We start from the raw sequence: 63428 nt of genomic DNA on the forward strand, positions 1-63428 counted from the left end.
ACGGCCCTTTTAAGGGCCACCCACGTTACTTCCAAAGAGCAATTATCCCTGTCTTGCTTTTGTCTTTGTAAATAAAGTTGATCAAAGGCGAACCTCGCGAGTCACGTGACTGTGCTAGCATCATCTGCTATGTTAGCTCATCTTTGGATTCAGCATTTCTTGTCAAATTGCGAGGGAACTTCTGACTGTTAGTCTTGACACATTTGTTACTCACGCCGAGGTTGGTATATTTCGAATTTATCCCATTGCTAATGTATGGTTTTATGAAATGTTCATCTACTTGCTATTAAATGTAGCATGCAGCTAACTGCTTAGGTGGCGCGTTGTCTTGTTTTTATCAAGCCTTTTGAGGCGCCACCACATTTGAATCCCATTCAGACAAATTTGGCTATGATTTATTTGGATATAAACTAGTTAAATTATCACACGTAAAGGGACTTGAAACCATTTTTGTGAACATTGACCCATATGGTTTTCTCATTTCGTGAGGCGTGTAGTTTACATTCTACCACCAGAGGTAAGTATTAAACGTGTTTTTAAATACCGCACTGTAAAAAAAATAGTTTGGTTATTTTATCATTTTTTGGCCTTTGATAGAAATCAGTAGGCTTGAGTTTTTGTGCGATACCACAAATTATTTCATTCACATTTCTGCGATACTATTACTTTGTGCTAATTTAACCAATGTGCTTGGTGAAAATTAGTGTATTTCAAGAGTTGCAGCTCTTGGGAATCAACATCAAATGATACAAATCGAAGGATTAAACAAATTATGGCGTTATTTTGCACTGAGAGCGTAATCTAATTTATATTCAACTCTAGTGTCTCCAAATTGCCTACACGCATGCATACTTGCTATTTTATTATAATTGGTCTTATTTTAATTGCCACTTTGCTGTTTTATAATTAGTCATTTAAATTTCCAGTAATTTTCCTAAATACATGAGACTGAATGACAGAGCAATGTGCTGATGCGCTTGCGCATGACAAACGTTCGGAGGCGGAAGAAAAACTAGTTCCAACCAATCGCGTTTCATTTGTGGACAAGATCTGTGATTTCGTTACTTTACACTGTGTTCCTGTTAATTATAGACATTGTCTCAAAGTATTAAGTATCAATATTTTGAGTTGAGAATTAGAGCATAAAGATCTGGTATAGGCAGTATCAATGTTTCAGTATCGATCCGCACACCACTAATGCACCTGCATTGTGCATTAGGTAAATTGCTAAAGCGTTTTCACACAAAAATCCATATTCTCTTTCATGTACTTAACACATGTTGAAATCAGTATCCTTATTTTGCTAAATATATAAGAATTTAATTTGGGATGCAGGTTATCGACAGTCAAAAATAAAAATTCACGTGTGCACGAGGTGCAATTTAAGTCAAGGTGATATGTTGAAAGAATTGTCAGTGTGTCAGTTATACTACCAACATACTGGTTAGTTTATGAGATCAATGGTAAAGAAGGTCCATTCAGGGGTTCTTTATAAACATGCAAGCAGAAATGTTCTAAGTAGGATCCCTATTATTATTATTTTTGCATTCTAACTTGCAATAATTTGCTTGTTCCAGGTGGTGAGAAATGCAGCTAGTGGGAGCAATGTATTCTGCCTCTAAATCACTTTGAAAATGCATTTAAAAACCGGCAAAAGTATTTCAAGTATGTTCCTTAACCTGTATAATAACCAAGCTGTAGCAACATTGATATTGTTAGAGCGAACACTGAGGAACTGTTTCGCTAGCGTAGGAACACATTGCAATGCTACGGCAATTGCCGTATGCTGGCTAGCTACGGCAAGAGGTAAGCTAGCAACTGCGTCAACAACTGCGATAGGACAACAATTTGTTCTGACTGAAAAACATGAACGATCATATTACATTATCTGTGAAGTATTAGCCCACATTTCATATTTTGTTTGCACACAGCCAGCTTGACAGTGTTTGGTGATGTGCTGCATGTGTTATGAGCAATATTATAGTGACTTATTGGATGGTCAGTTTGGCCAAGCTGGCCCGGGAGGTTTTTTTCCCCAGTTGATTTTGGGTATGCACTACATTTATGTTGGCATTGTTTGGCTCCAAGTGCCACATTTACACCGTCAGGTCACGACGGTCTTAACTCTCTCTGCTCCGTTTCACCCTCTGTTTGTACTTGCTTCTATAACAAGCTGTTCATCTTCTGTATATTCAGCTTAAAGATACAGTTGTAAATTCTCACTTGTCCAAAAATAATTATCTTCGATGTCTGTTACCAAGTCTGCGATGATTAGAACACACTTGCATTTGTTACCGCAAGTAGGAACACAGTTGTTGCTGAAAGTCAGAAGTGCGCTGGAAACGGAAATAAATGCGCCAAAGAAATAAGTTCCGGTATTGCTTAAAATGACCAACATATAGTAAATATTGTACATATTACATATTAATGTGTATCTTACTACATTATGTATACACTTGGAGTGTATACAAAACGATGGAGGGTTTTGAAGTTTGAGGGCTTTGAACTCTACAACAGTGACACCCGTTAGCCGCATCTTGGAAGCGTTTTATATCGATAAAATAAAAATAAAAGATGACGTGTTCTTGTCTCTCACAATGATTGTGAACGATAGGCAAAATTCCCCCAAAAATTCATTTTCATGCATCCATCCATTTATACCGCTTGTCCTTCTCGAGGTCGCGCAGACACTGGAGCACATCCCAGCTGCACTCGGGCAGAAGCAGGGTACACCTCATCGCAGGGCCAACACAGACAGACAAACATTCAAACTCACATTCACACACTGGGGCCAATTTAGTCGCCAATCAGCCTATCGATCCAATCAATACAACTCATTACAAATGTTCTCTGTTGAGACAAATGCTTCTTTTTGAAGTGATTACCAAATAATATAGGGGGCAACTTCCGCCTGATTCCACCATTAACAAATTCCAGTTGAGCATGATACTTTCACCAGATGGCGGAGAATGAAAGGAAAAAAACAGCTCTGAGCAACATGTGTAGTGCAGATGCCATGTGTCCTCAGTCTTTTCCAATGCACATGGCTAACATTCACTTTGTTCAAGTTTTTGTCATCTCTTGTTTTATTAGCAGAAAAAGCAGCCTGGTGCACCAGGCTAACACTGGGACCAGGACAGCCTGAACCAGTTACTTTGGCCTTGACGACGTGTCCGCAAACACTTGCCAGGCTCAAAATTCCAGTCAAGGAGGACATTTTTAAATATCCCTTGGCTGTGATGGCTGTAATTTCCAGCTCTGCACTTTTCAACTGTGACAAGGATAACATTGAGATGATTGTCTGCTTCACACATGCTTAATTCAACTTCCAGACAACTTAAGTAGGTTAAAGGTTAAAATATAATAGAAGTCATTGAATCTAGAAGTCTTAAAATGTGTGAAGAGCCACTTTGAGAACAGCGTGGGCTGGATTTAACAATAGCGTAGGAAATGATAGGCGATGGGAGCGAGGGCTGGGGAAAAAAAGAGGGACGGGCCTGGCAGCAAGATGCATGTGGATGCACTGACAGGAACGGAACATATTTTCATCCTCTGGAAGAGGGCGGCACTTGTAAGGGTTTGAGCGTCTTGTCTGTTCATCTTTCAGCTCGATCATTCCACAGGCAACAAGATGTTTCCAGTCAGATTGGGTAATGAGAAGCTACAATATCTGCTTGCTGGTGTGTGACAAGGATTGCATGTGGGAGAGAGAAATATGGCATAATGGGGGTATTGTACTAGTTAGCATTCCATTATGACCCTCTAATTTCTACTTCACTGTCTTTTGTATGTGAGGGAGTTTATTCCTGTTTTTTCAATATCGTGCATGTACTGTCATTCTCTTTTTGCAGGTCATTATGAAAGTTAGCAGCCTTTTGGTATGAGTTTGTGAGCCCAGGAGAGAGCTTTGGAGGAATTACGACTGATGAAGAATGTGCTTTGATGTGATTATGAGGCGCACACGTGCATGAGTGAGTTTACTTTTCACTCTCTGGTGAGGGGCATGTTTATATTTTAACTGCTGAATATCTTTGATTGTGCAATCTTTCATAAACCAGCCCAACAGGCACAACACATTAAAACAATGTTGAGAACTTGTTGAATTAGGTCCTGACATTGAGCAACTTAAACCTAACGTTGGAAAAACATGCTGTTTGATGACGTTTAATCAATGTATGGTTCTGACGTTGATTTGATCATTGGATTTTGGTCTTTTCGTAACCAGTATTCTACAACACAAATACAACGTTGAAACCACACGCTTTTTGACAACATTTATTTAATGTCAGGTTGTGACTTTGATTTGACTATTGAAATTTGGTCATTGCCCAACGTAAAACATTTTATATATATATCAAATGATATATATAGTTCTAGTTGTATGTATATATATATATATATATATATATATACACAACTCAAACTATATACATACAATTATTTAGGGTTAATGTTAGTATACTAAAACTAAGTGTATATATATATATATATATATATATATATATATATATATATATATATATATATACATGTATAAATATACAACTGGGCAAGCTATTTGGGAAATGTAGTAAGGTAAAATACAAGTTACTCTGGATTAAATGTAGCTAAGCTACAGGGTAAACTATCCCCGGAGAATTGTAGCAAGCTGCACTACAAGCTACAAGGCAAAAGTAGCTTGCTACATCAAAGCTACATTTAACGGCATTTCTATCTATGGACCCACATGTATAATATCAATGTTAATGTAACTGAGAGTGTACAACTGGACCCAGTAAGGGTCCATTACTATTATCTGTCATTTAGCCATTGGGGACACCCTACAACTACCTCTAGGGGTCCTCGCACCCCACTGTATGTATTTATTTAGTTTGCCTTTTCTTTGGCACACCCCTATAATGTTATTAATTTTCTCTACCTACAGTAAAATACAGCATCTATCTATATCTTGACAAAAAACAATGACTTGTATGTTGTTTGAGAACAGTTGGTAATGGTTATGTGCAGTCATTTTTTTTCATGAATTCAACTCACCTTAAAGTGTGTTCCTAAATGTGTGCCAACATTCTCATTAGCTTTGGACCAACAATTACGTAGAAATTATAACTTTTGTGTGAAATATGTCAACTGTGTTCACTGCCTCCAATTAATTGTTTGTAATCACTGAGCTTTATATGCCTGTGCCTTTACTTTTGTTTTATAAAATATTTTTCATAGGTTTTGCTGTGGCGAGTCTGCATGGCTTCCTAATTTTACTATCACCATACTTGAATACTGAAGTTATGCTGCTTTTTACTGCAATATCTTTAAAATTTAGTTTGGATTATTGTTGACACATGCAGAAAGATGCAATCTGAAGCAAAATTTTGTCAGGCAAAGTGTATTAATTTGGTGTTACTGAGAGTGAGATTTACCAGGTTTTCCATGTGTACATGCTTGCTTACTTCGCACAACATACTGTTGTCATTCATTGGCACTCTAACTCTAACCTTTACTTTCCATTATTTACTTAGATGCAAAGCAAATGCTTCCCGCATTTTTGGAGAGTACGTCCCTGTGACACACAAATGGGCATGTTTACACGGCAAAAACTGTTCAATGAAAATACATTTCTAATGAGGAAGTGCAGTGTGGCTTAGTGGCGGCTCCAAACTGTCCTAGTGTCTTTCTTTAGAGGCAAACTGCCTGACATACTTTTTTTAAAGGGGAATTGCACTTTTTTTGGAACTTTGTCTATCATTCACAATCCTTATGTAAGACACAAACGGGTGTTCCTCATTTTTTACGCATTCTAAATTTTAAAGAAACGCTAGCAAAAGTCACCTAACAATTGAGCCAATAGGAGTCACTCTAATTCGCCAATACAGCGCTCTGAAAAGCACTTAAACGCCTCCATCATCGTTTTATATACATGCTGTAAGTACTTATGTAATGTAGTATTAAGCACATTCATAATAACATGTAATATTGACGTATTTTGCTCATCATAAGCATACAGCGGCAAAATGTATTTCGCAGACGCATCATAATATTTGCTTTTCCCTTCAACAACAACACTAATTATTATGGTAGACTTCATGAAAGCCAACAAAGACTACTTTGGCTCTAATGATGATCCAGAACCTTATACTTCTAAGCCTTTGTCTAAAATATTGTATTAAGAATTATTGGAAAATATATATTTTTTATGTAAGGTCAATTATTTTTTTCACATTGATTAGGGCACTTTTATTTAAAGTTAAAGCTCTACAGGAGTCAGTGCCTCACCAGCCATGAATCTCACTGCTCGTCACTGGTCTGGAGTCTTGAGACCTACCCGAGAGTATCACCAGGCTCACCCTCATAAAAGTCAACCGTTTTCTCCGCCATCTGCTCTAGTCCGCTCTTTCTACTTCCACTTTTCCGCAGTCGTTCATGCAGACATCCTGCACACATCTGCTCTCCTGCTCAGTGACAGCAGGTCACACAAGTTCAAGTCTTGATCTCCCACTGGAAACATCATTCTTGGAAACCTCAGGAACCACTATGATCAGTAGGTACACACACAGTAGCACAGAGCAGTGTAGGGAAGTTATATATTGTGGTTAGTCCAATGCAAGTGAAACCATCAATCTTCCATGATGATTACATAACAGTCAGGTGCTTAAAAAGATAGTGCCCTCTGACTCTTTGAGGGGAGCAAGATCTTGACGAACTGTTGCTTTCGAAGAGCCATTCAGAATACTTACTTAGGCCTTAGTATTCCCTGAGGAACATAGGTCGTCGACGAAAGCCTTCCATCCATTCCGGTGTTGTGCCCTTCGGTCGAGTTGTTGCCATGACAGCCCCTCAGTCCTCATCTCCTTTTCCGTGGTTCTTTTCCACGTTGTTCTTGGTCTTCCTCTGTTTCTTTTTTTTCTGTGGGTTCCATGTTAATGCCTGTTTCGTGATTGATTTATTGGGTTTTCTGAGTGCGTGGCCTGTCCAGCTCCACTTCCTTCTCCTGATTTGCAGTTCCACTGGTTCTTGTTTGGTGAGTTCCCACAGGTTGGCATTGGTGATGGTGTCTGGCCAGTAGACTCCTAGGACCCGACGGAGGCAACGGTTTATAAATGTCTGTAGTTTAGTGTGTATGCTATTGGTGGTTTTCCATGTTTCTGATCCGTACAGAAGGATGGATTTGACATTTGAGTTAAAGATTTTCATTTTGGTTTTGAGAGAAATGTTTTTTGCTCTCCAGATTTTGTTTAATATGTTGAATGATGTTCTTGCTTTCCCTATTCGGGATTTGACATCTTCATCTGCCCCTCCATCTACACTGATTATGCTCCCCTAGTATGCCATTCAGAATACTAGCTGGTTATTATTATTCTTTTAAGAAATCACTTGTTTTTATCAAGAACACAATCAAAGATAGCACTTGTGAGATTTGGATCAAAATAAATAGGGAATTATTATTCTGAAACATTAATGATTTAATTTTGTTAATGTTTTCATTGTAAACATTCCACAAGGTGGTGCCATATTCCACATCCTGTTCCATATGCATTGACAATGAGATCACTATTTCTAAAAAAAACTTTGTGGATCACAAGTACACGAAAATTTCCAAATAATACATACAAATAATGTCCGACAAGATAACACTTAGCTCTCACTGGACGGATTGTTGCTCATCCGTGCGAATTGGACATTGGCCAAGGACTAGTGGGCAGCCTTGAACGCAGTCGACTCTCTTGGTTGCTTTGTTGGGTTAGTTCCTCTCTCTCGCCGTGCAGCAACCCCACCCCAGCAGACAATGGCGTGGAGCGCCCTCGAGGCCAATGTTGTGTATGTAGGTGTTGAAATTGTGTTTTTTTTGTCTGTGTATAATTGTATGTACGCAATATGTATTATTTATTGCTAATTTTTTTCCTTTTTTGTTGTGTTTTTCCTTTGTAGCTATATGTTGAAATGGCACCACTAAAGTGGCATCTGGTTGCATCAGCTCTGTATTTTTAATGTCTTTTGAGTATTTTGTGTTCTTTCATGTTTACTTCTTGTTTTCATAAGTTTTTACCATATTTTTTGTGGACTTTTTGTATCTGCACTGCAACCACATAATTTCCCCATTGTGGAATAAATGAAGTCTATCCTAGTCTAATGTATTAGTACTGATATGTGCGGGTGTACTTACTTAAATAAATAATTTCATCGGGGCTTTCCGGCCTCAACAACATCACAAGCGACTTTGCTTTACAAAACGGTCTGCCGGTTACTTAGCTTCTTTCTGTTTGTGTTGTTTTCCTTCGCGACTCATCATCTGTTTCATTTCTTCCATCTCCTCCCTGGCCCTAACCATGGGAAATGAAATGAGCGACCCATAGTGGGCTCATTCTCCCACTCACTTCCACTCTCTTCATTGACCTCTGAGCCAGGTCATTTCCTGGGGGACGCCTGGAAAGATAGAGCATGTGTTTTGCTCACTTCCTGGGGTAGTTCTCTCTGTCCCATCATGCATTATTCTGTCAGCATGGATGATCAATATAAGTGGAAATACCCCTTGTTGTCTCATCAAACACAGGGTCAGGAAGTATTTTTTTCCGTCAACTCCTACACACGTTCTTCCAATCCTGGATCCTCAATCCACCTGTTTAACCATAAAACTCATAGGAGAGTGTTTGACTTAAGCCCTCCCTGAATACTGTGGTGGTCCTTGACAGGGACCACCACAGGGAGAAGAAGTAAAAACTTCTACTGGAGGTCGTGCAAGTAATTCTGCACCAGGATGGGAGGAGAAGAGGCTGGGAGGAGGGAAATAGTCAAGGAACTCAGTGGGAGAATGGAAACAGCTTCAGACAAGACATAAACAACAATGTGGACACTGCTTTGTGGAATACTGAGCTGCACACTGACTCATGGATGTAACCTGTTTTGGGATTCAGTGACAATAAAGAGATGGTAGGTGGTGCATGTGGATCAGTGTAAAGAAGAAAAGTATGTTTTTATAGCTACTATTACTGCTACTCCCTTTGCTGCTATGACTGTTTTTGTAATTCATAATTCAAAGTATATATTTTACTCCGTTCTTGCTTTGTCACCCTCAGCAGATGGGATTTCTCTTTAAAAGTCAGCCCAGACTGTGCGGCTGGTGGTGTCTATTTTCAGAAGCTCATGGCCGCTCTGAAGGACATTACTGGCCCAATAATGACAGGTTGCAGTAGAAGCCTCACATGTGAAACTCTGGCTTTGGGTGTGTTCGTTACAAGGAGCTTGTGGGAGGTGGCGGGAACATATGTGTGTGCGTACAGTTTGTGAGTCACAAAGACAAGACACACTGGCCGCACTAACGGTGTGAGACTATGTGGCGTGCATGGGGGTAAGCAGTGGGAGCTGGCAGGAGAGGCGCGAGGGCTCCAGTGTCAGTGCAATGTCTGTTCTCTGAGTCACTAGGTCCACTCAGACAGTCACACTTGCAACACACTGGATGGGGTTGTCACCTACAGCGGTTTCGCCCAGTGCTCTAATCTAAAGTGACATCATACGCAGACACAACGCCCTCTTGTCTCAGTCAGTACAGGCTATATAAGGACAGCAGCAGCTGTGCTTGGTTTTAGGCCCCCCCCCCCCCCCCCCCACAACATCAGTCTTGTCAGCCAGTCATTGTATTGTCATCCACACTGATGCTATATGCATCAAAATAAAATCAGCTGTATTAGTATAGGACCGAATGGTGACCGAGTGGTTATTAGCATGTTGGCCTCAGGAGATTGAGGGTTTGAATCTGTTTGGGCATCTTAATGTGGACTTTGCATGTTCTCCCTGTGTTTGCATGGGATTTTCCTGGGTAGTTACTCTGACTTCTTCCCACATCCCCAAAACATACATCTCAATTATTTTCTGTTGTCAATTTGTTGATGTATCATCAATCACAAAGTTAGATTGTTCTATCATTTTTTTTGACAAATGGGCTTTTGAAGACACGTCCTGTTTTTAATGCAATGTTTTTGGATCTTTATGTGTCCATGTGTGGCTGTTTGAGTCGTGTCTGGTTCTTGTAGATTACTGTTTCCCGTTGTTCCGATGTGACCATGATGTGCCGACAGCTGGATATAATCTGTTGCATCTGTCTGCAGATGTAGTTTGTATCTCCGTGAGTCATCTACGGTCAAGGCAGGCTGGCAATGTGAAGGCAATGTGACCCTCATGTGTGAAGCGAGCACCTGCAGAGCTTGTCTGTGTTGTGGACCCAAAGCAAGTCTGGGATTGTATTTTTCAAAACAGCAACCAACAACAACTCATGTTGTCAAATCTATGTTTGTCATTCAACATGTAAAATCCTGCCTGGATTGAAGCGTAAATCAGTGGCACCATTCTACCCAGCGAGCTGTGGAGAAACAATCGGCCAGTATAATAGTTTGAGTCACGTGGGTTTATAACTGGGGCATGAGGCTCTCTATGGAAGCCACTGTTCCCATTGTAGTACAACTGTAGTAGCACAATTCCCAGTTCGCTCATGTATTTCCATGTGCATCAATCTCTCTGTCGCCTTCAGGATCATCAGGTATCATATAATTCCGACATCAGGCCAGACGACATGGAACGTGGTGGCGGGAAAAGGGTGGAGCGTGGACGAGAGACACACAAAGTCCTACAGGTGAGTCATTCATCTCATTTTAAGGACAGTAGACACATCTCGGGCTCTTACTGCTAAAAGTTGCTCTGAGCCTACTTGTCACTCACAAGAGGGAAAATGTGCAGGCTGGCTATTTCAGTGTTCTTAATGTGTTATGACCTGAGTATCGTTCCTTAAATCTAATGAAATATTTGATTTTCTTCGGACAGGGTACTCCTTTAGATCTGATTGAAACGGGCAAGTCCCTGAAAGTCCAGGCGGAGCGCCCCCACCTGGTCAGTTTGGGAAGTGGGCGCTTGAGCACAGCAATCACATTGTTGCCACTGCAAGAAGGTACCACACATTTGAGTGTCTGAGAATGACGTGTTATTGATATTAATATGTACAATATGTATTCACATGACTGTAAGCCGTAATATTTGCTTAGTTTAAAATACAAAAAAAGGTAATCTCTTAATGGGACAGGTTTTACTGTGGGCTCCTCATTTTTGTGTCTTTCAATCAATAACGAACACAATATTAGTAATTAATGAGGAGGGGTTGGACTAAATTAGCTTTGCTTCCTCCCTTTTTCCTACTGCTTTTTTTTGCAACGTTGATGCACATTATGTTTCTTACTGTAAACTTTGTGAACATGTTCAAACTAAAGTTACGAAGGACTTAAAGTTAGTATTATTTGCGGATGATACAACTGCGTTTTGTTCAGGAGAGAACACAAAAATGCTGATACAAATAATAACAGAAGAAATTAACAAATTAAAAAGATGGTTTGACCAGAACAGACTATTTTTGAATCTCAGTGAAACTAAGATAATGTTATTTGGTGACAGTCGAAGGGAAAGTCAAACACAAATACAAATAGAGGGAGTAGATATTGAAAGACTAAAATAAAACACATTTTTGGGTGTAATAATAGATGATTAAAATGAACTGGAAACCTCATGTAAAAAATATATAAAGTAGCAAGAAACACATCCATAATGAATAAAACAAATTATGTTGTGGACCAAAAATAACTCCATATTCTCCTACAGCTTGCTAGTGTTACCATATCTGAGTTATTGTGTAGAAATTACAAAAACTACACATGTGCGCTTCATTCACTAACAGTGTTACAAAAAAAGATCAATTAGAGTAATACATAATGTTGGTTATAGAGAACATACAAACCCTTAATTTATTGAATAAAAACTATTGAAATTCAATGATTTGGTACATTTGCAAACAACTACAATTATATACAAAGGAAACTATGACCTGCTACCTAAGAATGTACAACAATTCTTCTCAACTAAAGAGGAGAAATATAACCTTAGAGGAAAACCTAAGACACACACATGAAAATCAAATTTAAAACATGTGTATGTGCGTACAACACTTAAAACCTTTAGCATATCTGTATGTGGAATTAAATTATGGAATGGATTAACCAAATAAATCAAACAAAGCACCAATATAATTCAGTTTAAGAGACTGTTCAAACTACAAGTAGTGACAAAGTACAAAGAAAAACAATTATGATGAACATCTTGAACCTTTTTTTATTTTTGTTTAATTTTAAGATAATGATTATTTATGTATTTCATATTTGTTTACTTCCTATGATATATTATTTATTTATGTATTATGTATTTATTCACTGTTCTGTTACAAACAGAGAACAAAGAAATGGGATAAAATTGCTATGATATGAAAAGGAGTAGGATTAAAGAAGCTCTGCTTCTTACTACTCCTTTTCAGATGTGCTGTAATGAAACTACCGGAAATATGTAATGCATTACATTGTATCGTATGCATGTTCAAAATAAACTTAAACTGAACTCAACTGAACCGAACTGAACTAAATGTACTATAGTCATACAGTGATACTTCAGTTCACGTCCATTCCAAAAGGTCCAAAATGTTTCCATTGGAATTATGTAAATCCAAATATGTTTCATAGACATCCACAAATACCAAAAAATACATTTTATAGAAAATTATTGTCGTTTTGAAGAAAATATGGCGAAATAGATCTCCATTTTTATTTGATGAAAGACTCATGTTGACGATGACTGCGAGCAGGCATGAGGTAGAAGGGGTAGGGTAGAGGTCCTTTGCTGTGAATTATTTCCTGAATTCAAGAATATTTCCCAAGTTCTTTTATCTACGTGCTGGCACTCGCAACCTTCTTTGGCCCCACTGTGTCTTATTTTATAGCCGTACTCAATGAAAAAAAGTCCAGTGACTGAGCTTGGGATTCTTTGTTTGGACACAAAATGATACACAGGCAAAGGGAGTTTGTTACGCGCAATGTTTGGCCGTACGATAAACGATAGCCTGTATGGGAAAAACCTCTGTAACGTTTTGAGGAAACCTAATCATACAGAATTGAGGTACCACTGCATTCTAAAAAGTAAATAAAACAATAACACTAGTTACTTTTTTATCAATGTACACCGCTGTATATAGATTTCACTTGCTTCATAAACATGAGCTTAGATATCCCACTTCCGAGATCTACAACCTAATGAAACCTTGCAGTCTGAGTCACCTAATTGAATAACTAACACCTGATATGTGCCACGCAAGCACACCCCCACAGCGTACCTACCACCTGTCACTCAGCGCTCAACTATGTGTTGACTACATTTGTGACTCCACCCATACAGTCTTGGTCCCTGTTACGCGTGAGCTTTGGCTGGCTTTGAGCCTCAGACCTAAGAATACATCACAGAGGTATTCACAAGTGCACGTGGACATCCAGTAAATGACGCAGAGGACATGTTGTTGTTGGTTATTTGTTGCAGGGAGAACAACACTAGGCAGCGGAGAGACAGACATACCTCTGCAGGGTCCCGGCATTAAAGCGCAGCATTGCTACATTGAACACCAGGCAGGCACCATCACTTTGTACCCATGTGGAGGCCAGTGCTGTGTAGATGGACTACCTGTCACTAAACCTTACCGCCTGTCACAAGGTATAGTAAAGTCTTGCTTCCCAGATTAAAAAAAAACATATTAATGATTCAGTATACCTTCTCTTGACAGCTCATTGCTTTCTTTAAATTACTAATTATGAGACAATACAAAACTATACAATAACATGCATACTTAGGGTAGAGAGGGCATCAGCACAGTAACGCCCCCAAGCTCAACCTTTCTTTGGGATGTTAGCCAGCAGCTACACTGGATGTCATTTGAAGCCAGCTATCAGCCAGTGTGTGTGGAGCCAGCAGCTGCTCAACCAATCTTTGCTTCATCTAAAGGACACACATGGAAGTCTGACACGAGGAAATGTGTTTCATTTATCCGAATTGGATTTCTAACACCTTATTCAACACTTTGTGGAATACTCTTTGGATGTAAACCATCATCTCAGGAATTAGCCAGTGGAACATGCAGTGAAAGTCATATTCTCTCACTTTTTAATTCCACGTGAGTTTGAACTTTAACTTTGTATGACTAGACAAATAGCATTGTAATAATCGGTTTGTTTAATTTGTTTTGCTGTGATAATGACGCTTTAATAACGTTTGATTGACATGGTGCTGTCAGGCTATGATGTAGAACTGCAACTGCAGCCTACTTGGAGATGTTAGCAATATTTTTGTTTCTTTATTTTGCTACACGAGAGTCAAATTAATTAGAACCAGCTCTCAGTGTAATACAGTGCTGTTGTTCACAACAAGAATACACCGTGTGTATATAATGAACTGAGCACTATTATCCTTGTAAAGGCAGAACTTGTGTCTGAAGTTGGCTTATAGTGTATGGCAATATTTAGCATTCAAATACATTTAGGACATAATCATAACATGGATAGTACTTTGTAGCTAACATCACAGGGTGTCCATGCTTTCTTTTACTGTGCCCAAACTTTTTGACGAGGGGGCCGCATTGGGCTACAAATCTGGCCGGGGGCCGAAAGTCAACTGCATATATAGTAACTATATATATATATATATATATATATATATATATATATATATATGTATATACATATACATATATATATATATATATACATATACATACATATATATATATATAAATATACATACATATAGTTGTATACATACATATATTTATATATCCGTATACACACACATTATATATATATATATATATATATATATATATATATATATATATATATATATATATATATATATATATATATATATATACACATATATATATATATATATATATATATATATATATATATATATATATATATATATATATATATATATATATATATATATATATATATTTGTATATCTATATATATATATATATATTAGGGGTGTAACGGTACACAAAAATTTCGGTTCGGTACGTACCTCGGTTTAGAGATCACGGTTCGGTTCATTTTCGGTACAGTAAGAAAACAACAAAATATTAATGTTTTTGTTATTTATTTACCAAATTTCTAAACAATGGCTTTATCCTTTTAACATTGGGAACACTATAATAATTTTGCCCACGTTAATAAACATTAAACTGCCTCAAGTTGTTGCTCAGATTAAATAAAATGACAAAACTTTTCTTCTACATATAAAAAGTGCAACATTAAACAGTTTCAAGTCAACTCATCATGCTTAATGTATTACAGCATTTGAGAAACCTGTAATTGATTTTTTTTATGTAAATGTTATATTTTTATCAACATGTGATAGCAGGGACCCTGCCATTCGAAACTAGGCTGCTCCATTACTAATGATTAATGTAACTATAGCTGAAAGAATTGTACAATAGCAATAGGAGAGACTATTCATCCCTGAACACCATGGAGTTCATGTAGGCTTTATGATGCAATTACATTATTATATCAACTATCAGAGACATAAACTCGTCATTTAACATAATGTCCTTTTTTGCTGCTTCAACACAGCTCAATCAACACAGAAAAAGGTAAAGTGAAATAACAGACAGACAGGGCTTTGCTGTCCGTAACACACACACACACACACACACACCGCAAAATTAGCTAACGTTACGCTAAAAGCTAATTAGCCTTCACCTCAAGCCAGGACTGCGAGCGAGCTCTGCTGCCGTTTATGTTTCTAGAACGTCAACGGGCTCATAGTGATGTTACTAGTACAAACCCTGTTTCCATATGAGTTGGGAAATTGTGTTAGATGTAAATATAAACGGAATACAATGATTTGCAAATCATTTTCAACCCATATTCAGTTGAATATGCTACAAAGACAACATATTTGATGTTGTTGATGACCAAAGGGGAAGCGAACCATCCAGACTGTTATCGACGCAAAGTTCAAAAGCCAGCATCTGTGATGGTATGGGGGTGCATTAGTGCCCAAGGCATGGGTAACTTACACATCTGTAACAGCACCATTAATGCTGAAAGGTACATACAGGTTTTGGAACAACATATGCTGCCATCTAAGCGCCGTCTTTTTCATGGACGCCCCTGCTTATTTCAGCAAGACAATGCCAAGCCACATTCAGCACGTGTTACAACAGCGTGGCTTTGTAAAAAAAGAGTGCGGGTACTTTCCTGGTCCGCCTGCAGTCCAGACCTGTCTCCCATCGAAAATGTGTGGCGCATTATGAAGCGTAAAATACGACAGCGGAGACCCCGGACTGTTGAACGACTGAAACTCTACATAAAACAAGAATGGGAAAGAATTCCACTTTCAAAGCTTCAACAACTAGTTTCCTCAGTTCCCAATCGTTTATTGAGTGTTGTTAAAAGAAAAGGTGATGTAGCACAGTGGTGAACATGCCCTTTCCCAACTACTTTGGCACGTGTTGCAGCCATGAAATTCTAAGTTAATTATTATTTGCAAAAAAAAAAATAAAGTTTATGAGTTTGAACATCAAATATCTTGTCTTTGTAGTGCATTCAATTGAATATGGGTTGAAAAGGATTTGCAAATCATTGTATTCCGTTTATATTTATACCTAACACAATTTCCCAACTCATATGGAAACGGGGTTTGTAGTTGACTGGGAGGTGTTTATTATAATTTGGAGAGAGTCCACTGCCTGATACTTACCTGCTAAACACCTACCTGCTCATCACGAGCACTGACACCATATATATATATATATATATATATATATATATATATATATATATATATATATATATATACATATATGTTTATATATATATATATATATATATATATATATATATATATATATATATATATATATATATATATATATATATATATATATATAAAGGTTTATTTGAAATAGGGACAGATACAAAAACATAGACATCTGAAACAGTTATCCAATGTATGCATCATAGTGTTTGTAGCCAAAGCTAATTTACAACACTTGTCCCCAACAACAACAACACAGATCCGACATAATTAAAATAGGAAAATAAAAAATAGAATAAGGCAAAGATGAGTCGAAAATAGTAATAATACAGACAAAGTGCAAACTAGATAAAAGCCAATAATAATAATAACAGACAAAGTGCAGACTAGATAAAAAACAATTAGTAAAAACTAAACATGGGAACACGATTGTTGCTCAACTAGCCATAATTTTGTTTGTTTTTTGAAAGTGACAAGTGCAGGTATACTTTTCAAAGTGTCAGGTAAAGAGTTCCATACTTGTGGATATATATATATATATATATATATATATATATATATATATATATATATATATATATATATATATATATATATATATATATATATATAGATATACACATGTGATTATATAATTAACAATTAATACAAATGGTTATTAAAAGTATGTGGAAGTTTGACTCCTACCTTGTTTACCTTCGTGACGACCTCCTTAAAGTTTTGTAATCAATTGAAAATATCAAGCAGCTAAAATGCGGCAAAAATGAATAAGTGTGGAGAGAGCTTTTTGCATTTTTCCCATAATGCATTGTAGTGGATTTAAATGTGTTTAATTTTGAATTATGAATGGTTCTTGAACGTTTTATACAATATCAACACATTTCAGTGAACAGGTTGTGTTATGTGACCGTATGTTGATTTAAAAAAACAAAAAACATTTATTTGCGCCATGAGTGGCAAAAAAGGTTGTTTGGATTGGGTCATACAAGTAAATGCTGTGCTGTGAATGCTTCAATGTACAATTCCTGGTCAATGACCTGATTTACTCACATTGTCCAGAAGATGGCGGAAAAGTTGCGTCAATTTGACTGTCCGATTTTCAAAATTAAGCTGGAGGTACCACGCAGGCCTAAATCCTTGTTAAATTCCTGGTGTCTCTTTGGCCAATTTGAACACTCCTGCTCTAAATGGTTAAAGGTGTAGCAGATGCCGGCTGGCATAGCTGTGCGATAATAAACGTCACTCTCTGACACCTTGAGAGATGTGCTGGACAATGAGTTGACAGCCTAGGGCTTTTAGGTCATTGGCTAGCGCTGCTTGACTTAACTCTCAAAGAGTAGGGATTTTTGGACATGGGATCAAGACCAAGGGAAGTCGACTTGCGCTACAAATGCATACGTGATAATAATACCTACAGAAGGAAGACGATTCATATTGGCCCCATTTGTTGCAGTTTTTACCTGACACATGAAACGTGACAAATTTGGGGGTGCACTATCCACTTTCGCCGCCAGATGGCAGTAGAGTGCTGAATACCTTAAAATGTGTTTTGTGTTAATTTCCATCATTGACCACAGCGTCAGTTGCTATGTAGCGTGGCGCTTTCCATCGTTTTCAGCAGACGGCATTGCAAAATTATTCCTCTCACGCGAGATCCACCCAGGAATGGGGCCATGAAGGTATCCCTTCCCTCCTGTAATACATCAATAATTGCCTTGTACAGCATGCAAATAATGCACTTACATTTACATGAAAATGTATCCTCTCAAGGTAAGACCCATGAGATCTTCTTCTTTCTTGACAGGCTGCATGCTGTGTTTTGGTCAGTCTACGTTTTTCCGCTTTAACCATCCAGAAGAGGCCCTGAGGATGAAGAACATGCTACCTGGAGGAAGCCAAGCACTGAGCACCTCTAAAACACAACCTTCTGGTAAAGACCAGAACCAGACCAGCACTACTATCTCCATATATGAAACCCAAATTAGTCAGTGACAAATGTGTGGATAAGCATAAGGAATTTCTTCATTGTCTATTCTGGGCACTCGTAAAAGCCTGAATTCCTGCCAATGCTTCGTGGGGACTGTTGGACAATGAGTGGATTCCTCAAAGTAGTTCCAAGAAACACAACATAACTTAAATGCAAAGGAATGTATAGATGCTGTATCTCCTTCTGAGGTTAGTGGTCGGGTTTGGATGAACTTTTGGTCAATCATCCTTAAGATAATGCAGAAATAGCTTGTTGGGAACTCATTATCTGTGGCCTACATTCAACATTTAATTCCGCCCATTACACTTGAGGTGTGTCCCCGTTGTTAAATATGATTATTGTTTCAGATTGGTCTAAAAAATCTAACTTTGCAGAGCAAATATTTTTTCATTAATTTTAATTATTATGTCACCAGACATTTCCACAGTATAATGATCTCTTTAATAGTAATGTCCAACAATAATACAGTTTTTACTGAGAACTGCTTCATACCTTTTTACCTCTGTTGTGTAGCAAAAAAGGGTAACAAACTGATTGCACTCATTTATAATAAAGTAAAACAAAAGGATGTGTACAGTATATGATCAAACTCATTAATCTGTTAAATTGTGCAAGTGTACTCAATGAAGTGCTTGGTGAATGTGTAAAAGATTGTGTCTTATTGACTCCTTTCAGTGTTATTTAGTCCATTCTTTACTGACCTTATTGGACAAAAAGAGCCGTAACGGCACCACACCCTGCCCGGCGTTGAGCCCATTCTTTCCTGAACAAGCCCTGATTCAAATGAGGCACACGGCTGCAGCTTTTATATATAGAAGCTGCAGATCCCTGAAGGATTACAACACAAATGAGCAGCATAACAGAACATAGGCCCCGAGACGTCTATCACTATCTTAGTCAACAGAGAAACTATGTGAGTGTACATTCAAGATGGGGTAGTCTTCCTTTTAAGGTGACACAGAGCACCTCTGATTCCTCCTTTGTTTGTTTACTTGTGTTTGTGCAACTGTCCTCCTGAGTCTGCCTCTTTGTTTATTTAACGACAATCCTCATACACAAGTGTTTGCATGTCTCCCTCCTGCAGACTCCCACAGCACCGTGAATGGGAATCATCAGTCTTTTAACACCAACGGTGGCTCCAAAATCAGCAGCCAACGAAAGGACACCCATGACGGTCTCTCACAGAAGGTGCCATCATCTCCAAAAACTGAAAATGTGTCACTTAATCAGCCCCTTAAGGGTATTATAAATGGCAGAAGCAGCAGTACTAAAGAGGAGAGCAGGACTTCTGTGGGAAAGACTCCACCTGTACCTCTCCGGTCCAACATGCCTTTGCCCCATCCACAAACTTCTCTCTCTGTGACCTCACGTTGTACAAATGATGGGCAGCGAGCACCAGAGAGCCCAAAGCTTCTGAGGAATGTCAGGTCAGAGGTCACGTCAAGCCCCACATTGCCCAGCAGGGGGTCAGGACAAAGCATAGGTCACCATTCCTCACCAGGGGCTCCATCTAGCCCACGAGGGAGAGGTTCCTCCCTTCAGAGGAGACACCCAAGTCCCTTGCGAGATCAGTTCGCCCATACTGATGCCCAGCAGAGGCTCAGAACTCCGGAGCCGGCGGGATCCACCAGTCGTCCCCCTCTTAGCCCTTACTCATCTCGCAGAGGGACTCCAGGATTGCAGAGCTTCACCTCCCAGGAGAGCCCGCAGAGTCATCGCAAAGCCGCCTCTAAAGCTGAGGCCATGAGGGTGTTGTATGCCCAGAATCCATCCCCGGTGACCACGCAGGAGCCTGGAGGAAGACAACAGGCTAACTCCAGCCTCATATCAGCTCCGATGTCCGGCTTGTCTCCATCCGTGAGCCCTCACAGCCAAAGAAAGGCCTCCTGCAAGAATGGATCGTCAAACAATCTGACGCCCTTTAGCCGGGAGCGCAAAAACAGCATTTCTGCCATCAGCGACAATGAGGATGAACTGTTGGAATACCACCGCTGGCAGAGGGAGGAGAGGCTACGTGAGCAGGAAATGGAGAAACTGGTAAGTGACGCACCTTAGGACAGTCATCATGTTTTGGTTTGTGTAAGCTAACTCTTCTACAGTGACAAAACCTGCAGCACTAGTATGTGGCCCATGCTATTGTTTTTTGTGTGATAATGTCAGTTAAATTGTATTTAATTCAATGTTATTTCATTTGGGTGGGACATGACATGTCTCTACATTTCTCTACAGTTTGCATTGAAATGTAAAGACACCGAATTCTAGCCCAAGGCTAATTTCCATTCGTAGTCCCTACTAGGGTTGTATCGGTACCAACATGTATTTCGATACTTTGATACTTTTCAAATTAAGGGAACCACAAAAATGTCATAACTGGATTTATTTTAACAGAAAATTTTGTGACACATTAAACATACGTTTCTTATTTCAATGAAAAAACAATTTTGGCATCAAATAACAGTGAACATACTAGACAACTTGTCTTTTAGTACTATAGTAAGTAAGCAAACAGGTATCAAAGGCTCCTAATTTGTCTGCTGACAGATGCAGTAACATTGTGTCATTTCCCGTTGTATTATTTTGTCAAAATTATGTGGCACAAGCGGTAGAAAATAGATTTTTAATCTACTTGTTACTTTACCATTAATATCTTATTACTTTCTGTTTTAACATGTTCTATCTACACTTCTGTTAAAATGTAATAATCACTTATTCTTCTGTTGTTTGGATACATACATAAGATACATAAGTTTTGACTGATACTACAAATTTGGGAATCGATTTAATACCATACTTAAGGTCCTCCTGTGTCCAGGCACATATTGCCTGAGTTTATAAACAATAAAAAAATGACAATAGATTTTGTGATAATAAAATTAGTGGTTTCGTTACAGTTGATGTTTGTATAGATCTACCCTGTTGTGTACCGGGCAAAGGGAAGGAGGCGACACTAAGGCAGAACTGCGGTTTATCAGGTTTATTGAAAACCTTGATGGGTGTGTATGCTACCACAAGTGAATGAGTACGGACGATGTGTAGGATTAACAATGTAAGTTTTACCAGGGGTTGTTGTCAGTGCGTGTTGTGTGAATCGTTCGTCGAATCCAAGGGGCAAGGCGAAGAGGCAGTCAGCAGGGAGGCAAGCAGTCGGGGGCTGGAGAGAGGCAACGATGTCCGAGTCCAAGCAGAGGTCGAGGGAGGCAAGCAGAGATCCAGGTGGAGGTCGTGAGGCAGGACACGATCACAGGCAACAGGGAAGACACTGTGGAAGGCACAAGGGACATCATACATGAGAACGAGGAAGAGCATAAAGAAGGCGAGCAAGTGGTGCCAGACGTGATGCTTACTCAGGAAGATTGGCTACATTCTGGCGAAGGTCCTTTGGGTCCGCTGGCTTTTATGCTGGTCCCTCTCATCAGGCCCAGGTGTGCTGATGCGCAATTGCCTGCAGCCTTGTCGCTAAGTGGGCGTGCTGTGCCCAGCGTGAGCAAGGGCTTGTCCAAGTGTGCTGCCAGCAGAGGTCCCGGCAGCTCCAGCTGCCGAGGAAAAGTGGGTTCGAATCCGCGCCGTGACATACCCATTTGTTTGCATTCAGGAGCGCTAGCTCACTGTTAGCATTTAGCTATTGTAATCCTCCTACAGTGTGTATTGAAGCATGCTTAGGTATTCCTCGCCCTGCAGAAATGATTCTTGTAAAAACATGGTTTATTAGTCACCATTAAGGCGATGATTGGTTGATTTAAAAGTAGCTAAAACACTGTGGAGAGATGTTAGCCGCTAGCTAGCTATTTTTAAAAGCACCGCTTGCAGAGCGGCGCCTCAGTGTTTATAGCTTCACCTTTATCGTTAGTTTTTAAGCCAAAATACGTCCATTCTCCCCCTTCTGTTTTCACTATGTTTACGCTTGTAAGTGCTCTGTGTGTGTGTTGTTGACTCACATGCGCCTCTGCACATATTACCAGCAATGTCAACACGGCACGCCATCATGTCCATTACAAAAAAAAAGAACTGGTATTTTTCTAAGGCAGTATAGTATCTTTTTTAATTCATAATATCGTGGCACTTTATTAGAACCGGTATATCGCACAACCCTAGTCCCTACACACGCAAACAGACAGGGCTAAAACATTACAAGTACATTACAACACAATGACACATAGCAATACTCAATAATGCCTCAGAATAGTTCCTCAAACCCCACCCACACAATTTCATACACTCGCATTAATTTGATGTTTACTAATGAGTACATTTCTGGTTTGTCCAAAGCCATTTTTACACCATACGGTGGCACTGTTACTAACCCCATAAATCAGATTGACTAAGAATTTCTCACACAGTTTGATGCGCTCTGCAAACCACCTTCTATGATTTTAAGCTGTTTATCTGAATCACCATGAAATTTGGTACACGCCTCTTGGGGACTGACAAGCACGTCTTTAAAATGTGTGCGTTTATAATTTGGTAATAAACGAGCAACATAGTAAAATATAATATAATAATAATATAAACACCTACACAACTGCAAATTACAAACACAATGATAAACATATGATTTAATTGATACTGTATGTGAATTTTTTCATACTGCTCTTGTATTGCATTGTGCAGGTTTACCTAATTGTTTGGACGGCCCAAACTTTTGATTCAAGTCAATTACCTAACAAACAGAAACGTTCTCTTGCTTTACTATATATTTAAAACTAACTGTAATGTAATGACACTTGCTTGTGCAAACATGTTTTTAAAGGGTGTAAATATAGTTAAGTGGAGAAGGGATTATGACTTCTGGCATGCGGACACCATACCTTGTCTTCACATCATGGTGCACAGCCACTATCTCTCCGCCATACAGTGTCACTGTATGGGGGGCGTGTAAGAGTGACGCCCAGGGAGCGTGTTTCTGGTTACCGCTCATCGCTATATTTACGGGCGACCTAAACATGGCGTTTACGTTCAAAACCCATATTAAATTTTGGTAGACTGCATACTGGCTAATGCGTCATTCATCCACACCCACTCGCCTCCACCCATGTACCCCAGCTGGCCCCTTGACAGCTGAGGGGACTCATGGAGCCAATGGAGTGGATAGTGTCTATTTCAGGAACTTAACAGTTTCTGGGACCAAATAAAAGTTACCGACAATGTGCATTTTGAAAAGACAGACTTAAATATTAGGTAAGCAACTTTTGACTGACAGCATTGGAGGGCTATTGATTGTTTATTATAATGTCTTGGTTTGGTGTAAATTGCATAGCATCAGACTGAGAGTTGTTTATTCTCTCAAATGATCTAAGGCAACCAAATAATTTGAAACATTATATGTATTAGAACATTAGGTTTGTAAATGTATTGGATCTCATTAGATCTGCAAGTGTACTTAATTTTGTGACCAGTTACTTAGGTACACAGGCTTCTATTATTTATATACATTTGCTCAGAATCATCTGAATCCTTAAATTTTCGCTGTACAATTCGATAGAATACTGTACATACATGATAATATGGAATTTTTATTTTCTAAGTAGTCAACTATGCACTTCTTTATTCAGTGCGGTGTGGAACCTTAGGAACTGAATATGGGGGAGAGAGGGGGTTGCAGGAAATAGTTCCGCTCTGTTGGGACACGTTAAATAAGCAAGTATCAAACTAAGCAGCCAGGAGATACAGCAGGAAAATTAATTTGTAATTGTAAACAAGAGTGGCAGGAATATTACTATTATGATAATATTGTCAAGCCAAATAATTAAAAGTAGAGTGGGTAGACAGATTAAAAGTTTAAATTGATAAAAATTGTCCAATAATAATGTAGCTGTTATAAACAGAATAACCTTGTTGATAAAGCAGCTATGAAATGGACATATATATTACTGGGTAAACTTACAGACCATAAAGGACAAAGAGAGGATTTCCTCCCAAATTCTGAGCCATAAAAAGTTTCATGTTGCACTTTACTGCTTGATAAAAGGAAAGGTCACTGCAAGGAAAAAAGTGCATGACAGAGTAGAAAAGTTAACTTTAGACGTATTACAACAGGGTACGTGCATATTTCTGCTCTTTCAATGCACATTTTTTCAAACGACAGCTAAATGTTACGAGCTATTGAATCCAAACAGCTGTGTATCTTTACGGCCTGTTTACTTAACATTTATTGCAAGTAAGCTCCATACTCTGAAGTTCACCCAGGGAGTTTCAGCTGTAATTGTATCACTTTTCATCAGGAAGTTGAGGACCACAACAGAACTACGGCACTCTGAACTATAATTTTGCTTTGCACTTTGTGGTGAGCAACCTGCAGCATTTAAAATACCAGCTAAAAGTAGCAGTGTTTGTTTTGCAGGCCCAGTTGTTTTTTTGCTCTAACTCTTAATTTGTGTTCAACTGGGAATGATAATTATACATTCTGCTCTTATTTTGGTGAATGAAAGCATTGAATTGTTCCCAGTGATGAGAGTTTGTCCCTTCGGGTAGTATTAAAGATGTCCGTATTATAGACATTACAAACTGCAAAAAATGATACTGATAATGCTGCACGGTGGGAGAATGGTTAGAATGTTGGCCTCACAGTCAGGAAGTTGAGAGTTTGGATCTCTTTTTGGCATTTGTGGAGTTTGTATGTTCTCCCGGTGTGTGCGTGAGTTTTCTCCAGGAACTCAGACGTCTTCTCGCATCCAAAAACATGCATGCTCGGTTAATTGGAGACTCTCCAATTAGCCTCCAATTTAAACTCTAAATTGTCCATAGGTGTGCCTATGTATGTGTATATATATATATATATATATATATATATATATATATATATATATATATATATATATATATATATATATATAAAACAAGCAACTATTTACCGGCACACCTATGGACAATTTAGAGTTTAAATGCCAAAAAGAGATCCAAACTCTCAACTTCCTGACTGTGAGGCCAACATTCTAACCATTCTTCCACTGTGCAGCATCATATATGTATATATATATATATATGTATATATATATATATATATATATATATATATATGTATATATATATATATATATATATATATATATATATATATATATATATATATGTGCCCAGTGATTGGCTGGTGACTCTCAAATTAACCTCAAATTTACACTCTAAATTATCCATAGGTGTGCCGGTAAATAGTTGCTTGTACTATATATATATATATATACAGTATGTGCCCTGTGATTGGCTGCTGACCAATCCACTTTGTCCCCAACTCTCACCCAAACTCCAGCTCACACGTGACTGTTGGTTAAATAGATGATATACGATATTAATGATACAAATATGGCTGTTGATGGAGGTTTTAATACCATCGTCATATTATGGTAATGCATGTTGATGACACATTCTAGTGGTGTCCCACAAATTTGAGAGGGAGAACGCGTCCTCAACGCAATGTAGCGTCCGCGCTGGCGGCTAACGTCCCTTCACAGTGCGAACCCACTTAAAAGTCAGTAATTCTTGCGCCAATCAAACTAAGTCTCTTACAAGTAGCATTATCACTGGAGGTTGAGGACCAACTAAATATGCTACACGACATACCGTAGGAGGATATGCTAACCCCCATTGGCGTTGTTAGGCCTATTATAGGGAGATTCAGCCCTCCTTAAATATTCTTAAACCTCCATAAATAATTTGGTGGGATTTTTTTAATTTTATTTCATTTGTTTTTTTTAAATGCAGAAAAAAATCTATATAAATGTGCAGAAATATGAGTTTAAATAAGTAATAATATAACCTATAATTATAAATAATTTGAAGACCATTTGTCAGCGCTTATTATCCAATCCGTTCCATACGTAACGCCCCATTACTATACTGAAAGTCCAGTCCACATTTTCACTGTTACCTTGATTTGTAATATAAACTCATAATAAGAACGTCTATACTATTGCTGACAGAAAAATAACTTCCATACCGTATGATAAGCAATTCACACAATTACAGCTTATTTCTCTGATTAAAAGTTGTGATCAAAAATGTAATCATTCAATGAGTTTAACATGATAAGTATCAGCATCAACATTAGAATGACTTTGCATTTCAATGGAAGTGTAAATAGAACCAATCAGAAAGTAACTAGATATTAATGTTAAATTAGCAAGTAGATTAATATTGCATCGCGCTTCAATTAAAAATAAATAAATTCTGAGCATAATTTACAACATTTTCTGCCCTAAATTCAGTATTTTGAATGAACTGAAAATATCAATACTACAGTAGTATTGGCCTCTAGAAGAGACCAAACCAATCAGTATCATGGCCACTGATTGGGTCATGGTTTAAGAGTGTAAAGGTGACTAGAGGTGGTATTTCATGTCTAGAGGGCTCTCATAATGTTGAAAAATTTATTTAGAAGGTAGTAAACAGATTTTTTATGATGCTACATCTATGTAAATATCAGATTTCTAATTAAAGGGGTCCTATGATCATAATTTGTTTCCACATTTAAAACACTTCCTTGCGGTCTACATAACATGTAATGGTGGTTCTTTAGACACCATTTTGCAGAGAATATGTTTTACAGACCGTTACAGACTGCTGTCTGACCTACTCTTCAGGATGCACAGTTTTTGTGGGCAGTTTTATTTGGTGTGTCCACTTCTCCATGCCATCTGTGTTGTAGTTTTTAGCTCTTCCATAGCGAGGTTACTGACAGATATAAGTTAGAACTATACACCTTCTTGTATTAGAAATGTCAACAGCACAGGATGCATGTGCATGTACAAGCCAGTCTGTCGCACAACAAGAAGATAGAGGAAATCGAGGCTCTTTTGACTACAATGCCGGACTACAAGCACTTTGGGTAAAGCTCATATGGATTGTCCGCTGACGTCACGCTTGGAGAAAATTCCAAACGGCTCGTTTGGAGGAAGTTAGGCAAGATTGTTTTTTAAATATCTCCGCCATCCCTCCATGGTGTAATTTCAAAATTTCAAGACAGATGCAGATCCGAAATCCTCAAAAACAAGTACCAATAGGTAAGAAAAGTTGGTTTTGCATAATTGGGCCCCTTTGATGATTTCTACTTCGCTGAAATACATTTATTGCGGTCATGTACGAAACCAATTAACAGCGATAAACAACTTTTTATTGTATACAATTTTGAGAAAATAACACAACCGGAAATGATGCACTATGTTACCGCATACGTCAGCAGCCAAATCAGCAGCCTTTTAACACATTGTGAAATAGATCTATTATCATTTAATTGCCAAATAATGTATTGTGATATATATCAGGAGGCTGCAAAATATATTGTGAAATAGATTTGATCGGCCATATCGCCCATTCCTAAAGAAGACAAGCAGTATAGAAAGTGAATGGATGATATACTAATACTACTACTGTACTTATATACTAATAGTGAATTATTCGATCTTTACTTATGGTTCCATCCCTGGTGATTACATAATTACAAAATGAAGAAAAAGAACAATTGAATGAACTCCAGCCATCCATCCATTTTCTACCTCTTGTCCCTTTTGGAGTCGCTCAGCTGCATTTGGGTGGAAGACGGGGTGCACCCTGGACAAGTCACCACCTCATCACAGCAATTGAATGAACTGAACCCCCCCAAATAGTGCAATCCAATACATTTCTTCTTAGCAACCTAACCAAAGTCTGGTTTAACTATGTCCCCCACTCCTGGTACTAAACACATTGTCTTTGGGTCTCCTGCTATCAGGTTCCAGCCGTCCAGGCGCTGCGGCTGTGGATATATATATATATATATATATATATATATATATATATATATATATATATATATATATATATATATATATATATATATATATATATATATATATATATATATATATATATATATATATATATATATATATATATATATATATATATATATATATATATATATATATATATATATATATATATATATATATATATATATATATATATATATATATATATATATATATATATATATATATATATATATATATATATATATATATATATATATCCATCCATCCATCCATTTTCTACCGCTTATTCCCTTCGGGGTCGCGGGGGGCGCTGGAGTCTATCTCAACTACAATCGGGCGGAAGGCGGCCACCTCATCGCAGGGCCAACACAGATAGACAGACAACATTCACACTCACATTCACACACTAGGGCCAATTATTTATATATATATATATATATATATATATATATATATATATATATATATATATATATGTATGTGTGGGAAAAAAAATCACAAGACTATTTCATCTCTACAGGCCTGTTTCATGAGGGGGGGTACCCTCAATCATCAGGAGATTTTAATGGGAGCATTCGCATACAATGGTTTATATAGGGCACAGAGTGGGTGGGTACAGGCTGGCCTAGGGGCGTGGTGATTGGCTCATGTGTTACCTAGGAGGTGTTTCCGTCTATGGCGGCATGCTGTGACAATTTCGCTGCGCTTGTTGAGGGATGCCAGGTCTGGACGGTAAATAATAAACAGTTTCTCTTTCAAGTATAGGTTGCATCTTTTATTACCACTATTGTAAGGTGTGCTGGATGCAAGAATTTGCCATGTTATTGAATATTCAACATTATTGTCTTTGAGTTCCCAAATGTGTTTGCTGAGTTCTGTGGTATTTCGCAGGTTTTTGTTCCTGAAAGAATCCTTGTGATTGTTCCATCTGGTTTTGAATTCTCCCTCGGTTAATCCTACATATGTGTCGGATGTGTTAATGTCCTTGCGTATTACCTTAGATTGGTAGACAACTGATGTTTGTAAGCATCCCCCGTTAAGAGGGCAATCAGGTTTCTTTCGACAGTTACAGTCTTTGTTGGTTTTGGAGTCGCTCTGTCTGGGGGCCGACGGCTCATTTGCAATTGTTTTGTTGTGGTTTGAGATGATTTGTCGTATATTGTTCATGCAGCTGTAGCTCAATTTAATGTTGTTCTTGTTGAATACTTTTCTTAGGGTGTTGTCTTTGGGAAAGTGTTTGTCAATCAGATTGAGGAATTTGTGTCCAATGTTAGTTGAGACGTTTTTGCTGTATGGGGGGTTGTACCAGATGATGTCGTTTCATTTTCTGTTCTTTTTTGGCTGGTTTCCTGGCGTGGGTTCATAGGTGAGGGTGAAATTGTACCCGCTTTCATCAAGGGCTTTTTGGTACGGGGGGGTTGCTTGGTCAAATTCAGCTTTGCTAGATGACAGCATCGATAGCCTTTTATTGATTCCGGTAGGTATTCTTTTCGTGGTGGTGGGTGGGTGGTTGCTGTCATGGTGCACGTATTGGAGTGTTGTGTTGGGTTTCGTGAATGGTTGGTAGCTGTTATTTCTCAGGTTGAAAGTGACGTCAAGGAAGTTGACGGTTTGCTTGTTGGCTTCAATCGTGATCCGTAGGCCGTTCTCTTTGAAAATTTGGCATATGCGCTTCTTGGTATTCTCGCTGCTCCTTGGCGAGGCGCGACACACTGCCAGTCCGTCATCACGGTAAATACCAAGGTTCAGATTGAGGCTAGCGATGACGGACTGGCAGTGTGTCGCGCCTCGCCAAGGAGCAGCGAGAATACCAAGAAGCGCATATGCCAAATTTTCAAAGAGAACGGCCTACGGATCACGATTGAAGCCAACAAGCAAACCGTCAACTTCCTTGACGTCACTTTCAACCTGAGAAATAACAGCTACCAACCATTCACGAAACCCAACACAACACTCCAATACGTGCACCATGACAGCAACCACCCACCCACCACCACGAAAAGAATACCTACCGGAATCAATAAAAGGCTATCGATGCTGTCATCTAGCAAAGCTGAATTTGACCAAGCAACCCCCCCCCGTACCAAAAAGCCCTTGATGAAAGCGGGTACAATTTCACCCTCACCTATGAACCCACGCCAGGAAACCAGCCAAAAAAGAACAGAAAACGAAACGACATCATCTGGTACAACCCCCCATACAGCAAAAACGTCTCAACTAACATTGGACACAAATTCCTCAATCTGATTGACAAACACTTTCCCAAAGACAACACCCTAAGAAAAGTATTCAACAAGAACAACATTAAATTGAGCTACAGCTGCATGAACAATATACGACAAATCATCTCAAACCACAACAAAACAATTGCAAATGAGCCGTCGGCCCCCAGACAGAGCGACTCCAAAACCAACAAAGACTGTAACTGTCGAAAGAAACCTGATTGCCCTCTCAACGGGGGATGCTTACAAACATCAGTTGTCTACCAATCTAAGGTAATACGCAAGGACATTAACACATCCGACACATATGTAGGATTAACCGAGGGAGAATTCAAAACCAGATGGAACAATCACAAGGCTTCTTTCAGGAACAAAAACCTGCGAAATACCACAGAACTCAGCAAACACATTTGGGACCTCAAAGACAATAATGTTGAATATTCAATAACATGGCAAATTCTTGCATCCAGCACACCTTACAATAGTGGTAATAAAAGATGCAACCTATGCTTGAAAGAGAAACTGTTTATTATTTACCGTCCAGACCTGGCATCCCTCAACAAGCGCAGCGAAATTGTCACAGCATGCCGCCATAGACGGAAACACCTCCTAGGTAACACATGAGCCAATCACCACGCCCCTAGGCCAGCCTGTACCCACCCACTCTGTGCCCTATATAAACCATGGTATGCGAATGCTCCCATTAAAATCTCCTGATGATTGAGGGTACCCCCCTCATGAAACAGGCCTGTAGAGATGAAATAGTCTTGTGATTTTTTTTCCCACACATACATATATTGCGCTCTACTACGGTATCGAGCACTATTTTTTGGATAACCTTATTAAGACATATATATATATATATATATATATATATATATATATATATATATATATATATATATATATATATATATATATATATATATATATATACAGTCAATGGCGGTCCCTGCGTTTCCTACACTGGACACGTAAATGTCACGTTCAACGTGAGGCCATCTAGGAGGCCTTACTGACAACAACTCGTGATCTGATTGGCTATCGCAACTGTCTGTCACTGTACGTCCCCGTTCGCCCGCATTGTTGATTCCGAAGGCCTTTAGGACCGTGTTTTTCAACCTTTTTTGAGCCAAGGCACAAATGCGGAGGCACACCACCAGCAGAAATCATTAAAAAACGAAACTCAGTTGACAGTAAAAAGTCGTTGTCACAATTGTTGGATATGACTTTAAACCATAACCAAGCATGCATCGCTATAGCTCTTGTCTCAAAGTAGGTGTACTGTCACCACCTGTCACATCACACCCTGACTTATTTTGACTTTTTTTTGCTGTTTTCCTGTGTGTAGGGTTTTAGTTCTTGTCTTGTGCTCCTATTTTGGTGGCTTTTTCTCTTGTTTTGGTATTTTCCTGTAGCAGTTTCATGTTTTCCTTTGAGCGATATTTCCTGCATCTACTTTGTTTTAGCAGTCAAGAATATTTCAGTTGTTTTTAGCCTTCTTTGTGGGGACATTGTTGATTGTCATGTCATGTTCGGATGTAGATTGTCTTTGCTCCACAGTAAGTCTTTGCGGTCGTCCAGCATTCTGTTTTTGTTGACTTGTAGCCAGTTCAGTTTTAGTTTTGTTCTGCATAGCCTTCCCTAAGCTTCAATGCCTTTTCTTAGGGGCACTCACCTTTTGTTTATTTTTGGTTTAAGCATTAGATACCTTTTTTACCTGCACACTGCCTCCCACTGTTTCCGACATCTACGAAGCAATTAGCTACCTGCTGCCACCTACTGATATGGAAGAGTTTTACACGGTTACTCTACATAGCTCTAGACAGCACCGACACTCAACAACAACACATAATTTTCAAACTATAATTACTGGTTTGCAAAAAATATTTTTAACCCAAATAGGTGAAATTACATAATGTCCCGCGGCACACCAGATGGTATCTCACGGCACAGTGGTTGAAAAACACTGCTCTAGGAGATTTGGTACAGCATGGGAATATAAGCTAGCTGAATTCTGATTGGGTACAAACTAAAACTAAAAACAACAGCACTGGAACAAGCATAATATGACATGAAGAGAATATGAATACTTTTAGATATTTAGGGACAGTAAATTATTTATTTTTTTTATCTTTAACTATGATCATGATTTCTGGTTATGTTAGGCCAGCAGAGAAGGCCTTGCTGGCCCTGACGGCACACCACTGTGTACAGTATATTGATGTATCCCCCTCTCTTCTATAGGAGAGACAGAGGCTGGAGACCATCCTGAATCTGTGTGCGGGGTATAACAACGAGGAGAACGCCATGGAGCTGGCAGAGGTGGTGAGGTGCGGACTGCTGAGGGGCGCTCGAGGTGAAGGAGGAGAGATGCAGCGGATGAAGGAGAACGAGGAGGAGAGGCAGGCCGAGGAGTCGAGCAGCACAGAGAGCACTCATCAAGAGGTGAGTTCTGTCCATCACACGTCTTCTGCTCCCTCCAGGTATTTTATAACAGTTTTTATCAAATCAGTGTGAGGAGGTGGCAGCTGGTCAGGACCAGATGCACCTTGAGGAGGAGAGGAGTAAGATATTGGCCAGAGTGGATGACCTGAGGCACAGAGTCTGCGAGCTGGAAGAACAGCTTAAAGAGACCAAGCAAGAGGTCAGTGGTGTTTTTCATACAACTTTCTTTGCAAGATGTTTTGCACATTTTGAGTTTTTGTCCGTTCTCTCAGGTGGAGATGGAGCAGGCTCTGCTGCAGGCTGAGAGGCAGGCCGAGCAGGAGCAAGTGGAGGCCGAACGAGAGCTCATCGCTCAGCTGCACCTCAAAGTCAGCCAGTTGAACACGGCCACACAAAGGGAGAAGGACAAGGTTTGCACTTACACAGACACATTGTGCAGAATTAAAACACACAATGCACGTGAATGTGCCAAAAACATACGGACTTCCTCAGGTTTTAACTGGTGGCTTGTGTAGTGGCTGAGGGCCTTTGTAACATGCAACACATTCTTGCTTTTGTTCATTTGAAATCTTTCTCACACGCTTAAAACTAATTTGACTGACACTAAACTGCTTATTCCAACCTGATTGAGCTTTTATTTTGTTTCATGCCATAAATAATATTAATAATGCATTTCAACCTCTAACAATACCTTTAACTTTATTGGAGAAAAATGCTTGGTTGCATGACTTTGAGTTGTCTTTTTTTTTTTCAAGTTTTCTCTGATTGACGTGTGTAGACTAGGGATGGGCTTTTGAACATATTTCCTGGAAAATTGCTTCTTTAAAAAAAGTATTATTATAATTAAATAATGTATATTATTGTAATTTTGAAAACATTTTAAGACAGTCTTTAATAATATTTGTCCAACTTAAAACAACAATCTAAAGGGTAGTACAGAATGGTAAAACGACAGACCATGAGCTCATCGAAACTTTAGTCTATCCTTTATTTATTGTTATTGACAAATATGAATATGTCAACTCCTGACAGTAAACATATATGTCAAAGTTAAAAGCTTCTGCTTTGCACACACAGCGACACACTAACTCGGTCAACTTGAGGAACCTCAATCTGTTGACTTCCTACTATAGTTAATATTGCATATATATTGCACTTTTTATTCTACATAACACTAACCTCCAAAATAATCTTTATTACAATAACTACAATGTAGTTTATTAGGTCTTTATCATAAAGATAGCTAGTCTACTCGGCACCATGAGTTGAATATCCCATTTTCTGTACCCTTCTTTCTCCGCACTTTTCCTTTCCTGTTTTTTTTTAACCGTATTTCAACAATCATTTGCATATTTATACCGTATTTTATCTTAAATAAAGAAAAAAACCTCTGCTGAGGCCCCCGTTATTTTTGGGGAAATTACCCTTCATTTCAAATGTTAACAGGTATGGTGCTGGATGAACATTATTTTGATTCACACTGTGCGGATATTATACTATATTAAAATATACTCCCCTTATAATATGTAAAATGGAACAATGCTAACACCAGTATCGCTGTTCTATTTACTCATTTATTACGACACAATGACTGCTTTGAAGAAGCGACAAAGTTAGTGATGACAACTAGCATTTTGGAGAGAACTGTATGTTTTCTGACCGATTGGTACCTGTTTTTGTGTATTTTAGTTTTGCATAAGTCCCGAAAATTTGAAATCTAACCGTGGAGGTATTGCAGAAATATTTATAAAGTAATCTTGCCTTCCTTTTCACTTCATCCAAATGAGCCGTTTAGAATTTGGTCTGTCTTGTGACGTCAGCGGATATCTCCATATATGGTAAAGTTTTACCGGAAAGTTTTACCTTGTTGTGGGGCAGACTGGCTCGTACATGCACATGCATCCTCGGCTGTTGCCATTTCTAATACAAAGTAGCGTCCATTACTTGGATTTACAAAATGTGGTCAGGCCAGCGTCTGTTGTCAATAGGTACTTGGCGCCATATAGTCTTTCTCAAAGAAAAATCCTCTATACTTACGTTGATTTCGGCTGTACGAACCGTTCAAATCGCAAAAAGGATAAACGTTTTTTCAGAGTTCCTCGAGCGGTAATCAAGAAGGGCGGAAAAGTACAATATTTTACGAAAAACAATGAGCCAAACTTAAAAGAGTTAAGCTTTTACCAAAGGCAGCAATCATAAACGAAGCTTTCAGCACATACACAATGTTGACATCTATAGTTATATTTCAATAAAGACAGGGAAAAACACACCACTCGTAATCGGCGCGTGCAACAGCAGCAAACATGGCAGCTTAGACGCAAAGTAAAATCATGAAATGCAACCTTACCCAAGCAAAAAAGATGCATATTTATTCGGGATTCGGAGTGTCTTGATACAAATTTCCTTGACCCAGTCACACACAAAGAAGTTGTAGACCTCCTTGCTTTTCTGTTTGATGTGGAGCACAAGATAGTTCGATATAGTTGGGATTTCCACCAACGGATAATCCTTGGTATTACTCGACAAATCTTTTTTTGATAAAGTACAAGGATAGATTCCATTGCATAGTTGGATTTTTTTTCTTGCATCTGCTTTTTGCAGGAAGATCTAAGCCCCTTGCCCTCTATTTGCTGCACAACAGCCATCTTGGCTTGGTTGACCACCACAGTTTTTCACTTCCGGGAAGAAGTCACGTGTCGGAATACAAGCAATAGTTCGAACTTAGATCTGCCAGTATCTGCCATATTGAAGCGCTAAAAACGACAACAAGATGACGGGGAGAAGATGCAGTCCAAGTGAAGGCATGTAAATAAGACCGCCCACAAAACAACGCATCCTGAAGAGGTGAAGACTGTCTGTAAAAAAATTATATGGAAAATTTAGACCAATGAACCTCCATTACATGTTATGTAAATCACAAGAACGTGTTTTAACTGTAGAAAATATAATATGACCCCATCCAAACATTCACTTTCTCTTAGCAAAGATTTACCTGTACTTGTACTTTTTACCTTCTATCTTCTGAATTGGTGTCGCACTCTGCTGGTTACTCACAAATATTGCAATCCTAATGGCTTAATTACTTCTGCAAAAAGTGATATGTTTCATGCCCATCCCTAGCGTGGACACAATCGTGTGTGTGTGTGTGTGTGTGTGTTTTCATGTGTTTTTAGGGCAGGGCTAATGTCTCGGCTGAGCGGAAGGTCCTGGAAAAGCAGAGGAATGAGTACAATGAGCTGAAGAGGCAGTTTGATAAGTGCCCCTTGTCTCTAAGGGAACAGTTACAGGAGCAGCTCAGCAGGGTCAGTGTTCTCACGCAGCCCACTGGCTAGCAACAGTGAGTTACCATATAATGAACACCAAAGAAAGTAGACATTGTAACCCTGACTGTTTCCAAGCACTCAAAATCGACCGATTTTTGTGCTGTTCTTTTTCTGCCTGTTGTTTTAAAAAAAAAGTTTATAGTCAATACCTTTTGTAAGTATACAGTATGTCTATACTGCAGGATTTGCTTTTGCTTTGTCGGCTGCTTAGCTTCTGCTGTCATCAACATCATTAATCGTATTAACACTTTAGCTCTAAACGTTTGCATGCATTATACTACTGTATTATAATCCCCTTTAATCGAGTAATATTATCAGGCACACACATACGTTTGTGCATGTGAGCGCATAAAGACAGGGATTAGGACAGACAGATGGTTCTTTTATGTCAAATGATGGACAGCGCTCCTCGATTGATTCTTCCCTAACTTTTACGGATAGAAAGCAGAAGCTATGGACTTCGGCACCAAGCAGTTTGAAGAATTGGAATTCTGCCAGCTGGAGGAGGAGAGCAGTCTGGAGGAGAAAAAGGAGACTCAGTGTTCACAGTTTCTTCAGGAGCAAGCAGAATATCACTGCAGCGTTGCCAAGAGGAAGGTGGGAAGTCCATGAAAAGCAACTACTACTGCAGTAAATCAGTAACTGACATCATGCATGTGTCTTCGCAGGAGAAGATGGCTGCGCTGGAAGCTCAGGTGGAGCAACTGGGCATACAAGCTACTCATGACTGTGACAGGTTGGCCAAAGAAAGGACAGCCACCTTGCATCTATTAAACAAGGTACTACTTTGTCACATCCTAATTGCAACTTCTGCACAATATGCACACTGCAATGTTCTTCTTTCTAGGAGCAGGACAGGTTATGTGCCCTGGAGAGGAGATATCACACCCTGACCGCTGGTGGCAGGAGCATCCCAAAGACCAACAACAAAACGAAAGAGGTAAACAGAAGTGCATGAGAGGTTGTTGAAGTGGAGGAGAGCTGCTCACACACAAACAACAATCCTTTCGTGTTTATTGTGTGAACTTAGATGAGCTTTTTGAACAGGGTTTGCTCCATATCAGCGAGCCTGACCTTGTTTATGAGGAACCTTGTCCCTCCTCTACCTCACACATCCACTCCCCTAAAGTCTACCCTGTTAGGCTACAGGAGGTAAAAACAAACCACATAGTACAAAACAAATATGAAGAGTTCCAAGCATGTTATTATTAGCATATTATATGTAGTGTTTGCTTTCTAAATCCTCAAGTCGCAATGTTGGGAACGCCTGCACAATTTAAAGAGATCCAAAACAAGAGCTGCTTCTGTTAACAATTAGTTGTTGTAGCAATGAATACAGCTGATGTTCCTTTATACAAACCCCGTTTCCATATGAGTTGGGAAATTGTGTTAGATGTAAATATAAACGGAATACAATGATTTGCAAATCATTTTCAACCCATATTCAGTTGAATATGCTACAAAGACAAGATATTTGATGTTCAAACTGATAAACTTTTTTTTTTTTGCAAATAATCATTAACTTTAGAATTTGATGCCAGCAACACGTGACAAAGAAGTTGGGAAAGGTGGCAATAAATACTGATAAAGTTGAGGAATGCTCATCAAACACTTATTTGGAACATCCCACAGGTGAACAGGCAAATTGGGAACAGGTGGGAGCCATGATTGGGTATAAAAGTTGATTCCATGAAATGCTCAGTCATTCACAAACAAGGATGGGGCGAGGGTCACCACTTTGTCACCAAATGCGTGAACACATTGTTGAACAGTTTAAGAAAAACCTTTCTCAACCAGCTATTGCAAGGAATTAGGGATTTCACCATCTACGGTCCGTAATATCATCAAAGGGTTCAGAAAATCTGGAGAAATCACTGCACGTAAGCAGCTAAGCCTGTGACCTTCGATCCCTCAGGCTGTAGTGCATCAACAAGCAACATCAGTGTGTAAAGGATATCACCACATGGGCTCAGGAACACTTCAGAAACCCACTGTCAGTAACTACAGTTGGTCGCTACATCTGTAATTGCAAGTTAAAACTCTCCTATGCAAGGCGAAAACCGTTTATCAACAACACCCAGAAACGCCGTCGGCTTCGCTGGGCCTGAGCTCATCTAAGATGGACTGATACAAAGTGGAAAAGTGTTCTGTGGTCTGACGAGTCCACATTTCAAATTGTTTTTGGAAACTGTGGACGTCGTGTCCTCCGGACCAAAGAGGAAAAGAACCATCCGGATTGTTATAGGCGCAAAGTTAAAAGCCAGCATCTGTGATGGTATGGGGGTGTATAAGTGCCCAAGACATGGGTAACTTACACATCTGTGAAGGTGCCATTAATGCTGAAAGGTACATACAGGTTTTGGAGCAACATATGTTGCCATCCAAGCAACGTTACCATGGACGCCCCTGCTTATTTCAGCAAGACAATGCCAAGCCACGTGTTACAGTTACATCAACGTGGCTTCATAGTAAAAGAGTGCAGGTACTAGACTGGCCTGCCTGTAGTCCAGACCTGTCTCCCATTGAAAATGTGTGGCGCATTATGAAGCCTAAAATACCACAACGGAGACTCCCGGACTGTTGAACAACTTAAGCTGTACATCAAGCAAGAATGGGAAAGAATTCCACCTGAGAAGCTTAAAAAATGTGTCTCCTCAGTTCCCAAACGTTTACTGAGTGTTGTTAAAAGGAAAGGCCATGTAACACAGTGGTGAACATGCCCTTTCCCAACTACTTTGGCACGTGTTGCAGCCATGAAATTCTAAATTAATTATTATTTGCAAAAAAAAATAAGTTTATGAGTTTGAACATCAAATATCTTGTCTTTGTAGTGCATTCAATTGAATATGGGTTGAAAAGGATTTGCAAATCATTGTATTCTGTTTATATTTACATCTAACACAATTTCCCAACTCATTTGGAAACGGGGTTTGTACATAATATCATATTTAGTACATGAGGTGGTATGTTTTGGATAATATGCTCATCCTTGCAAGATTTTGGAGACTAAGAATGCGTCTTTTCAAGGTTTTTTCTAACGTATGCTCCACTGCTGTTGACATTGTGAAGGTGTTGTTGTAAGGATAGCATACAATAGGATAGACTTTTTTAATCTCACAATGGGGTAATTTTGTTGTTGCTGTGCAGATATAAAGGGGCCACAAACATAAGGTAAAAAGACTTGAAAACATGAGGGAAAAATCAAAGAACACAAAAGACATAATATACATTAAAAAGGACAAAGCTGATGCAACTCGCTGCCACTTCAGCGGCTCCGTTACAGTTACAAAAGTAAAACACAACAAAAAAATAGCAATAAATAATACAGATTTTGCTGATCAAGTGCATGTTTTTGATAGCAATGCGTGTGAAGCTCTGACAAATGTTAATGTCATTTAATTTTTTTGCTGAATCAAGTGCCCTGTATGTGTTGGGGTTTGCAGAGGTGTATACTACACAGCGTTACACAAAGGGCTGGTTTTTTGGAGGGGGGGTTTTGTTTGTATTATGACATTGTGGCATATTGCAAAAATAGGACAAAAAAACAGCAAAAACTTTAAAAAATAAAGTAGAAAATGCTGAAGTGTTGTTACTAATAATTAATGATAATTCTACATTTTGTTTTTTTGCCGACATTTTAATAGGTTTTTCAATATGCAGCTTTCAGAGAAAATAGTTCAAACACCCTGCAGTAGGGAAATACTTTGCAATTTGATCTAAGTAATAATACAAAAAGAATCAATAATCAAGTGACATTACATTTGGTAGAAGGGTGATTTAAATGATGTTGCCACACTTGTGCTGATCATGTGAGTTGCACTGCAAAAACAAAATAACAGGATTAAAGAACTAATGTCAGCATCCATCAATCAGGACACTTTATTTCAATTGAAGTAGCAGGTCCTTTTAAATCGGATTTGATTATTTTAAAAAGCAAAATAGTGAGCTTAAATACCGCATATTATAGTAAATATTACTCAAGATAAGTTTATATTGTTTGTTACGGTCTGTGTTTGGTGTTGTTGGTTTAGACAGCAGTGACAGCAGGCTAAGTGCAGGTTAAAAACAGTACTAGTGCAGCAAGGAAGTGCACAAAAAAAGCAAACAGGCACAGGAAGCATAGGATAAGTTAAGCTGCCCATTGAGGTACAAAGTAAAATGCGCCAGCCCTGGCATAAGAAGTATCCTAATTGGCAATTAGGACAGGTGTGTTGAACAGGAAGTGGAAGCAAAAATGAGTGCTGGACAGGAAATAATACATGAGATCATGCCACTTGTTATTGTTTTGTTTTAATTTAACTTGATTGTGGATATTTAATATTGTTTACATCATATATAATGTTGGTCTATATACAATATATATATTATTTTGTCTAATGTCACCCATAGTAAACCAGAAAACTTCACAACAAACACTAACATGGCCCCTGATGAATGTTTTTGTTCAAGCAGCTAGAGCTCTTGTTCCAGATTAAATTAACTTGTGCAGGTGTTCTTAATGTTGTGGCTGATGTTGAGCTGAGCGATCCTCAGAGTCTGTCTTTGTGGTGTTGGCTGTCGACGCAGGAGTACCTCAGGCTGTGTGATGTCTATAAGATGTATGGAAACGCTTCTGTGCATCCTTCCTCTTCTTCCCCTGCTGCACTCCACCGCCTACCCCTTGCTGTAGCTGACGCTGTGCCATGTGAGGTAGAAAGCCTGGCTGAACTCTGACATACGCTCTGTCACCTGTCAAATTAGTCCAGGAGTCTTTTTTTCTACCCACTTTCTGCTCTTCCCCTGTTCTCCTTGTGTGTCCATGTGAAGGACTACATCACGGTCAGTCAGTTAAGCCACATTTTTGGCATGCAGAGACTTGACTCCTCTTCCTCATCTATTGCATCATACCAACTTGCCTCCTCTGACTCTACCTTCACACGCCATCCAAGTTCCTCCCTCCTTTCTGCAAAGGTTTGTTTTGCATCTGTTGAACTGCTTACCTTCCAATGCTCATCTCTGCTATCTAATCCTAAATGATCGGCCCGTGTTGATGTTTACACACACATTATTATCTCTGCTTCCTCTATGTCCTTTGGCTGTGCTGCTTTTCACCACTTCAGAGCCAGCCCGAGCTGAGCCGGAATGCAATGTCTCCTATTAACCTTGAGCGCTGGTATCAGGACATCATGGCTGCTGGAGAGCAACAATCAAGTCCTCCACCGCTGCCTGCAAAGTCTTTTTCTGCACGCAGACACGGGCAGGTAAACTCATGTTAGGTGATGCACTAACAAAAGAAAAAGTACCTAGTACTGCATTGTTAAAGTATACTAAAACCTTACGGCTGTGATGATCTATGACAAAACAACACCAATACTTATAAGCTCAAAATCCAAATAAGGATTTTTTTTAGTCAAGTCAGGTTCTTATGACAATATAAATAATAATAAAACCTTTTCAAAACAGGTTACAAAAGCTCCGCTTGGCTGCTGAAGTACGACTTATACACGCAGTGTTGGCCGAAAAAACCTCTTTTTACAAACCTCACAAGTGTTAATAAACAGAGCAACTCCAACCCAATCCCAGCTATACAGTACGTCTGTATAGATATAGACATTTACAAAGCAATTGAGCTTCAAGAGGTAGTCACCTGAAAGGGTTTTCACTTCAGAGGTGTGCTTGAAGCTCATCAAGAGAATGCCAAGAGTGTGCAAAGCAGTAATCAGAGCAAAGAGTGGCTATTTTGAAGAAAACTAGAATATAAAACACGTTTTCGGTTATTTCACCTTTTGTGTTAAGTACATAACTCCACATGTGTTCATTCATAGTTTTGATGCCTTCAGTGACAATCTACAATGTAAATAGTCATCAAAATAAAGAAAACACATTGAATGAGGAGAAGGTGTGTCCAAAATGTTGGCCCGTATATATATACAAACATACATATATATGTAAATGGATTTTTGAAAATTATGAATCGAGTTGGAATCAGGGTGAATAAAAATCGCGATTTGGATGTAAATCAATTTTTTGTGCACCCAAAACTTTTGTCTCCAAGGACCAAAGTGAAAATGTACCAACAGGCCTCAGGGAAATTGCTTAAATTCTAAGCTTACAGCAACACCATGAGTGAAGAGTGTAGCCCCATACCGCCATGTATAGTATAGTAATCTACCCGTCACTCTGGCTAGATGGCAACTCGGTAGCCTTGCAGACATGCCATTGATGATTGTGTGAGCCTGTAAGAGTTCAGCATGAATGTGTATTACATTTGGAAAGCCACCCTTTGACAGGGCAAACGAACGATAGATAGATAGATAGATAGTACTTTATTGATTCCTTCAGGAGAGTTCACTCAGGAAAAACGAAACACCTTGGTGGACCAATTGTGGCACGTGGGCCGCACTTTGGTCACCAATGGTTTATATAAACAACTGTCCAGCATCTTCTTTTATTGCAGTCACTTTTTTCATTGATAAAAATCCGTCCTGAAAATATATTTGGGTTAACACAGTATTTGGCCTGGTAGAGAATTTATTGTCTGTCTGTTCTTTCAGTTACTAAAGTCCAAATCAGATGGGGAAGTTGGACAAACAGTGTTGTGTCCTCCTGTCAGCTGTGTTATCTCTGCGTCTTCCTCCACTGTGACACACCAGAAAATGTCCTCCAACAAGGTTAGCATGTTGTATTCACATGTCAAACAGAATGGTTGATGTCAGGTTTTGTGATGCATCTCTCTGTCTCTCAGGGCTTACAGTTAGCACTGAAAGATGTGTTAAACCCACTAGACATGGACTACAGGAGGCTGAATATAGGTGCTTTAAATATTATGTGGATATGTAATGTGACAAACTGTAATTACTTGATGTAATCAGTAGAGGGCACTGTGCACATGTGACAGCTGATTTTGCTTCTACAGATGCTTCTCCCACAGTGCATCACTCCATCCTGCATCACCATTGTCCACCTGGCGGCACACAGGCGTATGACACCCTGAGTCTGGAGAGCTCAGACAGCCTGGAGACCAGCGTCTCCACGAGCAACTCAGCATGTACCCCAGAAAGGTGAGAGACTGTTTCCATGGCAACACCCCTATTTTACCCTATATGTCAGGAGAAGGGTCAGTGATTCCAGTGCCATGGCAACAACAGAGTTTTCTTTCTTCAAGTCAGGATATATCCCCAATTGTTTCTGTTTTGTTGTAGTGCTTCTGGATTGGAGGCCCAAAGGTTGGAAGAAATGGAGAAGATGTTGAAGGAAGCACAGCAGGAGAAAGCCAGGCTCATTGAGCACCGAGTAAGCTCTCACAAGTTATAGTTCAGGAGTCCTGAATAGCTTCCTTGAAGTGAATACCATAATGTAACATAGTATAACATAACCTAACCCAAAGTAAAATAACGGATAACAAAGCAATATACCAGGTAATATAACATAACATAAATGCTGACTTAGTTTCGCCATAACAAAGAATTATGTAATATTGTACAGCATAAAATATGCATCACGTCATAGTATTGTGACCATCTTAGGAATGCAGAAAATGGTCAAAGACACAGACATTACAGTATAGCATAGCACAGCAAAGCAAAGCATACCCTGTAACGTAGCTTAGCATTGCATGTCCAGCAACATAGAAAAGCATACCCTGTAACGTAGCTTAGCATTGCATGTCCAGCAACATAGAAAAGCATACCCTGTAACGTAGCATAGCATTGCATGTCCAGCAACATAACATAGCATGTCCAGCAACATAACATAGCATGTCCAGCAACATAGAAAAGCATACCCTGTAACGTATGTAGCTTAGCATAGCATGTTCAGCAACATAAAATAGCATGTCCACCAAAACAACATAACATAGCATAACAGTAATGTAGCTTTGCAAAGAATGTCCAGCAAAATAACAGCTTAGCAAAACCAGTAACGTATCTTAGCATACGATGTTCAGCAACATAGCAGAGCATATACCCAATAACATAGCATATCATAGCATGTCCAGACAAATAAAATAGCATAACATAACCAAATAACATAGCATAGCATAGCATAGCATAACATGTCCAGAAAAATAACATTGCATAACATAATCAGTAACATAGTTTAACATAGCATATCCAGCAACATAACATAACCAGTAACATAGCATAGCATAACATGTCCAGCAAAATAAAATAGCATAGCATAATAATAATGTAGCATAGCATAGCATGTCCAGCAAACTAACATAGCATAGCATAACCAGTAATGTAGCTTAGCATAGCATAACCAGTAACATGGCATAACATGTCCAGCAACATATCCAGCAGCATAGCATACTTTAGCATAATAATAATGTAGCTTAGCATAGCATAGCATGTCCAGCAACACAATATAGCATAGCATAACCAGGAACATAACAGTGTCCAGGCCCAGCAACATAACATTTCCAGTAGCATAGCACAGCATGTCCAGCAAAATAACATAGCATAGCATAACCAGTAACATAGTTTAGCATAGCATTTTCAGCAACATAGCATAGCAGAGACTATAGAATGTCCAACAAAATAACATAGCATAGCCTAATCAGTAACATAGCTTAACAAGTAAATAATATGATGTATCGGCTCAAAGTGTTGAAATCCTGTTGTAAGTATTATTGTAAGTCTTTGATTTGTTTCTACATATTGACACTAGGTAGCATATTGTAAGTGTGTGAAAGCAGCAAAGGATAATTTTACATCAGCAAAGAATTGTCTTTTTCTCCCAGACTGCAGGGAAATATTTGACAAAACCTGCGACTGGGACTTGAACTCTCCTGTGGCTCCCATTGACTTTGTATTGCAATATTTGCCTTCCATTAACATACCCTCTCCTCTGCTTTGACTCTCCCCGTCTGCTCCTTGGCGGTCCCAGGAGAAGGAAGCGCATGCTCGGCGACATCTGCTGGAGGAGGAGCGCAAGAGGCGCGAGGAGGCCGAGAGGAGGCTCCTGGATGAGACGGCCCACAGGAGGAGGCTGGTGGAGGAGGAGGTCAAGATGAGGGAGAAACACTTTTCCCAGGTCAGTCTGAGGACGGAAGGTGGGCGGATCTAAGGAGGATGGGAACGCTAATTAGAAATGTACTTTAAAATATGCCTGAGTGTTTTTAAATTGGGGATGGGTCCCAGCAGACACAAGACATTAAATCAATGTTGAGAACTTGTTGAATTAGAGCAACGTTGTCAATGTTTATTCAATGTCAGGTTGTGACGTTGATTTGACCATTGAATCATTGAGTCATTTCCCAACCAACAACGTGGATTCAACCTTAAACATCAATCAACGTTGTCTCAATTTAAAAATACAACTATTTTGCAATGTTGTTTGTAAGTCAGTCTTAAAGGACATGTTTGTATAATCAACGTTGTATCAATGTCTTGTGCCTTCTGGGGTGGGGTTGTGGGGCTATGGATGGGTTTCATTTACATTTAACCGATAATTGTACCAAATTGGTACTTCAAAAACAGCATCATTCTTAAACAGCACACAAACCGGTACTTAACAACAGACAAACAATCCCTTTTTTTTTTATGGAATGTTGTGACAATCGAGGTGAACCGACTAGTAATTTGAATACCTTAATTATATAAAATCACTAAGTAATACATTCAAAAACAAGAAATACAAAACAAATGGTCATAATCATTGCAGCAACACATAACATAAAGCAGTGGTTTTCAAACTTTTTTCACCAAGTAATACCTCAGAAAACACTTGGCTCTGAAAGTGCCACCATAATGACCAACATTAAAATAAAGCAGCATAGTAGGCCTAAATATTCATTGAAAACATGGAAGACGTTTTATTAGACATGTATTTTTTATATTTTTGGCCATTGTAACACTGCTTTTGAATAAAGGAAAATAAAACACTGTACTTTAATCAAGTGATTCTTTGGCGTACCACTAGATAGAGCTCGCCTACCACGAGTACAACAGTTTGAGATTCACTGACATAGAGAACATGCAAACAACACGACTTGCTTGTTGCTACTCACAATTCCAGGGGTTCATGAATGTAGCATCCTCACTTGCCTTAACTGTCTTTGGTGCACAATGAGAAAGTGTTGTGTTGTTGTGGCTACTGGCTAGCGCTGCGATGCCAACTGGTATGAGGGATGCAGTGGCTGTGTTCAGGTCGGCAATTATGTTTAAAAAGAGCGTCAGACTCGTTGTGCTTCTTTCTGGATGCATTACTTACAAGGCGTTACTGGTACAATATCACCATCAAACACTTGTTGCAGGTTGCTGAGTCTGCAATTATTTAGCACTGAAATGAAACACTGTAATCTTCTTTACGTCACGTTAGTACGGTACCCATCCCTAGTCCTGGCTGGTTCAAAAGTATTTCAGCTCACTTATGATCGGTGATTCTCAAACTGTGGTACACATACTTCCAGTCAGAGCTGTGCCACTAGTGGTATGCAGGTTCAATCTAATCACTTAATTAAATATTCAAACACAGTGTATTTTAATGGTGGTCATTATGGTAGTAGTTGGAGAGCCAAGTTTTTTCTGAGGTGGCAGAGAAAACCCAAGCTTTTCTTCCTGTCACTCACACAGAATTATGCAGAGTCATCAAACCACCCTAAAGGAGCTGACAGAGCAATAATGTAGTTGTATTTTGGATATGTGGAGTCCAGACTGTAGTGATCACAGTTAAGCGCTGCTCGCACATGTCGACTTAATCAAGTATTTTTTTCTTTGCAGGCCCGTCCAATGACGCGCTACCTTCCCAATCTCAAAGAGGAGTTCGACTTGCGTGCGCACGTGGAGTCGTCGGGCCACAGCATCGACACTTGCCCTTTTATCATCCTCACAGAGAAGATGTGCAAAGGTCATCTGGTCAAGATGGGCGGCAAAATCAAATCGTGGAAGAAGCGCTGGTTCGTTTTCGACCGACTCAAAAGGAATTTCTGCTACTATGTGGGTAAGGATCGGCATATGTTATATCATTACAGTATACTGTATTAGAGGTCGACCAATATGGTATTTTCAGGACCAATACCGATTATTAGTAGTCAAGAAGACCGATAACCGATATTTGGAGCCGATATTCATTTGCAGTAAAACTTATTTAAACCTGAATAGTATACGTCAGTAAACAGCTGGACAAAGCTTTAAGTTGTTTTTTGAACATTATTTTTGGGGGAAATGTTGGACCTGTAGCGACATAATTTTGATGGGGCGCTAATGTTGTAGTTAAAACATTGGGGGATTTATAAAACACCTTTATTAAGTATGTCTAAGAGGAGCATCAACATTTGCATTTCAAAATATGGGAAATCTCCGGAAAATTGGTAAATAAATGGGATTTTTCTACATCACAATAACTTGCAAGCTAATATATTGTATACAAGTTTATAGCAGTTTATGGTTTTAATACATTGTAAGGTTTCCTTGTGAGGAACCCTAAAATATTGGTTGGTTGGTAGGTGGACGTATAATTCAAACGTGTATACAGTTTCAATATGATACATCACATATTTTACGTATTTTCATTTCTCTTTACAATATGTCTGAAAATGAGTAGTAAGAAGCAAAGCTTATTTATTCCTACCCCTTTTCTACTTCATAGCAAATACATACAGTATGTTCACCTTTTGTTCTCAATTTGTAACACAATAGAAATATATTCAATGTATAATTAATAATTCCTACTTGGCTGAAATTAATTTACCACTGTCAGGCCTGGAACCAATTCACATTGATAAACAAGTTTACTGTTTTATTCTTGGTGACCACAAGCAGATTTAGTTGTGGAAGCCTAACTGTGTGCATAAGAGAGACACAACCAACAAAAATGTAGTTCAAGTATGTTTATAATTACAAATGAAGAAATAATGTATTATTAATATTTTAGAAGTTATGTAAACATTTGTATTTACTATGAATAATCATGTATGAACAATAAACAAAAAGACTTCATAAACAACTACAACTCAGTTCAATCTGGTATGTTCAATAGTCATGTTCATATTCAAGATAACGTCCAAAGGTCATATGAAAAGAGGAAAACAATTGTTTGATAAGTATAAGCGGAAAGAAAAAAGTGTTGGATATTTCCTACCGCAGTGAAGCCAATTCAAAACTGCTATGCCGCTTCGACATTAATTGCAAATGTAAACAAAACAATAAATAGGCAAAAACAAATGTTCTAGACATTATGTAATTGGGGAAAATTTTGGCTACAATCTTAACTTAAAGGGGAAAGACAAAAAGATGGATGTATTTTAACTCTTAAATAAAAGTCTGCTTACAATGGAGAAAATTAGAGGTCCTTCTTTAATAAAGCCCTCGAAAACATCCAAAAAGCACCAACAATACTCCATTCACATTTCATGACTTGAATATCAACTAAGTATTAGTGATATTGTTATTATAAGCGCTAACGCAGACAAACTATTTTTAGCAGCGCATTGTTACAGAAAACGAACAAACTTGTTGCTGCTATGTTGAAATCATTGTCTGGTGAGCTGTTTTCTCGCCTCAGGGCTCGTGAAAGTTTATTGTAGATCATAAATCATGCCTCTCACCTGGATAGTAGAAAGATGAGGACATAATCCGACAAATTGGTCATCTTTGGCATCCAATTTAGACCCGGTAACGGCGAGAAAGACCCGAAAAGATACTTGTTCCACCCCCCTTTTTTTCTTTGCGATGATTATGAGTTATTTTTCATCTAAATGGGAATAAATGAACATCCTAGCAGTCCGCATCCCAATGAAATCAAGACATTAAGATCGTAAGTGATGTTTTATTATGTTTGTTGGCTCTAATGATGTCTGCAGTGAGTATTGATCAATGATGTTATTATTTTGAAAATAATGCTCCACAGTATGCTTAGAATCATTATAATATGTAATTATTACATGTTAATATAAATGTGCCTTTTATTACATTACCGTACATATACTTACAGTGTGTATATAAAAGGTTGATGGAATATATATATATGTTCGGATATGTTTTGAAGCGCTTTATAGGCAGAACAGAGCGACTCCAATAGGCTTTGCGGAAAGCAGACTTTTGATCGCATTTATTTATGAGTTTGAATGCATAAAAAAATCCAAAATGAGATTCTGAGCCGTACTGGGCTTCCATCGATGTCTGACATCTTCAGTGAGAAAAACCTCCACTGGTGGGTCATGTCCATCGAATAAACCACGACCGACTACCCCGCCAACTGCTATACTCCCAGTTATCTGAAGGGAGCCGTAATCAGGGGCGACGTTGCCTTTGTTTCAAAGATGTGACTGCGAGGACCATGAAGGCCCTTGATTGACATCAATCGCCATCAAGGACAGACAATGGCAAACAGACAGAACAGCCTGGAGGTCATTTACATGCACCAAAGCACAGTCATGAAATCGAACAGTCCTCGTCGAATCCGACTGACTGCAAGAGAGAGAATGCATGAAAAAACCCCAAAACATTTGTTCTTGACTTGCATAAAGATGGTAAACGATAGGCAAAATTCCAAAAAAAAGTACAGTTCCCCTTTAAATAGTATGGTCGGTTTAGTAATATGGCTGTAAATCTGCATGCTAAATGAACAATTATCTCTATGGGCTTTTGAATGGACACCGCCGCGATGCTGCTAAACTGAACTCAAACTATTACAAAGGACATGTTGACTCACCGCTGAAAAAAAGTTTATTAGAAACAAAGTATAATTTTATTCATGAGGAAATTTAGTCCATTGAAGTTGAAACAGAGCAGAGCAAAAGGACCACAATGATGATCATCTACTGAAGTGACTGGTCGCCATAATCATGTGGTCCCTCCCGAGGCCTACACAACTGCATGGAGTGTTTATGCCAGGGGCTGGCCCTGACATTAACATAGCTATGTGAGCTACAATGCTAACATCAGCCAGATTTTAACAATGACAAAAAAACCTGACTGATTGACAGTAGAACTCCAGTTTGTATTCAAGATGTGTAGCGAAGCCTGCCCTGTGTAAAGTGGTCGGTGAATATATAAGGCAAGCTAATCTAGCTCGGGGCACAGAGGGGGTATCATGTCCCTAAGGAACCTTCTTAATGTCAAAATCTAAAAGCGACCATTTGATCACTTCACCTAAAAATAAAGCAAACCAGTGAGAATGATCAATTTGATCATACATGCAGGCTCAAAGGACACTAATTAAGTCCATTTTGCATTAAAGAGAACATTAAATAGAGATATCAGCTAAAAAAAAAAGTTGTGTAGCATTACAACACTTCACCATGAAGGGCTTAAAGTCTTTTAAAGTAATTTAAGGATTAAATGGATCAAGCTGGAATTGGCTCTTCATTATAAACTTTCTGTTGAAAATTTCAGGTCCAAACGTGATTAATGCACTTCACTGTCGGTGTTCTGGGCTTTGAACGCTCTTTTGTTATGTTTCTTTTCTGTCAACCAGCAGACACTAATTAAAGCTGCACTAAGTGGACTTGTCATGCTCGTCAAACTGACGCCAGTTTGGACACATCACAATATCTGCTGGATTCCACATGAAAACGGCATTTTTTTGAGAACAATTCCTTGGCGTGTTGTTTCACAATCAAGTCCAAAATGTGCTCCAAGTATGTTGAAACGTCTGCGCTCACTGTCTTGTAGCCTTTTCACCCGCTCACTCCTGACTAAAAGACGACGGTGATGATGATGACGCTGATGAAATAGGATGCAATGCTTTGGCGAGATGTGTTTTTCTCGGGGTGAAGGCTAGCTCCTGGCTTGTTGGAGACTATTAGAACCAAAGCCGTGCTTGAAAAACATTTATCTCATTACTAAGCAGTTTTGGCTCAGAGGAAAAAGGAAAAAAAAGGGCGCCCTTTCAAAAGATTGCGGTTAATTGTCGGCGGATGTTCGTCTCTGAAGCGACAAAAGGAAAGTTGTGTTTATTTAGATAGAAGTGGAATCTCAAAGGGTTTTTTTGTAACTGTGCTTTCACCCTTTGAGCATCAAGACAATCAGGGTGTTTGTGAAGAACTACTCAGGTTATTGGGCTGCTAAAGACTTCAGGCTAAGCTTGAAATAGACGCACTGCTAATTACATTCTATGTTTCAAACTTTAGGAACAATCTTTGAAAGTATTGTAAAGCTCTAAATGTAATGCCAAAATCAATCAATAAATAAATCAATTTTTTTCTTCTTCTTCCTCATCTCCCAGACAAGCATGAGACCAAACTGAAAGGACTCATTTACTTCCAGGCCATTGAGGAAGTGTATTACGATCACCTACGCAGTGCCACCAAGGTAACCACCTCTTCATTTATTCATGTATTTATCATTTCTATTTTTTTTTAAATCCACACATTGTTCTGTACTTGTTTTCATTGAGGGCAACATCACCGTAATGGCTGCCCTCAGAGGGTCTCTTGTAAAAGTGAACAATATATATATAAATATTAATGTATAAGGATTCGCTGAATTAGATTTTTTTTCTTTTTTATGTACACTGTAAAATAAAAATCTATAGCTTTAGCGATAAGAAACTTGCAACTGAGTTTGCAGAACTTCTATGTAAAATTTTGTGTTTTTTTTTTTTTACAACTTATTACTGTAAATTTAAAAGTAATACAGTACAACTGCTTTAACCTTAAAGTATAACTGCAGTTTTTTGGGGGGGAATTATGCCTATAACTCACAATCCTTATGAGAGACAAGAACAAATGTCTTTTTTCTTTTCAAATGCATTTTAACTTGTAAATATACGAAAATAAAAATCCACTTACGAGGGGAACTGCACTTTTTAAAATGTTTTCCTATCGTTTACAATCATTATGAAAGACATGACGACTGATGGATTTTTTTAATGCATTCTAAATGATAAACGTAAATAAAAGTAATCTTACAGAGGAGCCAATGGGAACTCCTCTATTTCGCCCATAAAATCCAATAAATAACCATTCAGAAAACGCCAACGATACTCCATTTACATTTTGTGACTTGAATATTAACCAAGTATTAGTGGTATTATTATTATAAGCGCAAATGTAAGCAAACTATTTATAACAGCGCCGTGATCACTACGGCGTGTCCCTATGTTTACGTCATCGAGTGGTCGGCTGTTTCCTCGCTTTCTTGATCCCTGCAAGTTTATTGTATATCATAAATCATGCATCTCACTGGGAAAGTACATGGCTTAGAATGTAATCCGACAGCCATTTAGGACCCAGAACTGGTGAGAACGACAAAAAAAGATTCTTGGTATCCCCACTCCGTTTCTCCGCAAGGATTATAAATCATTCTTCACCTCAATGGGAATATATGAACATCCTAGCAGTTAGAATCCATGTGACAGCAGACATTATACAGTAAGTGATGTTTTATTGTGTTTGTTGGCTTTCATGAAGTCTGCACTGTGCACTGTGATGAAGAAAAAAAAAGCAAACGTTATGAGTTTTTTAAATTAATGCGCCACTTATGCTTAAAATGATCAAAATATGTAAATATTAAATATTATGAATGTGTGCCCATTACTACATTACATATATACTTACGTCAAGGATGTAAAACCTCAATAGAGGTGTTTGGATGTTTTTTAAGGGCTTTATAGGCTAAATTGCACAGCTGCCATAGGCTCCTTTGTAAGCAGACTTTTCATCACATTTATTTAATATTTAGAATGCGAAAAAAAAACCATCAATCGTCATGTCTCTCACAATGATTGTGAATGATAGGCAAAATAAATTGGCTCCTTTAAAATGGAGGCAATGGGAGCAATGGCATCATTGCATCCATTTCATTTATTCTGACCATACAACCCAATAAATAACCATCCAAAAAGTGCCAACAATACTCCATTTACATTACGTGATCTGAATATTAACCAAGTATTAGCGATATTGTTATTATAAGCGCTAACGATAAGGACCTACTTTTTCAGCTGGTGAGCTGCTTGTGTAAGTTAGTTCTAGATTTTAAATCATGTCTCTTACCTTGAAAGTAAAATGACGTGGACATAAACTGAGAACTTGGTCAACTTTGACAGACAATTTAGACCTGGAGATGGCGAAAAAGACACGCGAAAGACACTGGTTTGTACCCACCTTTTTTTTTTTTTTTTACCATTCGTGAGGTTTATGAGTATATATATATATATATATATATATATATATATATATATATATATATATATATATATATAAACGGGATTATATCAACATCCTTAAGGTTGGCATCCCAGTGAGAGCAGACATTGTACAGTAAGTGATGTTTTATTATGTTTGTTGTCTCTCATGACGTCTGTATGAGCAGTAATCAGTGTTGTAGTGGAAGGAAAAAGCGAACGTTGTGATGCTAAATTAATGGGCCGCCGTATGCTTAAAATGATCAAAATACATAAATATTACATGTTAATATAAATGTGCCTGTTACTACATTACATATATATTTACAACATGTGTATAAAACGCTGATGGAAGTGATTGGATGTTTTTTTAAGCACTTTATGGGCAGAATAGAGCGACTGCCATAAGTGGACTTTTGCTCGCATTAATTTACTATTTAGAATGCGTAAAAAAAGAAAAACATATGTGTGCTTGTCTTAAATAAGGATTGTGAATGATAGGCAACATTCCAAAAAAAGGGCAGTTCCCCTTTAAAATCTGTTTTTTGTTTTTACAGTGTGTTACTGTAAACGGAAAAACTGTACACCAGTTTAAAAAATTCTGTCGACTGAGCTGTAAACATTTTTTTTACCGTAAAATCTATTGTAACTTTTACACGTTCATTTTATCTGTTGTCATATTGTGTCTCAGAGGACAAAGATGCAACAGGTGCTTTTTTTTAATTTTTATAAAAGACTCTTCTCCTCCCTCTCCCTTGAACCCTCCAGAGCCCCAACCCGTCTTTGACCTTCTGTGTGAAGACTCATGACCGCCTCTACTACATGGTGGCGCCTTCCCCAGAGGCCATGCGGATCTGGATGGATGTCATAGTAACGGGTGCCGAGGGCTACACACAATTCATGAGCTGAGGGACCTTGCGGAGGACGACGGAGGGGTGTGAAAGCCAGCTTGGCCGCAAAGAAAAGAAAATCGATGCGGCGTGGAAGGACAAGTGAGCAGACGACCGATGTGAAAGTCTGACGAGCCAGTGAGGGCTGTCGTCATGACTCAAGTGTGTTCTTCACCATATATGGAAACATGATAATAATGACAGAATCACTTTAAGAACGCCAGTCTTTGATTGCAGTGTTGTCACTCTAATATGGTCTTTTTTATACGTTTGTATTTACTTATCACAATATTTACCCATGCGTATTCATCTCAAACTGACAAATTATTTATCTTTGTAGCTACAGTAGGGCTATACAAGCAAAACACGTGCCAGGGTCTCTAATTCGCATCAACAGAGGCATTATTAATAACTGTGGCTACAGGCAACCTCCTGATGTATTTTTTTATGAAGAATGCAATAGCATCAGGTAGATAGCAAATTATTACACTATAACTTGTCTCTATTCTACACAAATATGTAAAAAAAAAAGTCTTACAACCTAATTGTATATTACATATGTGAAGAAATAAAAATACGGTGCTTGTCTTTTGTCTGAAAAACGGGTGTTTTGTTGCAGACGAGCTCTTAACTAAACATTACACATAAACATAACATAATTAGTGTTCCAAAATACTTGCTTTCTATTAATAACCCAAGGTAATCTAATGAGATGCCAGCTTCTAAACAAACACACACGCTTGACTTCTCTATTTGCATAAGAACAATACGGTGATTTAATTAGTGAACTGTCTCATTATTACCTCCACAAACCTTGAATGAATGTTTCGCATGTTTCAAAACATGCCCAAAATGAACCTAACATGCATGATTCAATATAAAGCAATTTGAATGACGTGAAAGGAATACAAAAAAAAAAAAATCAAAGCGTGTTTGTACTGTATGACATGGAGCCAATAATGTATAATCAAGTCATTGCATACAGCAGTGCAATATTTCAATAGACACCACAGCCAGCTATTAAGACAGGTGTTCCATTCCATTCCAGAGAGGATTTTCATGCACAGCTTCACAGACCATCTCTTTGTCTTCCGGAGACATTTTCCACACATCCTTGAGCCTCATGCTGAATAACAAACACATCTTTAAAGAGGAACACGCACAAGGAGTCAACGTGTATTCTGCTGGGGGGATACGTATGAGTGACAGCTTACGCTTCCTGGCCACACAATTAGGTACACTTGTGAGCATAGAATATTCCGCCTTGACAAAAACATGTTTGACATTGTCAGCAATATTCTTGTTATTGTACTTTGCGATGTTTACAACTACAGTGACGGTAAATAAAAAGGCACGTTGTCGCTGCAATGAAATGAACTGCGAGCAACAATTCCGGTTGATACATAATAATTATGAATAATTAATTTTAATATATTATTAATAATAAGGCACCAGGCACTGAATACACGCTACAATCTTCCACTGATATCAGCTAAACTAAAAATTAAAATCTCCCAAGTACAAAGTCCTGCCAAAAATGGCACAATCCAAACTAAATGGCCGACTTCCTGTGCATTTTACAGCATGGGTTATTTTTCTATTTCTGCACGTCCTGTTGTTAAAAACATCAACAGCATTTGTTGCTGATATCCCATTATTTTACAGAAGGCACTATTAAGAGAATTATCCACAGAAAATGCCGGTTTACATTTTTTTTGAGTATGTTGAAGCCCTCAAAACCAGGAGTGTCCAAACCACCGAAAAGCCGTAGCATTGAAAAAAGGACGACTGCGGGAGGCAACTTTACATGATTTTCTTCACCTAATTACATTTCAACTAACACCGAACCAAAGGTGGTAATGATGTGTGATTTCATTTGCTATATTCCAGGAAAGTGTTCTGTCGACAAAGTGAAAGTACCAATGATTGTCACACACACAAGGTGTGGCGAAATTACTCTCTGCATTTGACCCATCACCCTTGATCACACCCTGGGAGGTGAGGGGAGCAGTGAGCAGCAGCGGTGGCCGCGCTTGGGAATCATTTTTGGTGATTTAACCCCCAATTCCAACCCTTGATGCTGAGTGTCAAGCAGGGAGGTAATGGGTCCCATTATTTATAGTCTTTGGTATGACTCGGCCGGGGTTTGAACTCACAACCTACCGATCTCAGGACGGACACTCTAACCACTAGGCCACTGAGTAGGTTACATCACATACACCATTTTGCATTTTGTGGTTCAAAAACGTTGCGGCTCAATAAAAAACGAGTTACTGTCTGCAACTGGCCCGTGGGCCGGACTTTGGACACCTTTAGTTAACACATTTAATTTTTTAATAATATTCTTAGTACTATCGCTATAATCTGGGTTGTGTGCTTGTGGAGTTGTTCCGCACACTTCCACACCTCGTCTCTCATTGCGGTGGTACTCAACACTCTTTGGACTTGGGGGCGCCCTGCATGTCTGAATCGCCGCTCCAGTGGCGAATAATTTGCCTTTCATGACCGCTTGCATTTAATCATGATGCAAAAAAACACTTCTTGTCTTTCAATTTTAAATATGGTTCTGTCCCAAACCCAAGGCTTTGTCCTGGAAAATCTGAAAACATTTACCCTAACACCCCCTAGCACAGTGTTTTTCAACCTTTTTTGAGCCAAGGCACATTTTTTGCGTTGAAAAAAATGCAGAGGCACACCACCAGCAGAAATCACTAAAAAACGAAACTCAGTAGACAGTAAAAGGTCGTTGTCGCAATTGTTGGATATGACTTTAAACCATAACCAAGCATGCATCACTATAGCTCTTGTCTCAAAGTAGGTGTACTGTCACGACCTGTCACATCACGTCCTGACTTATTTGGAGTTTATTGCTGTTTTCCTGTGTGTAGTGTTTTAGTTCTTGTCTTGCGCTCCTATTTTGGTGGCTTTTTCTCTTCTTTTTGGTATTTTCCTGTAGCAGTTTCATGTCTTCCTTTGAGCGATATTTCCCGCATCTACTTTGTTTTAGCAATCAAGAATGATTCAGTTGTTTTTTTATCCTTCTTTGTGGGGACATTGTTGATTGTCATGTCATGTACGGATGTACATTGTGGACGCCGTCTTTGCTCCACAGTAAGTTTTTGTTGTCGTCCAGCATTCTGTTTTTGTTTACTTTGTAGCCCGTTCAGTTTTACTTTCGTTCTGCATAGCCTTCCCTAAGCTTCAATACCTTTTCTTAGGGGCACTCACCTTTTGTTTATTTTTGGTTTAATCATTAGAAATCTTTTTACCTGCATGCTGCCTCCCGCTGTTTCCGACATCTACAAAGCAATTAGCTACTGGCTGCCACCTACTGATATAGAAGACTATTACACGGTTACTCTGCCGAGCTCTAGACAGCACCGACACTCAACAACAACGCATAATTTGCAGACTATAATTACTGGTTTGCAAAAAATATTTTTAACCCAAACAGGTGAATTTAGATAATCTCCCACGGCACACCAGACTATCTCACGGCACACCAGTGTGCCGCGGCACAGTGGTTGAAAAACACTGCCCTAGCATATACACTTGTTTGAATACTTGCTATTTCACTTCTTATTCTCTGGCAAACCGGGTGTGTATGAGATGTATTAAATCTACTTAACGGGCGGTATAGCTCGGTTGGTAGAGTGGCCGTGCCAGCAACTTGAGGGTTCCAGGTTCGATCTCCGCTTCCGCCATCTTAGTCACTGCCGTTGTGTCCTTGGGCAAGAGACTTTACCCACCTGCTTCCAGTGTCACCCACACTGGTTTAAATGTAACTTAGATATTGGGTTTCACTATGTAAAAGCGCTTTGAGTCACTAGAGAAAAGTGCTATATAAATATAATTCACTTCACTTCACTTGTGGCGGTCCAAATTTAGCAGTTTAAATGTGCATGAGACACACTGACTTTTACAGCAGAGAGCTCAGTCAAAATGTCTGGTAATCTGTCTCCCATGATGTCAGTACTGATACGTGGGAATTACACTTTCTCTCTAAAGAAGCGTCTGATGAAATGGGGCTGGTCTTATCATCATCATCATCATCATCATCATGAGCTGTCAATGAGATTTCCCTTTAAAAATATCCTTCACAGCATAAAAGCACTGATATGTTTAACATATAAACATCCCAACAAGAGACTAAACTCATTTGGGTGATGAAAGAGACATATTTCGCGAGATGAAAGCATCCTTTCTCCCAAAAATGCAGCCGCTGCAGACATGCCCTCACACCGTTTGAAGGCGAAGCTAAACAAATATCATTAATTTCAAACGGGGTACACAAATCATTAAATCACAATACAAGACGAGAGATTTCGTGGCAACAACAACCTTATTAATAATATGTTATGACCTAATGAGGCCGACAAAAAACATCCACGTGAACATGGAGAATGTACCAGAAGCAGCAATGTGAGCACAAAGTAGCTCCATGGTAGTTTGCTCTGTATTCCTATCATTCAATTTTTTGTACATTTATGGTTTGCTTGAAAACATTTAGAATGTTTGTCCATCATCTTCTTGGCCCTCTAATCTGTAAAATCCAAAAACTGCACAACAATAAGTTGCAAAGCCAGTGTTGGCCTCAAGACGTTTTCTCAGTATTTAAGTACCGCAATGTTAAATCCTACAGCACGCAACATGTTACAAAAGGGGGTCTCTGGGGGTGATTGGAGGGTTGTGGTCTAGTAACACTCCATGAAACCCCGTCTGTCACATTTGGACTTTGACACGAACAATATTCATTCATCACGCACGCCTCATGCACACGACACAACATATAATAGTCGTACAATACCCTAAATATATGGCTATCTCTTTCCACAGTTAAACGTGCAGGCGAGTTCACAATAAATACGTGAGAATATGCCGAGACGCAGGAATAATTATGGTTATTGCATTTAATAATGCCAAGACTTTTTGAACAAGTCTTCCCACAGGACTGCAATCTGTTTGTGGTGGTGGGGTCTCACCGTCTAATTTTTATAATTCGCCATGACTATAGTAGGTTAATTGAAAAAAACCCATAAAACTCTAAACATGTCACAAACGCCCATGGCTGTGGTGAGTGTGACCTCGAGATGCAGAACACATGGAAGACGACGTGCAGGTAGGAGTAGTTAACACATGCAGGTAACACTTGCTGTTGGCGAGGACAACGTGAATAGTCATTAACATAATTCTACAGCTCACATGTAACGAACGCAACATAGACAATCCCCGAGCCCTGACTGGAGGGTGAGGCACGCATAAATAAAGTTCAAGTTCAAGTTAAAGTACCACTGATAGTCACACACACACTCGGTGTGGTGAAACTAGATAGATAGATAGATAGATAGATAGATAGATAGATAGATAGTACTTTATTGATTCCTTCAGGAAAGTTCCCTCAGGAAAATTAAAATTTCAGCAGCAGTGTACAGAATTGAGATATAATTCAGGAAGTAAATAATAAATAATGGGGGTATATGTTATTGACTGCTCTCTGCATTTGACCCATCCCCTTGTTCCACCCCCTGGGGGCAGAGGGGAGCAGTGAGCAGCATCGGTGGCCGAGCTCGGGTATCATTTTGGTGATTTCACCCCCAATTCCAACCCTTGATGCTGAGTGCCGCAGGGAGGTAATGGGTGCCGTTTTTATAGTCTTTGGTATGACTCGGCCGGGGTTTTGAACTCACGGCTTACCGATCTCAGGGCAGACACTCTAACCAGAAGCCTGATTGGCAACCACGATGTGCTCAGGCTGCCAATCGGTGACAGGTGAGGGGAAAAGCGCCGAAGGAAACAAGACAGCAAGTGGAACTAAAATAAGAGCGCTGATCAGAAAATAAACACAACCACTAAGGGAACAACAGAACATGTGACACCAGACGTGACGGATTGTCACAAAACAAATATGTTCGGAACTACAAATGACTGTCTTCTTACGCTCTGGCAGCTCAGGTGCGTATGAGCTGTGTTATAAAGCGCCGTTACAATGCATGCCGCCACCCACTGTGTACTAAGCTGTAGCAACGGGCTAAATTCACAGACAGTCCCATTATAATGTGTTCATGAGCGAGGAAAAACAGGCAGCACCAAATCTATTTGATGCGGGCTGCCGTACGTGAAGCACTTTTTGCTACACACCTCCTACATGTCTCAGCAAATGCCCATAGTTTGTTCACTTCTTGTGTTTGACATGTTAAATAACTAAAGGAAAACAAAGTAAATTAATTAAACAGATGTATTATACATAAAATATGTGTATATATGTCATATATATAAATATATATGTCTTATATATATATATATATATATATATATATATATATATATATATATATATATACATAAATATATATGTAGTTGAGGTTTCTGTGGTTTATCCGTTATACAGTGCTCAATACCGGGGTAGAGCGGAATATACGTTAGGTCAGGAAAAAACACAGAGGCTATATCATCCCTAGAAGCCTGTTTGGCAGGTTTCCCTGCTCGTCGGGGGATTTTATTCCCTTAAAATTCCCTGACGAGCAGGGAAACCTGCCAAACAGGCTTGTAAGGATGATATAGCCTCTGTGTTTTTTCCTGACCTAACGTATATGTATATATGTACCTATACATATATATAAAATAAAAAATAGTAAATTAATTGAAGCGTTTGTTTGCAACCTTTCCAAAGTGTTGTAAGAATGTCCCACACGTGTACAGCTTTGAGCACATAAAACTACACGCACACACATTAGCTTTGGTTGTTGTCAGCTAATCATAGCAATTTTGCAAAGTTCAGCTACTAATATTGGCTATCATTGAATGTATGTTCTATCATAACAACAACATGACTGCACATTGTTAGTTGCTTATCTTGAAAACCTTTGTTTGTGTGCACCCACTCCCTGCCTGCACGTGTGGACCAGACAGTGGAGAGTGACAGCTTAAACGCCAGACTAATAACTGGGCCCGATGAGCAATTTTTATTCAAAATAATACAAAAATTGGGAAAAATATATGTTCTGTTAAACCAGGAATGGTAACATAAGCTAGTTGATGGTGTTCTTGTTATATTTTGGGGTTTGAAAAATGTTGTTTTGAGCAAGTTGCAAACAGCCCATTAATTAAAAGAGTGTAAAGACAAACATACATTTAATATTAAAGAAATTAATTAAAATCGTCAAACTTTTTTTAAATGGGCAATCGAAAACAGAAACACATCCTTGTCCAGCGACAAGCTGCATCGGTAGTGTTTTCATGGCGTGTTCAAAGACGGGCAAAGTTGAGGACAATAAATAGTGAGAGGGCTGATGATGAAACGATGGTGTAAGCCTCACTAACTTGCCATACGTGCACTTGGCATGCAGCCTCCACTCCTCTGACGTCTTGTCATGGCCTCTCACACAGCCTCCATGCGGTCTGACTGACATCCTAAAAGCAATTCAAGACCATCCAAGATTTTAGTCCAGCTTTGACTGCACATATTGATTTGGGAATCTCCTAATACAACATGTCATCGAATTGACAAGTTTCCTGTTGACCCGCGACTCTTGTGACAATCAGGAAAATACCAACAGAAGTGCGAAGCGTCTTCTTTTCTTAAGACGCGCAAACAGGAACGTCTCAGTGGACCAATTAATGCAGACGGGCAAAGCAGTCTGGGGATTTCCTGAGAGACTCTCCATCTTTACCAGCAGCTACCATCTAAATCTAGTCCCCATTACCCACACATTTATATGGATTGCATCAGGTTTCTACAAATCTCACTTTATTCCTGGCAGCGAGCATATATGTCAGCATCTCTAGGAAGACTATAGATCATTCCATTTATACACACTGTTTGACTATGACTTAACAGAAGAGTGCATAATAGCATACAACTCTATGCAAATTCAGCAAAAGGCGTAAAATAGCCTGTTGATGATAAATGGGTTATACTTAGGGATGTCCTATAATGGCTTTTTGCCGATATTCCGATATTGTCCAACTCTTTAATTACCGATACCGATATCAACCGATGCCGATATCAACCGATATATACAGTCGTGGAATTAACACATTATTATGCCTAATTTGGACAACCAGGTATGGTGAAGATAAAGTACTTTTTTTTTTAATTAATAAAATAAAATAAGATAAATAAATTAAAAACATTTTCTTGAATAAAAAAGAAAGTAAAACAATATGAAAACAGTTACATAGAAACTAGTAATGAATGAAAATGAGTAAAATTAACTGTTAAAGGTTAGTACTATTAGTGGACCAGCAGCACGCACAATCATGTGTGCTTACGGACTGTATCCCTTGCAGACTGTATTGATATATATTGATATATAATGTAGGAACCAGAATATTAATAACAGAAAGAAACAACCCTTTTGTGTGAATGAGTGTAATGGGGGAGTGAGTTTTTTTTGGCTTGGTGCACTAATTGTAAGTGTATCTTGTGTTTTTTATGTTGATTTAATAAAAAATACAAAACAAAAAAAACTGATACCGATAATAAAAAAAACGATACCGATAATTTCCGATATTACATTTTAACACATTTATCGGACGATAATATTATCGGACATCTCTAGTTATACTTGTATAGTGCTTTTTTACTCAAAGCGCTTTGACATTTTTTCCACATTCACCCATTCACATACACGTTCACACACTGATGGCGGGAGCTGCCATGCAAGGCCGCGACCCATCAGGAGCAAGGGTGAAGTGTCTTGCTCAGGGACACAACGGATGTGACTAGGTTGGTAGAAGCAGGGGATCGAACCAGGAACGCCATTATGGCAGATATATTGAACTCTGCAAATCAGACGCCTGCTAGGACGGGGTGCAGAAACAGAGGTGCAGCGGTTGACAAAACACCAAGGAGGCAGAGGGATGCAAATCCCGTGGCAACAGCAATCGAACAACAAGTATAAATAAAATAGGGGCAGTGTCCACTATTACTATGGCAACAGAGGAGAAGCACAGGATTTGCTGAATGAAAAAAAACAAAGCTGTCGCCCTCATACAATTGTGAATGATATTAGGTATTTTAACCATATCTAATCATTAAAAAAAACAATAATGGTGCCACAAATATAAAATACACTATTAGTTACTAAAACACTTGATTGCAC

General features: G+C 38.8%; 2 protein-coding genes across 3 annotated transcripts in view; both read left to right on the forward strand.

Annotated features, from left to right (window-relative positions):
- Window positions 1-314, forward strand: part of h2ax (H2A.X variant histone) — an 861-nt gene extending 547 nt beyond the window's left edge. Inside the window, exon 1 of the mRNA XM_061962314.2 lies at window positions 1-314. This exon is cut by the window's left edge and continues 547 nt beyond it. The gene's annotated coding sequence lies outside the window, so the exon portion shown is untranslated.
- An 8481-nt stretch (window positions 315-8795) lies between these two features.
- phldb1a (pleckstrin homology-like domain, family B, member 1a) lies at window positions 8796-54912 on the forward strand. 2 transcript variants are annotated; one of them, XM_061962306.1, is made up of 25 exons: window positions 8796-8919; window positions 10514-10615; window positions 10804-10927; window positions 13384-13554; window positions 18467-18592; window positions 19734-20686; window positions 32859-33059; window positions 33127-33258; window positions 33332-33469; window positions 36233-36361; window positions 36824-36979; window positions 37051-37161; window positions 37230-37322; window positions 37430-37534; window positions 40949-41071; window positions 41189-41332; window positions 41482-41622; window positions 42916-43032; window positions 43107-43173; window positions 43278-43422; window positions 43564-43654; window positions 45251-45397; window positions 47086-47305; window positions 51533-51618; window positions 54203-54912. In XM_061962306.1, the coding sequence occupies exons 1-25, from the start codon at window positions 8917-8919 to the stop codon at window positions 54341-54343; spliced, it is 3966 nt and encodes a 1321-aa protein (XP_061818290.1). In that variant the 5' UTR covers window positions 8796-8916; the 3' UTR covers window positions 54344-54912. The 2 variants fall into 2 exon arrangements, with proteins under 2 accessions (XP_061818290.1, XP_061818291.1); XM_061962307.1 differs by lacking the exon at window positions 36233-36361.
- The last annotated feature ends 8516 nt before the right edge of the window (window positions 54913-63428 follow it).

This window comes from Nerophis lumbriciformis, linkage group LG09, assembly GCF_033978685.3.
Source record: "Nerophis lumbriciformis linkage group LG09, RoL_Nlum_v2.1, whole genome shotgun sequence".
In the NCBI taxonomy this organism is placed as follows: domain Eukaryota; kingdom Metazoa; phylum Chordata; class Actinopteri; order Syngnathiformes; family Syngnathidae; genus Nerophis; species Nerophis lumbriciformis.

Excerpts from the sequence above, each read along its gene's own strand:
- phldb1a (XM_061962306.1), top strand. Across the intron at positions 10,928-13,383 it reads ATTGTTGCCACTGCAAGAAG|GGAGAACAACACTAGGCAGC; the intron begins GTACCACACATT and ends TATTTGTTGCAG. Across the intron at positions 36,362-36,823 it reads TACAGGAGCAGCTCAGCAGG|AAAGCAGAAGCTATGGACTT; the intron begins GTCAGTGTTCTC and ends TTTTACGGATAG.